The sequence below is a fragment of the Mesocricetus auratus genome, unplaced genomic scaffold (assembly GCF_017639785.1).
Source record: "Mesocricetus auratus isolate SY011 unplaced genomic scaffold, BCM_Maur_2.0 Super-Scaffold_100691, whole genome shotgun sequence".
NCBI classification, from domain to species: Eukaryota; Metazoa; Chordata; class Mammalia; order Rodentia; family Cricetidae; genus Mesocricetus; species Mesocricetus auratus.
In genome coordinates this window covers 17,696,702-17,767,584 of record NW_024429267.1, presented here as the reverse complement: position 1 = coordinate 17,767,584, position 70,883 = coordinate 17,696,702, and the positions used below count along the sequence as shown (strand labels likewise).

At 44.9% G+C, this 70,883-nt stretch overlaps 3 protein-coding genes across 4 annotated transcripts; all 3 read left to right on the top strand.

Moving 5' to 3' along the window:
- The first annotated feature begins 26,578 nt into the window (after nucleotides 1-26,578).
- Nucleotides 26,579-27,766, top strand: LOC101837063 (oocyte expressed protein). 2 transcript variants are annotated; one of them, XM_040740138.1, is made up of 4 exons: nucleotides 26,579-26,835; nucleotides 26,974-27,174; nucleotides 27,261-27,394; nucleotides 27,498-27,766. In XM_040740138.1, exons 1-3 carry the CDS (start codon nucleotides 26,646-26,648, stop codon nucleotides 27,371-27,373), a joined length of 504 nt encoding a protein of 167 aa, XP_040596072.1. In that variant the 5' UTR covers nucleotides 26,579-26,645; the 3' UTR covers nucleotides 27,374-27,394; nucleotides 27,498-27,766. The 2 variants fall into 2 exon arrangements, with proteins under 2 accessions (XP_040596072.1, XP_021084962.1); XM_021229303.2 differs by having other exon boundaries at nucleotides 26,589-26,835; nucleotides 26,992-27,174.
- A 9,306-nt stretch (nucleotides 27,767-37,072) lies between these two features.
- Nucleotides 37,073-38,180, top strand: Dppa5 (developmental pluripotency associated 5). Its single transcript, XM_005073707.3, has 3 exons — nucleotides 37,073-37,261; nucleotides 37,340-37,519; nucleotides 37,934-38,180. The coding sequence occupies exons 1-3, from the start codon at nucleotides 37,150-37,152 to the stop codon at nucleotides 37,990-37,992; spliced, it is 351 nt and encodes a 116-aa protein (XP_005073764.1). The 5' UTR covers nucleotides 37,073-37,149; the 3' UTR covers nucleotides 37,993-38,180.
- Nucleotides 38,181-50,903: 12,723 nt separating this feature from the next.
- Nucleotides 50,904-65,591, top strand: LOC110341562 (glutathione S-transferase A2). The gene is made up of 7 exons (XM_040740151.1): nucleotides 50,904-51,058; nucleotides 54,504-54,611; nucleotides 59,625-59,676; nucleotides 60,665-60,797; nucleotides 61,676-61,817; nucleotides 64,460-64,591; nucleotides 65,358-65,591. The coding sequence occupies exons 2-7, from the start codon at nucleotides 54,525-54,527 to the stop codon at nucleotides 65,478-65,480; spliced, it is 669 nt and encodes a 222-aa protein (XP_040596085.1). The 5' UTR covers nucleotides 50,904-51,058; nucleotides 54,504-54,524; the 3' UTR covers nucleotides 65,481-65,591.
- Nucleotides 65,592-70,883: the final 5,292 nt, after the last annotated feature.

The window sequence follows — 70,883 nt, the reverse complement described above, 5'->3', positions numbered from 1 at the left end:
GAGAGCAAGAGCTCATTTTGTTTTGTTTTGTTTTGAGACAGGGTTGCTCTATGATTTTGGAGGCTGTCCTAGAACTAGCTCTTTGTAGACGAGGGTGGTCTGGAACTCTCAGTGATCTGCCTGCTTCTGCCTCCCGAGTGCTGGGATTAAAGGTATATGCCACCAACGCCTGGTCCTGTCTGTTCTTCTTTGTACCATGGTTCACAAGTTATTTCCATGTGATCAGGTGCATCAGGGGTCTTTGCATCACTCTTTCTGAAGATACTGACTTTGAGATCTAACTTCATTCCATAAATGTCAAACTAACAGGATCTTCTGCATATACATTAGTGAGCAACTATAACTTGAGGTTTCTAGTGAGTCCACAGATTTTTTTTTTTTTTTTTTTTTTTTTTGGTTTTTCAAGACAGGGTTTCTCTGTGACTTTGGAGGATGTCCTGGAACTAGCTCTTGCAGATCAGGCTGGTCTCAAACTCACAGAGATCCGCCTGCCTCTGCCTCCTGAGTGCTGGGATTAAAGGCATGTGCCACCAATGCCCGGCCCACAGATTCTTTTTTATTAAAGATTTTATTAGGTGAAAGCAAACCACATTAAACCTTTGGCCAGGGCTGGAGAAATGGCTCAGCAGTTAAGAGCACTGGCTGATCTTCCAGAGATCCTAAATTCAATTCCCCGCAACCACATGGTGGCTCACAACTATCTGTAATGAGATCTGCTGCCCTCTTCTCGCCTGCAGGTGTACATGTAGACAGAATACTGTATACAAAGTAAATAAATCTTAAAAAAAAATTTGACCAGATGAGTCTGGACATTCATTACCTTCTATATGCTATATGCCTGCCTTTCTTCCTTTCTTTCTCTCTCTCTCTCTCTCTCTTTTTTTTTTTTTTTTTGGTTTTTATGAGACAGGGTTTCTCTGTATTGTTTTGGAGGCTATCATTGGTCCAGCCTGGCCTCGAACTCACAAAGATCTGCCTGCCTCTGCCTCCTGAGTGCTGGGATTAAAGGCATGCACCACCACCGCCTGGCTCTCTCTTTGTTTTTTGTAAGAGGAGGATGACAAAGTGAAAGAGGCAATAACTGAAAAACTGAGTCCTTCTCTCTCTATTTAGAGTTCACATTATTTGATATGAGATGGTTAATCCATACAAGGCCATGCTTTGGTGATAGTCTCTCCTTGATGCATCTGTGCTTTGGAAACCCATTAAATTACTATTTCTTTTGTAGTATTGTATGCATGCTGAGGTGGGTTAAAAGAAAATGACCTCCAAAGGGAGTGGTACTATTAGGAGGTGTAGCCTTGTTGGAGTAGGTGTGGCCTTGTTGGAGGCAGTGTGTCACTGTGGGGGAGGGCTTTGAGGTATCCTATGCTCAAGCTATGCCCAGTGTCACAGTTCACTTCCTGTTGTCTGTGGATCAAATACAGACCTCTCAGCTCCTTCTCTAGCACCATGCCTGCCTGCATGCCACCATGTTTTCCCACCATGGTGATAATGAACTAAATCTCTGAGACTGTAAGCCATCCACATTAAATGTTTTCCTTTATAAAAGTTGCTGTGGCCATGGTGTCTCTTCACAGCAATTGAAATCCTGAGACACATGGGAATGCACCGAGTTCATTCATGACACGTGGATGTCAGAGTAGAGATTGGTGGGGTGGTTCTGTCTTTCAACCTTCATGTGGACTCAGAGAATTAAGTTCCAGTTTTCAGGGTGTGTGTAAGCCTGCCGCGTCCGCTGTGCAGCCTGAGTCCGAGAATGTGGCAAGGGTGTTGGGGATTGACAACACCGAAGGCTCCTCAAGAAGGCTCTCCTTTATTCCTACTCTGGCTGGTTATTATATACCCTGACATCAGAGGTGGAGGTGGGCGGCTAGAAAGAGGCGTGTAGTCTTTGGAAAAGGTCGAGGTCAGGGCGTTCCCATGGGCAAGCCCTTTTCAGGAACTTATTGCCCTGGGCATTGTATTATTTATAGTAAACATGTTTTTAGTAAACATTGTCTTACAGCTGCCTACTCCCAGGCTGATGGGGAAGTGGGTCTCTGCTCAAGGTCTGGTGTCCCCACAATTCCCTCTTTTTTATTTTCTAATGAGGCACTCCTGGCTTAGGTCAAGTAGGGTCACCCTCCCTTGCTCGTCTTCGGGGGACCTTGAACCCCTGTCTTAGGTGGGAGGGGTCTTCCCCACAGGTTGTCCGTCAACGGAAGAACCTCATCCTTAAATCATCTGTAACCAACCTTCATGGCTATCCCATGGGCTAAGCTAAGCAATACTTGGTTATGGATCTCTTGCCTCTGGAACAAGGCACATTTGAGCTCGGCATAAAGCCAGAATGCCTACCACCACTGCCACCATTTCCAGGCCCCCCATTGACATAGCGCCTCTCCATCACCGTACCCATCACCAGATCTGGGCCATAACATTCTACTAGCCTTCCTCTGTTACAAGGGTAACCCGCATGTGATTTACATTTACAATTTGATGGTCAAAACAGTGATAAAGTTTACAATCGTTCCAAGATCTGCTCAGGAAAGCATTTAGAAAGTGCACTTGCACAGATACATTAGGCACAATCATTGATGTTACACATGTAGTATTATAAAAAATATGAACAAGAGGCTTGTTGCACTATCCACAGAGCACCAATTTGTTTTGTGGTGATGCAGTTTGTTGATTCAACGTCAGTAGCCTCAGCTGAATATGCGACTTGGGCCAAAGTCTCCTTTTTGTCACATTAGGACAAGTTGCATTTCTCCAGAAAAATACACTGGCATAGGCGCGATTCCAGAAACAGGAACCACGAAGTCTGATATTTCAAGTGACCATGTCCTGTTCAAATACTGAAAAGAGGCTTTTGCCACTCATCACAGTCCATACCAATGTCCAAATATTTTAAATGGGTCCTTTTTTCCCCCAAAGAGAAAAACTGGCAAAATGAATTCTGTTGTTTCAAGGTGTGTCAAGGGCAGACAGTTAAGTCTTTCCAGTTCTCTGTTGGCTTCGGGATGAAAACTCATGGGTCCGGGAGGTTGATACAGCAGGTCTGTTGAGAAACTGGAAATCTCGAACTGACTGTTTTCCTTCTTTCTCGGGCTCTAGATTCGATGACATCAAGGGTCAGGAACACTGATTTAGGAGATTTCACTCAAACTGGCTTAGGTAGGCTCCCATGGTCTCAGGTCCAGTTTTTCTCTGCTCCATGCATTTCACTAAATGGTCTGACAGCTGCCGAAGCTTTATTCTTTTCCTGCAAGAAAACACAAACATGCCCTCAACCCCAAATTAGGGTCTTCTCCACTGTCTAGTGCATGGATGTCTCCATTTGACCTGAGCAATGGTTGCTCAAGTTCCATCATGCCAGAATCTGTCTGAAGCAGATTGCTCACTGGCATTCACATTTAAGAATTTTTAAATGAGAAGTGTATTATTTGATGAGTCATGTGAGGACTGGGGACATTACTCCCCCTTTTTTATTTTCTAAATTTTGTTTGAACTGTTGAAGCTGGACCATAACAGTAGAAAGATTTGTCTACCCTCCTTAGTTAACTATCTAGGTGAATTGGGATCACTATCTAGATTATTAGTAGATGCTCTTTAAAAAGGACATATCCATTAAGTATTTCCCCAAAACTTCTGAAAATCACTCAAAGATTGTAACCTATACTGTGTCCCAAATAACTTTTGAAAATTATTTGAAGTCTGTGAGCAGTCTTTCCCAATCTAACCTGTAGAGCTCTTACTAGCTGACAAGGCCTCATTTGCATCTTAATTTTTCTGTTAAGACATTAACAAACTGGCTGGATGTTCCTTTTGGCTATATCTAAAGCAATTTAGGTAGCTTTTTAACTATTTTTGAAGGGATTTAAGTATCCTTTTAATCATATAAGCAGTTCATACTCACACATTCACAATCACATTTCATATATACCGGTGTGGCCACACCATACATTCAGAACATACATGCATCTTTCAGTCATCCTTTTTCCCTAGGTCATGATTAGTCTGTTGAAATGAAACTTCCTTAATTAAAATCTATGTAAAAGAACAACTCCAGCCAATCCTTGAACTAAGAAGGTTAAAAAGTCCTGTATGCCCTTCATCATTCCTCCATTTGAGCTACAGTCAAGGGGTACAGCCGTACCTACTCCTTGTAACTCTGTAGATGGAAGGTGGAGAGGCCAGGCTTTTGGCCAAAAGTTTTTAGAGATGACTCACAAAATAGAACTTAAATGCAAACAGAATTTTCCATTTTATATACCTTTGTCTTTGCCTTTTTCTTTACTTAATACCAGTACCTCTTTACTGTTACCAATTTTTTTTATTCACCTTTTTTTTTGAGACAGGGTTTCTCTGTATTGCTCTGTATTGTTTGGAGGCTGTCCTGGAACTCGCTCTGTAGACCAGGCTGGCCTTGAACTCAAGAGATCTGCCTGCCTGTGTCTCCCGAGTACTGGGATTAAAGGCGTGCTGGGATTAAAGGCATGTGCCACCAACGCCCGGCTATTCACCCATTTTCAATCCATCCTCCAACCCAGGATGTTCCCTCAGGCAAAAAGCCTTAAGATTTACACAATCTACCCTCCAACTGAGGGCAATCTCTCGGGTTCCCCTCTTTCCCGACCTTGGTGTCAGGCTAAAGCCTAGAGATTTAATCCAATCCCCCCTCCAACTGAGGGCGATCTCTCAGGGTCCCCTTACTTTCCTGACCTATGTCAGGCGAAGGCCTGGAGATTTAATCTGGTACCCCTAACTTGGTACCCCTTTTTAATACATCCTCATAGCCTTACTTACTGGCCAGCCTTTTTAGATCTCTCAGTTCCCCTTTACTTTCCTGACCTCAGTGGATCAGGCAAAAGACTGGAGATTTTTTATTTTATTTCTCATTTTACCTTTTTTTTTTCTTTTTTTTTTTTGAGACTTGGTTTCTCTGTATCCTTTTGGAGGCTGTCCTGGAACTCGCTCTATAGACCAGGATGGCCTCTATTCTACCTACCTCTGCCTCCGGAGTGTTGGGATTAAAGGTGTGTGCCACCAAAACCCGGTTCTCTGAAAATCATGGTGAACATCCTCCCAATCTGGGACATTTAAGCCTCCCTCAGTAATGAACCATGGACTCGCATGTTCAATCCATTTTAGAAAGCCTTCCATGGTTGTAGTCCACTGTTCTTCAAATTAACTTTTTTACTTGATACTGTAATTTAAACTTCCAGGGACTATTTCCCATCATTTCTTTTCCTATTTTCCCCCATCTGTCCCTGGCTAACAAAAGGGACGACCCCGTCCACTTACCTCACTTTCACATCTCGGTGGGACCTCCAATTGCCACGTCTGCTGCGCAGCCTGAGTCCGAGAATGTGGCGAGGGTGTTGGGGATTGACAACACCGAAGGCTCCTCAAGAAGGCTCTCCTTTATTCCTACTCTGCCTGGTTATTATATACCCTGACACCAGAGGTGGAGGTGGGTGGCCAGAAAGAGGGGTTTAGTCTTTGGAAAAGGTCGAGGTCAGTGTGTTCTCATGGGCAAGCCCTTTTCAGGAACTTATTGCCCCGGGCATTGTATTGTTTATAGTAAACATGTTTTTAGTAAACATTGTCTTACAGCTGCCTACTCCCAGGCTGATGGGGAAGTGGGTCTCTGCTCAAGGTCTGGTGTCCCCACATAAGCCCTTTACCCACCCAGATATCTTGGCTGTCTGCCATTATTCTCTTGTCATTCACTGACACCATTGGATGCATATCACTGCTGTATTTAGCCACTTGCCATAAATCCCACTTCACTTAGAGAACTTTTATTCAAGTCCTGGAATTGATACTATACAAAATATTTTATTGCATTAATTGGGAATTCCCTAAGTCAGAAATATTAACGTACAAAAGACTTAAATACTGATAATCTCCTCAATACAGAAACTATTCATCTTGTCTTCCCTTCCATGATTTATTTTACATTTGTGTGTTTCTGTTGTGTGGCTGGCTGTATAGACCATACCAGCCTGTGTCTGTGTGGGACAGGCATGGGTGTGTCCCAGAGCTTACAAACCCAGGAACATATGTCAATGCAATACCATTATGGCAGCCATGCTACTACCAACTTTGAGTTTTTATTATTCTCTCCTTAGGGTTTTTTTTTTTTTTTTTGCTTTGTTTTTGTTTGGTTTTGGTTTTTCTCTGTGTAGCCCTGACTGTTTTGGAACTCACTCTGTAGAACAAGTTGGCCTCTGCCTCCCAAGTGCTGAGATTAAAGGCACATGCCACCCCTGTTTTCCTTTTTTAGTTGTTGTCATTTTTTTGTTTTTTGAGACAGAGTTTCTCTGTGTCTGCCTCCCTGCCCTGGACCTCTTTCTGTAGACCAGACTGGCCTCAAACTCATACATCCACCTGTTACTGCCTCCTGAGTGCTGGGATTAAAGCCATGTGCCATCACCACCTCATTTTTTTTTTTCTTTTCTTTTCTTTTCTTCCCCCACTCTGCTCCTTAAGGTTTAAAGAAGTCACATATAAGCATCACTTTGCGCATCATGATGTTATCATGTGTACTAAACTATTTCACCAACTTTTATACATGGGACCAGTTCCTAGGGCATGATTCCAAAACTTACAGAGAAGCAAGCACCACAGACAACAAGCACCTTGAATATAAGCAGACAACAAGCATTGCAGATAACAAGCACTGAGGATAATGAGTCCTGCAGAAAACATGTACTACAGATAACATCACTGCGGATAGCAAGCACTGAGGATAATGAGCACTGTGGATAACAAGCAACATAAATAACAAGCACCAGGGATAATATTACTGCTGATAGCCGGGCGTTGGTGGCGCATGCCTTTAATCCCAGCACTCGGGAGGCAGAGGCAGGCAGATCTCTGTGAGTTCGAGACCAGCATGGTCAACAGAGCAAATTCCAGGACAGCCTCCAAAACAATACAGAGAAACCCTGTCTCCAAAAAAAATATTACTGCAGATAACAAGGAATGCGGATAACAAGCAATGCAGATAATAAGCAATGTGAATAACAAGCACTCATTGCAGAAAACAAGTACTGTGGATAACAAGTAGTGTGGATAACATTACTGCAGATAACAAATACTGCAGATAGCAAGTATTGTTCATAACAAGTATTGTGAATAACAAGCACTGCAGATTACAAGTACTGCCGATAACAAGTACTTCAGATAAAAAGCACCGTGGATAACAAGAGTCACAGATACCAAGCACCACAGATAACAAGTACCGTGGATAACAAGAGTACTTCGGTAACAGTAGTGTGGCTAACATTACTGCAGATAACATTACTGCTACCCACAGTACTTGCTATGTGCTGTACATGTTATCCCCAGTTCTTATTATCTGCAGCAATGTTATCTGCAGTACTTGTAATGAACAGTACTTGTTATCCGTGGTTTTGGGTATCCAAGGTGCTTCTTATCCACAGCACTTGTTATGAACAATTCTTGTTATCCTCAGTTCTTGTTGTTTGCAGGAATTTATCCTCAGTACTTTTGATGAACAGGACTTGTTATCTGCTGAGGCCAGACACCTTTTCACTCAAAAGAAATGTGAACTTGAAGGCTAGAATGATGGTTTAATGGTCAAGAGCATATATTCCTTTTCCAAAGACCTAAATTCAATTCTGAGCACCCACGTAAGATGGCTCACAACTGCCTGTAATTCCTGCAGATCTTACATACTGTTCTCGACTTCACACACACCTGTACATAATGAAAAATAAAATTTTTAATTAAAAATGTCTTAGGGTTTCTATTGCTGTGAAGGGACACCGTGACCATGGCAACTATTATAAAGGAAAAATGTTTAATTGTGGTGGCTTACATTTTTCAGAGGTCAGTCCATTATCATCCAGGTACAACAGGGTAGCATGCAGGCAGACCCAGTGCTGGAGAAGGAGCTGAGAGGCCTGTATCTTGTAGGCAACAGGAAGTGAACTGAAACACTGGGTGGTATCTTGAGCATATATGAGACCTAAAGCCTGCTCCCACAATGACACACATTCTCCAACAAGAGCACATTTCCTAATGGTGCCACTCCCTCTGCATGACATTTTCTTTCAAATCACCACAAAAAAGAATCTGTGAACTGATCAGAAACCTCAAAGTATACTTGTGTTTTATTTTATTTCAATGATTGTGCCTCTGTGGAAATCTATTCTCATGTTTGTGACTCATGGTCTTTCTGCATAGCCTTGCCTCTCCTGGAACTCACTATGTAGACCAGGCTAGCCTTGAACTCACTGAGCTCTGTCTGCCTCTGCTGGGATCAAAGATGGGCACCACCATGCTCAGCAGTGGAGGCTCCTTACAATGGAAGTGACAGTTCCATTGAACCATATGAGCCATACACGGAATGAGTTTAAGTATATAAAATTCATGAAAAGTATGCTTGCCAGGGTATTTGAGAAAGTGGTTGAGAGCAACTGGTGTGTACAAGTACAAATATCTCCTAAGAAAACTGTACACTATGTCACACACACATTCAGAACCATGAGGGGCACAAGACCCCAGCATTCTTCAAGTACACAACTTTTCATAAACTGCCAACAGCTGGAGAACTTGAAGATACAACTTTGCCTAGAGAATCAATTTTGGTTTTCAACACATTGACTATCCTTTCCCCTCCAGAAACATACAAGTAAGTATCCCTTCAAAGATTCAGTAAGAATGCCACACCTAGCACTTACATTTTTCCCACCAAGGAATTCTGGCATACTCACAACTTTGATATTCTTCCCAAGGCTCCTACAGTCACAGAAACAGAGACATTAGAAGGACCATGTCACCAAAATTAGTGACATAGTTTGGTTTCTCTTCCTCAACACTGAATAGAAAGGAGAAACCCTGGCAATAGAAGAGGCTCAGGAAACAAGGATAGGATATTTCACTAGAAAATCCATGATCTTTTCCTGAGATGTATCTCTAACACTGTTAGGACATCAACTACATAATACTGAATACTAGGAAGAGATACTGTTTACAAGGAGGAGCAGGCCTACCTCATACTGTGTAAACCCCCCTCCTTTGCATGCTGCCCTTTGCAAATGCCCTTGTGCTTAAGGTACCAGTTGCTAAGGGTCTGCTCTTTCACTGTTCAAGAAAACAGACTCAAGTATCTGTAATGAGTGTTGTCATGTTTGCATATTCAAACTCAGCCAGAAATAGCAGAGAGAGAGAGAGAGAGAGAGAGAGAGAGAGAGAGAGAGAGAGAGAGAGAGAGAGAGGGGGGAAGAGGGAGAGAGGGAGGGAGGGAGGGAGGGAGGGAGGGAGAGAGGGAGGGAGGGGGAGAGAGAGGGAGAGAGGGGGGGGGAGGGAGGGAGGAAGAAGGAGACGGAGAGGGAGAGGGAGAGGGATTTCTAATTCAGACAGTGAAAGGTGATCATGCCTGTTCACAGGCTACAAACTCCTCCTCTCGAATAAAAATTTCTTTTACAACATTGCATTCCTGGTCACCTGGGAAGACACAGAGCAAGAGAGAATCATGGATGCCATGACTCATGATATTCTCTGAACGCAGTGCTTGCTTAGCTCACACCTCAGGCTGCTGTGTGTGGCTGTGCTCTAAAGCCTAGATTGTGTAACGGGTGAAAGCAGTGAAAGCAGAGACCCAGTGAGGAGCATGAAAGGAAAACTGAGCATCTGGCAATTGTCATCCAACCGCCACCAGTATCCCATCATTCAGAATGATCACATTAAGCATAATAGATGATGAACTAACCCAGAACTAATATGAGTTACAATCCATGCCATGTAGTCTCTAATACAAAATTCTCAAGGTTGCCTGCTCACAAACCATGAGCCGGGAATACTGAAAGCATTGCATTTTGTGGAGTGATATTGTTGGACATGAGAAAATAGACTGCTACCAGTTTTGCCCTCTGCACTACGTCTTACATACTCTAGGCTTCTGGAAATTAACAAAAGCATATATAATAACACAGGAGGCATTTATTCAAGACAATTTTACTTTTAAATTCATCTTAAAATTCTGATATCGAATTTCTACTGGCAAACTGAATCGAGAGCCAAAAATAGTTTTAAATTCTTCTAAACCTCTCCATAGTTTTGCATATAGCATAGAGTATAATTATAACTGCTGTTCATAATTTATCCTTATGGTTGGATTTGCACAGTACCTTTAGGTATTTTGTTCAATTTTGGTTGCTCCTTTGCTGAAGTTTCCCTGGTGCCCTCTTGAGACTTGACACACTTCCAGAAAAGATGTCTCAAAATTGTAGACACTGGGCACACAGTCACAACAGAGAACATGGCCTCTTCATGTCAGGAAAATGGAATGAAACTGATAAATGTCCTGATAAACTTTTGCTCTCATGACTCCTTTCAAGTACCGTTTTACAATTCAGCAGGGGGTTCAGGAAGATAGGATTCAGTTTGCACTTGACACATATTACATGGAATGTGGCAGTAAGAGTTAAATGTATGGGGCCCGATGGCCAGCATCCAAATCTACTTAGAGCCACATGAACACAGTCCAATTCCTGCACCCACTCTATTGTCAGTTCTTTGCATTAGGACACCAAAAAATTCCACAAGGTCTACCTATAAACATACTGAATATAAAAACCCAAACTGGCCGGGCAGTGGTGGCACATGCCTTTAATCCCAGCACTTGGGAGGCAAAGGCAGGCAGATCTCTGTGAGTTCGAGACCAGCCTGGTCTACCAAGAACTAGTTCCAGGACAGGCTCCAAAGTCACAGAGAAACCCTGTTTCGAGAAACAAAACAAAAACAAACAAACAAACAAAAAACTGAGGTCTTTAGACATACAATCACTAGCCAATACTGAGACTCACCTCAGTGAGAGGAAGGATATTTTGTCACATCTAGTTTGCCTTTGTAGTGTATTCCCAAATTTATGATTGAGCACAGGTCACTGCCCAGATATTGGAGCTCTTAGCGAACTCTGAATTGTGTGATTCTGGGTTCTTGTGGTGATGTGGTCTGATGAGTACTTCACCAGGTCTCCCTAGAATGAGTCATGTCTAGAAGTGCAGTCATTTCGCACTCCACTACATTTTGCTACTTAAGAGTCAGTTTCTGAATCTGTGATTTAAACAGAATTTTCCATCTTTCAACTTGTGTTTACAAGCAGATGAACACTGATCCTTGGAGTTTTGATCACTGCGGTAGTCATAACAACATTCGTGTTCTCTGTTGCTTTGAATTCTTCCAGGTATACTCTGAAAAGCTAGAAATCTTCCACAGCAACTAAGGATCCTTCATCTTATGATGTTAGAGCATCAGCTGTGGAAATATTCATAGTCTTGAAACATCATAATCTTGCCCTCCACTGTACCTTGGTTTACTCATCTTTGCAGAAGTTTGTAAAGAGTAGAAACACCATACCTGAAGGCATCTAATTTTTTTTAATTAGAAATTTGTCATTGCCAGATGGTGGTGGTGCATGCCTTTAATCCCAGCACTCAGGAGGCAGAGGCAGGCAGATCTCTGAGCTTGAGGCCAGTGATCTACAGAGAAAGTTCCAGGACAGCCAGAGCTACATAGAAAAACTTGTCTTGAAAAAACTAAAACAAAAAAAGAAAGAAAAGAAATTTGTCACTGGCCAATGGGTTATGTCACTGGGATATCTATCTGGAAGAAACACAGATATAGACACATCCCAAACTGTAACATCCTGAACCACTTAGGAGATTGAAGCTCTGTGCAGGGAATGTAGGCTGATGAGTATAATTAACTACTTAGAAAATTAGCTTTTTAAAAAACATTCTTCATTCCCAGCAGGGGCTCAGATTATAATAAGACAACCAGATCATGATAACTAGTATTTACACAACTTTATCTAATGAGTGTTATTAGAAAACAATTTCAGAATACATACTGCATCTCATCTTTCCTGATTGGACCTGCAATTTGGAGAAAAGAAAACAATCTTAGGTCAGAGTCATATTTAGTTTGTTTGTATAGGTTTTTGCTTGGCCACTCATTCAGGTTTCCGGTGACTATGATGGGCAAAACTGGCTAATCTTCTGAGTGTGATGGTGCATACCTTTTAGTCTCAGCACTTGTGAGGCCGAGTCCAGGGGCATCTCTATGAGTTAGAGACCAGCCTGGTCTACATAGCAAGTTTCATGCCAGCTAAGACTACATAGTGAAACCCTGTTTTAAACAAAACAAAAAAGTCTGTCAAGCCAAAGACATAATATTAGTGTATTATGTCTTGCTATCCCAAAAGACCTCTCACTAGATCCTTGGTAAATAAATTATGTTCTACATGATCTCTGATCCAATGGCCGGGTCAGGCAACCCTATCTCTCAGACTTACAGTGAGGGTTACATAAGTTATGTCATAACATGGAAGAGGATTTTCATAACTTGCTCTTGGGAGATTAATCCATTTTTTAAGATTTATTTATTAGCCAGGAGTTGATGGCGCACGCCTTTAATCCCAGGACTTGGGAGGCAGAGGCAGGTGAATCTCTGTGAGAGGGGATGCCTCCATGTCCCAAGTATCTTCAATGAGATTCATTTCTCAAAGATCCCAGCTCCTCAGTACTATCACATTGAACATACGAAGCTTCTGTCACATTGACTTTGGGGGACCATGCTAAAACTCCCTACAGGATAGAAGTCCCCTATAGAAGATAGATGAGGTGACATTTTCGTTAAAAAGACAAACATTCAGTAGCTATTTCACCTTTTGAGTGAAAATTACCCAATGCAATAAAGAAGAAAAACCTCCCTAGCACACTGTGTACCCTGACACTGGCATTTTCTATACTTCCTTGAATCAGGCATGACTTGGTAGCATTCTTTGCCTTCTTCTTTGTAAGTAAACACCGTCTGGTGCACATAAAGATTTTTACTATTCACATGTGGTATCCACTAAAACATTGGAATCGTGAAAATAACCTTAGAAAAGAAAAAGGGCATCTTACTTTTACCATCATCGTCATTGGATGCTGCTCCACAGAGGCTATTGCCTCCTCCTCCTGAGGTGACTCTAAGAAAACAAAACTGTCAGCTCAAGGTACCATTTGTCAGTTATGGGCTTTTGGTTTGATATGGACAAAGTTATACAGACCTAGTTTATATGCTGAGAGTTAATGCATGCAGTTGATGTATAAGCATGATTGTGTTGCTGGTAAAACATGGGAAAGAAGAGACAGAAGAAAAAGTGATGACCTGAAGGAAAATGAACATAATTTTTGGCTAACTGTGTAACAGGATCCTAAAACAATTTGAAAGAATCTGTGTTTGACCGGGTAGACATTGAAGTGAAGCTTATAAAGCTGGAGAGATGGCTAGGTGGTTAAGAATGCTTCCTGCTCTTCAGAGGACATTTTAGATCCCACACCTACTTCAGTGAGCTTACAACTGCCTCTAACTGCAGTTGCAGGGGATCTGGTGCCCTCTATAGGCATGTGCAATTCTGTGCCCTCACACACACACATGTGTGTGTGTAATTTAAAGGAAGACCTGGGGCTAGAGGGATGGCTCAGCTGTTAAAAGGATTGGCTGCTGTTCCAAAGGACCTGAGTTCAATTCCCCAGCACCCACACAGTGGCTCACAACCATTTATAACTCCAGTTCCAAGAGATACAATGCTCTCTTCTGGTCTCTGAAGGCAACAGGCATGAATGAGGTACATAGATGTGCATAAGGGCAGAAGAGCATATACATAAAAATACAATGTAAACAACCCCCAATGGGTGTGATGTGCACACCTTTGATCCCAGCATGCCAGAGGCAGAGGCAAGTGGATCTATGTTAGTCCAAGCCCAGCCTGTTCTACATAGTGAGCTCCGGGACAGCCAAGATTATATACAAAGACTGTCTCAATAGTGAATACATAAATAAATATTAGGTCAGGTGGTAGTGGCCCACACCTTTGATCCCAGCACTCGGGAGGCAGAGGCAGGCGGATTTCTGTGAGTTTGAGACCAGCCTGGTCTACAGAGCGAGGTCCAGGACAACCTCCAAAGCCACAGAGAAACCCTGCCTCGAAAAACCAAAAATAAATAAATAAATAAATAAATCTAAAATAAGTATTATGGTTAAATGGCATAATCTCACCACCTCCCGAGTGTTGTCATTTCCGGGGTCCCATGGCTGCCCATGTGGCTATCAACATTCAGGCAAAATGCCCAGTCATCCTAGGTGTTAGCATTTCTGGGGTTGGCCACACATGCACCATCAACATTCAGGCAAAATGCATAATCATCCCAGGGCCTATTGTGTGTGAAGCAGGGCCAAGTAATGTATGCACAGCATGGCTATGTAAGCCCCCACAAGCATGCTCTAAGTGAGCTTTAAAAGCAGGCATACCTGACCCACCTCCTCTCTTGCCAAGTTTCTTCCAGACAGGCTTTTTTAATGCTTTACTAAGGAAACGGGTTTACTATCAGGCATGAGACTACCTATGCTGATTACCTCATACCGTGCTGTATACAATAATAAATTACTAAGAGGGGAAAAGGTGGCCACTGGTGTGGACCCCACAGTGACTACTGCTGCTTGACAAACTTTTCATCATTGCAGATCAACTTCTCCTGCATCTTTTTACTTTCACTTTTAATGATTCTCAATATTAATGCCTTTCCCTTTGAAAAATTTTGTGTGGGCTTTGGTAAAGGATAAAAATGTGTGCAATAATAGCCTCGCTAAACAAAATAATTCTTTAGAAAAAAAATCCTTGCCACCACTGAACCAGAACTTCCAATGTACACTCCTAATTACACCAAGAACAGATTTACTAGACACACCTGATTCCAAGGCTGAAAAGCCTACAATTCAGATCCATTAAGGGCAAGAGTTCAGTTAATAAAGGCAGAGAAACCAGATTGGTTACAGTATAGCAGGAAGAGTAAGACATCAGTACCTTCCCTTTTGGGAGTGTTATGAGGGGACCTGGCCCACATAGTAAGACTAAGAAAGTGTAGTATAGTGTCTGCTCCCCAGAAGAAGTCCTTTTCCCAAGGTCAGGCATTTGGATAAGGGTCTCCATTCCCTCAGGGGCTTGAGGAAAGTTCCTGCTTGATAAAACAGGAACTCGTGGCCCTTCATTAACATCTAACTGGTGGCTGCTGTCAAGGTCAGTACTAGATTCCTCAACCCTTGATCTCAAGCCACACCCCAGTTTACATGCCCCTTTTCTCCCCTTTAATACTATGTGCCACTGTAGAGTATAAAAGGTGTAGTCTTTTTCAATTAACTGTTCCTGGCAGCCGTCCTGACTCACCCTTACATCATGTCTGTGTCCTCCTGTCCTGCCCCATAGTGTCAATCACCCCCACCCCCTCCACCAAAGCAGGTCTCTGGCAGGCCACTCTGTCATTTGTTTCTCCTGGTCTTTCTTTACTGTCATGTATTTCTGTTCTTTGTGGGACATGCTTGTTTAAGTTCTGACCAACCCCCTCACCGTGAGGCAGGGCACGATGGGCATCTGGCCTCCTTTATCCCAGCTCCACAGGAGTGTTGCTAAGGAGTCAGGCTGAAATGGTGGTGGTCCCCTGAATTCTCATGTGACTTTCCCAAGGGGTGTAGCTGACACTTTGTTCACATTTCTAGGATTCAACTGACAGTGCCATCAAGTATCACTAAAGGATTGCCCCATTTAGTCTTTTAAAAGTTAATTTAATTTAATGTATGTATGTGAGTCTGTGTGGTACATGTGTGGGAACCTTCAAATGGCAGGTGTTGGATCCCATGGAACCAACGGTTGTTGGTTGTTTTTTCTTTTTTTAAAAGATCTATTTATTGCCGGGCGTTGGTGGGGCAGAGGCAGGCGGATCTCTGTGAGTTCGAGGCCAGCCTGGTCTACAGAGCGAGTTCCAGGACAGCCTCCAAGACAATACAGAGAAACCCTGTCTCAAAAAAACCAAAAAAAAAAAAAATTTATTGTGGATACAGTATTCTGTCTGCATGTATTCCTGCAGGCCAGAAGAGGGCACCAGATTTCATTACAGGTGGTTGTGAGCTACCATGTGATGGCTGGGAACTGAACTCAGGACCTCTGGAAGAGCAACCAGTGCTCTTAACTGCTGAGCCATCTCTTTGTCTTTTTTTGTTGTTTTTTGAGACAGAGTTTCTCTGTGTAACTTTGGAGCCTGTCCTGGAACTCGTTCTGTAGACCAGGCTGGCCTCCAACTCACAGAGATCTGTTGGAATTAAAGGTGTGTACCACCAACACCCAGTGGTTGTTTTACTCTGTTTGCTCTTTTTCTTTTTCTGGGCATGCCATCCAGCTCCTAAATAATACCCACATGGAGGCTTATTCTTTCTTATGAATGCCCAACCTTGGCTTGGCTTGTCTCTAGCCAGTTTTTGTTAACTTCAATTACCTTTGGCTCTGGGCTTTCGTCTTTAATTTTATTTTTTTTTCATTTTACAGACCAACCCAAGCTCCCCCTTCCTACACCTTTCCCCACCCATCCACTCCTCATAAGGGGTAAGGCCTTCCTTGGGGAGTTAACAAAGTCATGCATACAAAGTTGAGGCAGGACCAAGCCCCTCCCTCCCTGCATCAAGGGTGAGCTAGGTATCCCACCATAGGGAATGGGATCCAAAAAGCCAGTTCATGCCCTGAGATAGGTCTTGGTGCCACTGCCAGGGTCCCCTCCCCACAACAGATCCAGTCACAAAACTGTCATCCACATTCAGAGGGTCTAGTGTAGTCAGTCCCATGTAGGTTCCCCAGCTGTCAGTCCATAGTTCATGAACTCACACTAGCTTGGGTCAGCTGTCTCTGTGGACTTTTATCTTTCTCTATTTCTGTATATCTTTTCTTGACTTCTTTCTCCATGGCTTCTTATGCAGCTTCGTGGCTGGCCCCTGGAGTCTTCCTCTCCTCTTTTTTACTCCTATTTATTTTCTCTGTCTGCCAGCTCCACCTGTCCTTTCTCCTGCCTTGCTATTGGCTGTTCAGCTCTTTATTAGACCAACCAGGTGGGTTTTTTTTTCTTTTCTTTTGTTTTGAGAGAGGGTTTCTCTGTGGCTTTGAAAGCTGTCCTGGAACTAGCTCTTGTAGACCAGGCCGGCCTGGAACTCACAGAGATCCACCTGCCTCTGCCTCCCGAGTGCTGGGATTAAAGGCATGCTCCACCAATGCCCGGCCAATCAGGTGTTTTAAACAGGCAAAGTCACACAGCTTCACAGAGTTAAACAAATGCAACATAAAAGAGTGCAACACATCTTTGTATCATTAAAACAAATGATATTCCACAGCATAAACAAATGTAACACACCTTAAAGTAATATTCCACAACACAAAACCAAGACAATTAGGAGTTAACAGGCGTATCCAAAGCTACAGGTCTATATGCAGGTAAACACCATCATATCTCTGTACAATTTTTATCAGTCATCTTACACATCATATAGTCATTGTTAAATGTAAATACCAATCAGGTTGAGTGTTGTAGTGCATGCATTTAATCCTAGCACTTGGGAATCAGAGACAGGTGGATCTCTGTGAGTTCCAGGCCAGCCTGGTCTACAGAATGAGTTCCAGGACAACCAGGGGTACACAGAGAAACATTTTCCACTTTTGTGTTTTGAAATAATGACTACTGTAGGAGGAAGTCTATGCCGCCATGAAACATGTGACTTACTAGAGGCGCATACAGATGAGGTAATAAAAGGGCGGTTTACCACACCGCTAACCACACCCACTTTAGGCAGGACTAAAGACGTATACGGCTGGACATAAAGACGTATACGTATGTAGGCAGAACTACGTCACTAGCCAAGCCCACTTTTGGGCATGGCTAGGGGCGTTACTGGGGAAGGCATAAAAGACAGCGCACAGGAAGTCTCGCTCTCTTTTCCTGGAGTTCGGCTTCCGGTCCAGTCGCTAGCTGAGATCTGCTGGGCTTCTCTGGGTTTGGTAACTTGTGAGTAATTTTCTACATAAAATACTTAGCGTTACTTTCAGTAATTGTGTGTTGCGTATCGTTACAGCGTCCGTTAAAACCAACAGTTTGGTGTCGGAGCGGGATTGGAATCGGGACCCAGGGCTTCTCTCGGCCCGACCAGGCACACGTGGACTCTCCTTTCGCTAAGTTCCTCACTACTTCGCTCGGCAAGGCACGATTCCTGCCGCCAGGAACCAGCACCTTCTACCTGCCGGTAAGGTTAGGCGGAATTCCAAGGTTTCTCTCGCGGCCACGTGCTGTTTTACTGGCGGCCAGCTGACTCCGGCCACGTGCTCTTTCGCTGGCAGCCTGTTGATTTCGGCCTGAATTACTCCATTGGTAACAAACGTAACTGCTTTATACAATGTCAACAGCTAACACTATGATGCAGGATGTTAAGAATTTTCTTGTTTTTTGTATGGATGGGATTTTAGAAAGGGTTGAGGACCTACCTGAAAGGTGCTTCCTACCCATGGTGGTGATTATTAGCTTCATAATCAATATAATTTTGTTAATGAAATGGTTCAAAAATAGGAATAAACTTATACAGGTCATGCAGTCATCACAGGATAGTTTTGAAATCTTAATACAAAGGATTCAGGAAATGCAAAATTCATTGCAGGAGAGTAAGAAAGGGTTGGTAGAAAATATTCAGGATATTAAAAATGATAATGTAGGTCTGACGAACAGGTTTAAAGAGACGGAACACAAAATTGAATTATTTTCAGGAAAAATGTGTTCCATAGATAGAATTGAAAAATTGGAACATAATGTGGAAACATTTAACGACAAACACGGTTCCATGTTTGATGATTTCACTAGCAAATTACAAAGACTGGAACATAAAATTGAAATGCTAGCAGAAAAGAATTGTTCCATGTCTGAGAGCAATGGTAAACTAACTGATAGAATATCATTTGTAGAAGGCAGTTTACATGCTATTGAGGTACTTGCTAAGGATGAGACTATTAGAAATTTGGAATCACATGTAAACGATGAATGTAAAAAAATGAAAGATTCCATGACGTCCTTAGAAAATTATTTGTCCCAAGAACTTCAGGAGCTCAGAGAAACAATGATGAATAGACTGCAGAATTTAGAAGACACTCAATCTGATACTTCAGAATCAGAAATACAGGCAACAGGTCAGGACAGGAGTTTCCCAAAGCTTCTCAAATGCCGGAATGATTTCCCTAAGGTTGCTATGCGTTCCCCTATGGTTTTTCCGGTATCTGTAACAGAAAAACCAGCAACGAAAAAACAATCAAATGGTCCCATTGCTTATCACTGGGAGCCTATACAGATGAAGGATCTAAAAAATATTAAGGAGGCCATTGTCCTGTATGGTCTTCATTCTCCCTTTGTCAGAGAGCTCCTAACCTCATGGGCTACTGTAAATAAAGTAACCCCAAAAGACTGGGCCCAATTAGCCTCTGCAGTGCTCGAAAATTCTTGCCAAATTCAATGGAGAGCTTTGTGGAGGCAAGAAGCAAAAGCAATTGAGATTCAGGAATTGCAGAAGGGTCATGAAGTACCCCAAGACAAGATTCTTGGGGAGGGTCCTTATGCTGACACGCAGGTTCAATCTGCATATGACGAGCACATGTTGTCTTTGTGCCGTACAGCTGCTTTAAATGCCTTGGATAAGGTTTGTGAAACAGGAGAGATAATGCAACCCTACACCAAGGTACTACAGGGCCCAAGGGAAAGGTTCACTGAATTTTTAGAGAGATTATCCAGAGCAGTAGAAGTACAGGTAGCGAACCCAGAATCCAGGCGTCTTCTTATAGAATCTTTGGCGTATGAGAACGCGAATCCTCAATGCAGGCAGGTAATTTGGCCATTAAAAATAAGATCAGTGCCATTGGAGGAATGGGTCCTGCATACAGCGAACCTGGAATGTAAAAGTCAGGATACAGGAGCTTGGGTAGGTGAAGCTATTTCTACAGGCTTGAGGAGGCACCAGGATGCCAAATACCCTACCTGTGATGATATAGAGGCATGGGTAGGGAAGGCAATCTCAAAGAATTTAACTAGGCATAAAGATGCAAAATGCTTTAACTGTGGTAGAATAGGACATCTTAGTAGGAACTGTAGACAACGCATTCCTAGAAATAATGTTTTTACCAGGAATGCATCAAACAGAAGGCCTAAGCCTCCTGGTCTATGCAAGAGGTGTGGGAAGGGGCGCCATTGGACTGATGAATGCTTTTCCACAATAGACAGACAAGGTAGATCTTTACAGCAGGGAAACGGGCTTCCGGGGCTCCATGGAGCCCCGAAGAGGAAGATTATCCGGTCATTCCCAGTGACAGTGGAGGACAGCCTCTCCCAGGACAATTAGAAGATCCACTGCCCATTGTAAATAATACGGCATTGGATAATACATTAGCTGCAGAGGATGAATCAATTATATCAGGAGGAGGAAGATAACAGCCCATCGACAAATTCATAGTCCACCATGGGTAAAGTGACCTCCTAAAAGGAAAGAGAAGTGTTTTGGTTTTGTCTTCACAGGTAAACTCAGCAAAGAATACTGGACTTATGGATTCCTGTAGAAGAATGAATAGCTACCCTGAGGACCATCAAACAAACTGGAGGCATCTGAACTGCCCCACATCATTGACTCCACCTGACAAGCACTATCCTGAAACTGGCTTGAAACTACATCACTCGACACAACTCCAGACCAAGGAACGGAAATAGCACATCTTCTACAATCTGACCAGAGCTTCAAGATAAGAGCTTCAATCAACACTAGAACCCCAGTCAGGAACTTCAATCAAGCATCTCCTGCCATACTGAGACTGTCTGATCTACTCAGATTTTGTTATACTAACATTTTCTTTTCACAGGTCCCCATGAGATTATCATCGTCCCATCTCAGCAGGAAGTACTTTTGAGAATTCCACGCCCCCTCTCCCTACTATTGATATTATAAGATTACACCTGTTAGTGTTAGTTTTCAATTATTTTAGAGTTGGGATTGGAAGGAGGTGTTCATATTTGGGTGTTTCTTTAAGATAAGTTTAGGCTTAGTTAGAATAGATGTTTGATACATTTTGTTCATGGACACAAGTTAGTTGTCCTTTTTTAGACTAAAAGGGGAATTGTAGGAGGAAGTCTATGCCGCCATGAAACATGTGACTTACTAGAGGCGCATACAGATGAGGTAATAAAAGGGCGGTTTACCACACCGCTAACCACACCCACTTTAGGCAGGACTAAAGACGTATACGGCTGGACATAAAGACGTATACGTATGTAGGCAGAACTACGTCACTAGCCAAGCCCACTTTTGGGCATGGCTAGGGGCGTTACTGGGGAAGGCATAAAAGACAGCGCACAGGAAGTCTCGCTCTCTTTTCCTGGAGTTCGGCTTCCGGTCCAGTCGCTAGCTGAGATCTGCTGGGCTTCTCTGGGTTTGGTAACTTGTGAGTAATTTTCTACATAAAATACTTAGCGTTACTTTCAGTAATTGTGTGTTGCGTATCGTTACAGCGTCCGTTGAAGCCAACAGACTACTCTTTGGATAACCAACTAACCAAACAAACAAAAGACAAAGTATTTGATGGTAGCTCAAGAGGGACATGAGGTCTTTCTAACATAAGTATAATTGATATCCCTAGCATTCAGATAACCCCCATAGCATCAAGTAACTATGTTTCTGGTTCAATGAAATATAGAAAGTGCAAATTCTTAAGAATTTTCCCACATGTAGAAAGGATATGTCTGTACTGTACCAAACAAAATACAGCTTTCAACAAAAATCAGAGGCATGTGTGCTAAAAATTAAGAGAGGCATACATTATTATGTGAAATGCCTCAAAACATCTCTATCATTCCAAAGTAACTACAGTTTTTGAGACTGACAATTTCAGTACAATAACCTCAGCTGTATCAGTGTCTACATTCTGAAAGCCTGTTGTGTTAGACAAGGGTGTACCTATTAAAAAACAAGCTTGTCCCGGCAGTGGTGGCACACACCTTTAATTTCAGCACTCGGGAGGTAGAGGCAGGCAGATTTCTGTGAGTTTGAATACAGCCTGGTCTACAGGCTGTAGCATTGGAGCCTGTTCTGTAGACCAGGCTGGCCTTGAAGTCACAGAGATCCGACTGTCTCTGCTTCCCGAGTGCTGGGATTAAAGGCGGTGTGCCACCAATGCCTAGCTCAGAAACAAATATTTAAATGCAATATTTTGACAGCTATTGAGCAGAACAGTAGTAGAAGGGACTGGACTAAGTGGCTAGGATAGTCATACCTTGGTTTGTATAGCAATTCCCCATACCCCAGTCCTATTCCAACAAATGTACCAGTCTGACTGCTGTGGTCAGTGTTCCCTTCCAGCTGTCTCTAAAAGTGCACTGGCAGCACTGTGGCATGAATAAACAGAGTCATATAACCATGACAGCAGTGTGTCACAGATGGTGAACTCACATTCTGTGCTGAGATGCCTGACAGCTGCTATGTAGGCAAGCGGGTTTATTGAAGTTCAGCACCACACATAAGAGTGAGCAACTTCTGTTGATATTATATATATGCTATTCCCTAAGTGAGAAGTCATACAGCTAAGGGAACTGTAGGAAGAGATAAGAATGAGAACCCGGTGCAGACTGACTTCATCAACCTGGATCAGACTTCGGGGAGTCTAACACTAGGTGGTTTGTCGTCAGTATATTTAAGACACAGTATAATTTTTTTTGTTGTTTTTTGTTTTTTTGAGGCAGGTTTTCTCTGTGGCTTTGGAGACTGTCCTGGAACTAGCTCTTGCAGAACAGGCTGGTCTCGAACTCACAGAGATCCGCCTGCCTCTGCCTCCTGAGTGACACGGTACAATTTTGGAAAAGGTTTTCAGGCAACAATCAGCCCAATAAGTCCCATTCCAGGTACACAATAAAGCTTATGGCATGACTATATAGAGACCATGTGACCATGAGGATGCGCTCTATAGCTAGAAGGCCTAGAATCTAGTGTGGTCTCTGACAGTGTAGAGGTCAGCAGCCATGAAGTACACATGACATCTCCCCTAAGGATGGGTAACTGTTGAGGGAGGGAAGAGTCTCAGATAATCATTCTGGGGGATTTGGGTGATGTCTGCCTCTATTTCGAAAGATGGGCACGGTTTGCCACCACAGATAGCAAGGTCACCAGGCCATTAACAAAATCCACTCCTCAGCTTTCTGGATGGAATGCAGGTTATTTGATTTTTATCTTCTCCACTGAGAAGACACCCCTGCATTCCTGGTTCTCTTAGGTCTTCTCTGTGAGCACAAGGACCTCTGACTCAAGGAAACTCCAGATCCTTTGGCCTCCCAGAGCCTAGGGTCAAAACTGAACACAAAGAAACTCCAGACCTCCTGGCCCATCCCCACCCCAGCCTCTTAAATACTTGGTTTCTGGGAACTGTTTGGCCACAAAAGAAACTGCAGGGGAGACCAAAACCTCCCCTGTAGTCTCCAGAATATAGTTCTGAAAACTATTGGTATCTATGTACAACAGGCCACCAGCAAGTAACAAGACAATACCATAGAAAACACAGAATGTTCCCTCTCAGCACTGACCAATGAAAATAATTGGTACACAGGTATTTCATGCCGAAATATGACTTTGAGAAATTCTTCTAATTGTTCCCAAATGTCAACCAATCAGAAACCAACCCATAACTACTGATATAATCCTGTAACTTTTTTTGTCTTTAAAACCCAGCCTCCCTCTGGAGCCTGCTGTGTCAGCTTGCTAGAAGGAGTCCCTGTCATGGTTGGATGAACAATCATTAAAATCTTGCTTTTACAGTTGGTGGGTCTGTCTTCCTGGTTGTCTCTGGGGATCTTCACAACTTGGACACAACAATGTCAGTCCAAGTTCCCTCTCCCTCTCCTCTTCCCTGCCACCCACCAACCCCCTAATCCCATCCCCTTTCTGCTCCCCAGGGAGGGTGAGGCCTTCCATGGGGGATCTTCAAAGTCTGTCATATCATTTGGAGCAGGGACTAGGCCTTCCCCCATGTGTCTAGGCTGAGAGAGTATCCCTCTATGTGGAGTAGGCTCCCAAAGTCCATTTTTGTACTAGGGATAAAAATACTGATCCCCTACCAGACCTCCAAACTGACATCCTCATTCAGGAGTTCTGGAACAGTCCTATGCTGGTTTTCCAGCTATTAGTTTGGGGGTACATGAGCAACCCTTTGTCAGGTTAGCTGTTTCTGTGGGTTTCTTCAGCCTGGTCTTCACCCCTTTGTTCATCACTCTTTCCTCTCTGCAACTGGATTCCAGAGTTCAGCTCAGTGTTTAGCTGTGGGTGTCGTGTCTGCCTCTGCTTCCATTAGCCACTGGATGAAGTCTCTAGGATGGCATATGAGGTAGTCGTCCATCTCATTATCAGAGAAGGGCTTTTAAGGTAGCCTCTCAGACTATTGCTTAGATTGTTAGTTGGGGTCAACCATGTAGATTTCTGGGCATTTCCCTCATGCCAGAATTCTCTTTAAACCTATAATGGCTCCCTCTATTATGGTATTTCTTTTCTTGCTCTCCTCTATTCTTCCTGACTTGATCTTCCTGCTCTCTCCTGTTCTTCTCTTCCTGCTTCTTCTCCCCCTTCTCTTTCTTCTAACTTGGCTATGCTTTCAAGTCAATAGGTATTCTAGGCCTCTGATGGCTGTGGGCCACTTCTGTTACCTACTTCTGCTCCAGATCCTCTCAGAGCACAGCCAGACATTATCTAACATAGAACAAAATTGATTGCTCCATGGCAGCATTCCTACCAAGACATCTATCAACCATTATAAACGACATGAATGAGCAAAGTACACGCTGTACAGATGTAAAAAGATAAAAACGAAACACCTCATTTTGTAATTAAGAAATATGTAAGTAATTAAAAATATTTTGAATTAGGAGCTGGAGAAATGGTTTAGCAGTTATGAGCACTAGCTGCTCTTCTAGATGACCCGGATTCAATTCCCAGCACCCACATGGTGGCTCATGACTAACTGTCTATAACTCTATAACTCCTGTTCCAGGGGAACCAACAGCTTCAAACAGGCATACATGCAGGCAAAATACCAATGTACAAAAAATATAATAAATGAAATTATATAAATATGAATTACTAGCCAGGTGTGAGAGTGTATGCCTCTAATCCTAGCCCCCAGGAGGCAGAGGCAGGCAGATCTCTAAGTTGGAGGCCAGCCTGGTCTACAGAGCAACTTCCAGGACAGCCAGGACTACAAAGAGAAACCCTGTTTCAAAAAAAGCAAAGAATAATAGAAATAGAAAATAGAATGATAGGTCTCGCATATAATCTGCTGCCTGAACTGAAGCACATTCAGACTGGTTCCTTCCAGGGACCACAGGGGAAATGAAAACTGCTGGAAGTCTTGGTTGTAGTTGCTCCCATTGGGTTGGGTACAAGGAGCATATATATTAGGCTACAGGGAAAATGAGGGAGCAATAGTCACATGACTTCCACCTGCTCTTAATCACTCAAACCAAGACACCTGGAGGTAAAACGGTGGCACACTGACTCAGCAGCACCTGTTAAACAGTAAAAACATTTTAAATCTTTGGAGGCTGACATGGGCTCAGCGAGTAATATGCAGTAATAAATACCTGGGAAACTAAGATTCCAAAAACTCTGCCTCTGAAACAAAAGGAAATCACAACTCAACTGTCATCCGGACGAGGATGACCACGGTTCTTATCTTCCTCACGTTTTCACAAAACTGATACCCACAAACAACATGGTAGCTAGCCCCAGCTCCCTCTGGGAGTCTGAAAATACGGAGACAAGTTTTATGGGCTTGGTGTGTGTTTGTGAAGTAGCCTCAACCGGGAGCATCTCAGGAGAATAGCTCACGAGAAAGTATGGACCTGTGGGAGCTTCAATGACATCTCTACCTCATGCCCAGTAGGGACCCCAGTAGTTCCAAGTTTCCAGTGGTCAGGTAGACTTGGCAGCACTGCTAACAGAAGCAGAGTGGAGCTCAGGCCAGAGGATTCCTCTAGGAATCAGGGAGACATGAAAACCTTGCCAGATATCATTATATTACAGTTAAAAATGTTTTAACCTTAACCGGAAGACACCTACAGAGGAAATAGCAGTTTAGATTGAGAGAAGAAATTCATGCATGCATGAATTAGGAACCTAGAAACAAATGAAATTTGTCAAACTTGTTATGTGTTTCAATAACCTCTTCTGCCGTCTACGGCCATATCACCTTGAACGCGCACGAACTCCTCTGATTTCGGAAGCTAAGCAGAGTCGGATGGGAGACCCACTGGGAATACCGGGCGCTGTAGGTATTTTTTGCCGGGTGGTGGTGGCACACACGTAAAACATGGCACAGCTACGTGAAGGATTTCTAAAGGCAACAGTTCAAAGCTGGAGAAGACAAGAGATAGCGGGGGTGGGGTGGGGCACCCTGCTAGCCCTCTCTGAGCCCACGTCTTTGAAAATAACACGGAATTAACTAGAGCGCTGGAGGTGAGTTAAGTCAAGTCACCAAATTAAATTCTCAGGGTCAGCAGTATGCTGGGCAGGCCTAGGATGCTGACTGTCTGAAGACTCCACAAGATACAGGTCCCCTCACCCCCAGCTATGTCCCTAGCCCACCTACTTACATTACTCGCTTAGGCTGGGGGCGTGGCACACACAAGGGGCGTGGCCGGACCGCATATTGTAAAGTGCGGCAGGCAGCCAGGCACCGCAGTATCTGGTGCCTGCGGTCTGTGGGTGTCAGTATGGGACTCCATACTACTGAACATCACGCGGAGCAGAAGAGTCAAATGCGAAACCGTCCTTCGAAGAAGCTGCTCAGCGCCCCTCCTGCGTCCCCGCGGCTTCACGTGCGGCCCTGGTGGTTCCCAGTGCACGAACTCAGTGATCCTGTCGTGATGTACCTGGATGCCTGGCTGGCAGAAATAATCTTTGGTGAGCCTCTCCTCACAGGGGTCTGGGTTAGCTCCCTGTATTCTATAGGGGCAGCAAGCCCATACCTCATTCCCCAGCCCAATCAATCCCATCAGAGCCTGCCCCTTCCCACCTGAAGCCGTTCTACTTACTGCTTAGACTCTCTTTTATATTTAGGCCCAAACCAAGCCTTAATCTCCGAAATAGAGTGGATAAGCCAGGCTTTGGTGAGAGTGGACACGATTGACTCTGGGAACTTAGCTGAAATCACCATATTTGGACGACCCTTCGTAAAGAATCGATTGAAAAACATTATCTTGAACCTGGCAGTATGGCACAAAGAACAGCACGCCCAAAAAGGTAAGGGACTTTTGAAGACCCTTTGAAGCCTCCGAAGCCATGGGACAATTCCCAGCTTCTGGAAACTTTCTCGAAACTTCTTGCAGTTTCCAAACACCAGGCAACTGGAGAGTCCCTGGGATCCATTTCGGAGGAGACCCTTGAGAACGGAAGGACAGGCCAGACACACCCAGACCCATCACCGGCAGCTCAACCTTAGGCACCACTTCCCAGAGTCCAGGTCAGGACCCCTTCTCTTTAATACTAGGCCAGAGCCGCCTCTCCCAATCAGGGGGAGTAGATACCATTTCCCTTCTTGACTGTTAGTGTTGACCCTCTTTCAGCTTACAAGATGAAATAACTTGAGGAATTTTTGAAGACCCTTCCCTCCAACTCAAGCAACCTGCCTGAGCCGGTGCAGGAGGCACTTGCTGACTGACTGGCAGCCCAACTTCAGCCCCTGGAGGTGAAGAGGAACATAGATTCTTGCACTTGTTTTCTTTCCTGCCTTCGTGGATATCTGTCTTCCTTTGCAAATAGCGGTTTGTAAGAACTATTCCAGTACAGGAATAACTTTGTTTTCATCACATACAATAAAGTAAACTTAAAAGCATCAGTTATCATTGATGTGAGGTGTGTATAGGTTGTACTCCTACAATTCCTAATACACAGCTTCAGTCCGGCCCTGAAGGAGAACTTTATTATGTGCAGTGGTATTTTGCTTGTAGATATGTCTGTGTGAGGGGTGGGTACAGACAGGTATGAGCTGCCATGTGGGCTCTGGGAATTGAACCCAGGTCTTCTGGGTGCTCTTAACTGAGTTATCTCTCCAGCTCCAACCCTTTTTACAAGCCCCTGCCCTGACCTGTGGGACATTCAACATATGGGGGCTGAAGGGCACCTAGGAGAAAGATGGCGGACAGGAGATATGAAGAAAGACGCCAAGATAGGATTCTGATCAAGACAACAGCTTTATTTCATCCCAAAGGGATTTCTATAGGGGAAGGGAGGAGGAGAAGGAATGGGAGATGTGCTGCAGCTGCAATGAGTCTGGCAGAGCAAAGATCAGTGGGAGGGGTAGGGCATCCTGTGTTCTCTGGTAACCTAACTGCAGACTCTAACTTTATCTTTCACAATCTACCTCCTATTGTTCAAGCCTACACCCTAGTGACTAGGCAGGTAAAAGCCACAGGTCTGTTTTCTGGAAACTTGTTTCCTATCTTGAGAGGTGGCATTTCAGCAATGTGACCTGGAGTCACATCTCTATGAGGAGGGCATGATAAAGCTGTGACTGAATTATGGTGAAGGCCCCCCCAGCCCCTCCCCTCAGGCGGGATTTCTAGGTGTAACAGTCCTGGCTTTCCCCCCAGGCAGGATTTCTCGGTGTCCTGGCTTCCTGGAACTCTAATTTGTTTTTTGTTTTTGTTTTTGTTTTTACGAGACAGGGTTTCTCTGTATTGTTTAGGAGGCTATCGGTCCAGCCCGGCCTCGAACTCACAGAGATCCACCTGCCTCTGCCTCCCGAGTGCTGGGATTAAAGGCGTGCGCCACCAACGCCCGGCTGGAACTCTTAATTTGTAAGCCAGGCTGGTTTCACAGTGCCACCACTGCCAGACCACTGTGTGCTTTTTACCTGTTTTTTTTTTTTTTAAAGAACCTGCTGGCTGTTTCCCCTCCTTCCTCAAGTCCCTCTCCCTGCCCCCTTCCCAGGCGCTGTTTCTATTCAGAGAAGGGTAGGCACGGATACCAATCAAACATGGTATATCAAGGTGAAGGTTGGATAAAGCAATCCAGTATAAGGAATAGGGTCCCCAAAGTGGACACGAGTCAGGGACTGCACAACTGTAACATGCATGGTCCCTTTGCAGTGCCCAGGTCAGTCCCATGCAGGCTCCCTGACTGTCCATTCAGTCTCCGTGAGCCCAGGTTAGTTGATTCTGTGGGTTTTCTTGTGTCCTCCTTGACCCTTCTGGCTCCTATAATCCTTCCCCTCTTCTGCAGGAGTCCCAATCACCTAGTTGATTTAAGGCAGCGGTTCACAACCTGTGAGTGGAAACCTTTTTGTGGGTTGAATATCAGATAATTTACACATCAGGTAGGTTTAGATTCATAACTAGCAAAATTAGTTAATGAAGTAGCAACAAACTCATTTTATGGTTGGATGTCAACACAGCAGGAACTGTATTAAAGGGTTGCAGCATTAGGAAGGTTGAGAACCACTGATTTAAGGTGTGCAAGAATTCACTTTGGGAGTCCTCAAAACAATGTCTTAGGCCCCTTCTCCAGGGATTCCTGGTGAAGGGATACTTTGATTTGCATTTCTAACAAGCTCAGTCTGTTGAAACACCCTTTAGGCCAATCATCTGTAGCTGCCCTTTAAGCTTGGAGGTCCTCAGGTGTGTATGGCTCAGGAAGTTGTCCAATCATGAGGATGCCTGCGATGTTAAACATCACAAAAAACCCAGTTACTGTGCCTTGAGCAGACTGAGAATTGGCCTGGAGTTGTAGTAAGAGCTCTAGGTTGCAGCTTTCCTGTCTCCTGTGTTGGGCAGCCATGCTGCAGATGTTTTTGAGTCACCACTGCTCCTGTAAGCCACCTTACCCATACTCCTGTAACTCCAATGAAAGTCATTGGTTCACCAGTCAGGACCTGCAGGCAGTAATGACTTAGTCTGTCATGGGTTCCCTTTCTGCAGTGAGTGGACTGTTCTGTGTCACCCTAGGAGAAGTCTTTCTCACAGCATCCTGATGTCTGTAATGTGGCATGTATGTTCTTCATGGGCCATGACACTTTTTTTTTTCTCCAGACAGGGTTTCTCTATATTGCTTTGGAGGCTGTCCTGGCACTCGTTCTGTAGACCAGGCTAGCCTCGACCTCACAGAGATCCACCTGCCTCTGCCTCCCGAGTGCTGGGATTAAAGGCGTGCGCCACCACGCCCGGCCATGACACTACTCTTGCTGTTACCACTTTAAAGAAGTGGGGTTTCTGGTATAGAAAGTGCATGAGGCATGGCTTGGGGACTGTAACCTTGGGGAAACAGAGGCAAGCAGATTTCTGTGAGTTCAAGCCTGGACACCAAACCTAGTGATCAACAACTTCATTTTGGAATCTAACTCCCAGAATTAAAGAGATGAATTTCTGTTGTTTAAGCCATCTACTTTGTGTTACTTTGTTGTGATAACCAAAGTTTTTTTTTTTTCCATTTTATTCATGACAGGGTTTCTCTGTGTAGCTTTGGAGCCTGTTGTGAACTAGCTCTTGTAGACCAGGCTGATCTTGAACCCACGGAGATCCACCTGCCTCTGCCTCCCGAGTGCTGGGTTTAAAGGCATGCACCACCACCGCCTGGCTCAATGTTAGGTTTTTGTGAGCTTTATAACATATTTTGTGTATGAGAGTGTGTGTACATTACTGTGCACATGTACCTGTACAGATGGGCATGGAGAGTCCAGAGGTCATTACTGGTTGTCTTCCTCAAGATCTTTCCACCTTAAAAAAATCCCAGAGTCTCACTATGTGAGGCCTTGGATGTCCTAGAGCTTGATAATGTAAAGCAGACTGGCCTCAAACTTGGAGATCTTACTGCCTCTGCCTCCTGAATGCTGGGGTTAAAGGAGGGACCATCACACTAAGCTGTCTTTATTTTTTTCCCCTCCAGACAGGATTTCTCCTTGTAATTTTTGGCTGTCCTGGAACTCACTCTGCAGACCAGGCAGGCCTCAAACTCACAGAGATCTGCCTGCCTCTGCCTCCAGAGTGCTGGGATTAAAGGTGTATACCACCACTCCCAGCTTTCTTTTTTTTTTTTTTTTTTTTTTTGAGTCGGGGTCTCTGTCAACCCTAGACCTTGCCTGTTAGGCTGGTCAGTCTGGTCAGTGAGCACCAAGGCCCTCTTTCTTGTCTCTACATTTTCAACACTATGATTACAGGCAGGACATGAATGCCCTGCTTTTTAAGTCAACACTGGAAACAAACTCGGGTTCCTTGAGTTTCAGCAAGTGCTGTGCCCAGCCTCATTCTGTTAGTCCCCTTCACCCTAGGTGGGGATGCGGGATTGAAGCATACCCACTCTGGAACTTGATATACTTGATATATGGCAAAGAATGGCTTTATATTCCTGATCCTCCAACTTCTACCTCCCCAGACTCGAATGAGAAGTATGCATCATCATGTCTGTTCTACCCTGAGGGTATTTAAATAGTGAGGCTGGGCCAAGTTGGTAATCTCGGCACTCAGGAAGCAGAGGCAGGTGCATCTCTGAGTTCAAGGCCAGCCAGGTCTACGGAGTGAGTTCCAGAACATCTAGGGATACAAAGAGAAACTCTGGCTGGGCAGTGATGGCACATGCCTTTAGTTCCAGCACTCTGGAGGCAGAGGTAGGTGAATCTGTGTATCTTTCATTTGGAGGCCAACCTGGTCTACAGAGTGAGTTCCAGGACAGCCAAGTGTACACAGAGAAACCCTGTCTCGAAAAACCAAACCATAGAGTGCTCTATTGTTCTCTTCTTCACTTTTAAAGGCCCATATCCATTACATGTTAGCTTTATGCCAAGCACCTAAGCGGGATGCTTTGAATGTAAACTCTTGACTCAGTTCCCAGAGCTGGGACAGCAGCAGGAGGGCATAATTTGTGGAGGAACAAGTACGACAGTGTAATCGGTCTGAAGGATGATACAAAGGACAGAGAAGGACACAGGCTATCACACGTGCTGAAATGGGTTTGCTAAACTATGGCCAAATCGACCAACTACACAAACACACACTCTTCTGCTACTACATTTCCCGTGTAAGTTACAGAGCTGCAAAGCCCTTTTAAACTATGCTTGCTGGTTGAAATCCAGGTTTTGAACCCAAAACAACTCAAGACATGTGAGTAGAATAACCACAGCTTGGAAGAGGTTTCCAAGGAGTGACTCGGTGCTGCTCTATCCAGAGGCCAGGTGCACTGGGCTCTGGCAGCATCCGGAAAGCACCTGAGCTACAGGGTTCCTAGTTAAGGGTTTGGTGGTGGTGGCTAGGTCCCACCTGCCCCAGGGAAGACAGTAGCAAAGTTCAAGAGCACTTGGCTGCGGGAGCAAATGCTCCCTATCTTTCTTCCTTGCAGGTAACAGACTATTAGCCATTCTTGTTTGAACATTTTCAGCTCATGTTTCCAAACATTAAGCACTAAGGGGAGAATCAAAACCAGTGGACTCCACTTTTCACAATGCCTAGGGCAGAAACAGAAGTATAAGAAATGAGTGCTGGATAGCCAGGCATTGGTGGCACATGCCTTTAATCCCAGCACTCGGGAGGCAGAGGCAGGCGGATCTCTGTGAGTTCGAGGCCAGCCTGGTCTACAGAGCAAGTTCCAGGACAGCCTCCAAAACAATACAGAGAAACCCTGTTTCGAAAAACCAAAAAAAAAAAAAACAAAAAAACAAAACTGCTGGAGATTGCCACAGGTCAAAAGAGAGCTGGGCTCCACTCTCATGGACTCCCTGGAAAACTTGCAGAGTGGCAGCTTCTGGGAACTACAAGGAGTGTGTTTGGTGGTGACCTCAAGGACCGCATGAATATCTCAGGGTTTCTTTTGCTGTGATAAAATACCAAGACCAAACTAACTTGAGTGGACACTCTGGGAGCTGATACAGAGACCATGGAGGAGTGCTGCTTACTGGCTTGCTCTTCACGGCTCGGTCAGCTTGTTTTGTTATACACCCACTCCATGATCACCTGCCCAGAGCTGACACCACCCACAGGGACTGAGCTCACCTACATCAATCACTAATTAAGAAAATGCACCACAGACTTGCCTACGGGAAATCTTACGAAGGCATCTATTGCGAGTTCTTCTTCCCAGATGGCTCCAGTTTGTGTCAAATTTACATAAAACTATCCAGGATGAATGGAAGAACTCTGTCTCAGCCCGATGAGCCAGGGGAGTAGTGTGAGGGGACGTGAAAGATGTCTCAGAACTTAAGAGCATTTGCTTTGTCTTGTTAGAGTACCCAGGTTCAGTTCCCAACAATTCCATGGCCACTCAAAATCAAACACCAGTTCTGGGGGATCTAAAGCTCTCTTCTGGCCTCTGTGGCCACAGGCATGAATGTGGTGAAGAGAAATATGTGCAGGCCAAACACTCAAGGGCATGGGAGGAAAAAAAAGCAGTGTTGGTTGGCCTCATTGTGTCAGCATTCCTTGGCCACAAAAAGTCTACCCTGTTAGCTCCAGGGCAAAGAGCCAAGGATTCCCAAATACAGCCATTTGTCTTTCCAGATCCTTCCCCCAACTCAGCCTTTCCTAGGAGGGTATTTCCAAAGGAGCTAAGACTGGCTGGTACTTTGTACTGGGTGGTTTGTAGACATGGTCAGCTAAGCTCAATGTGTCTTGTGGTAACAAGGCAGCCCTGGTACCAAGGTTTCAGACTTCAGGGTTCCTGTACTCACCTTGAAGCATCGTATGTAACACTAGTCATACAGTATATCCTCTGCTTTTATCTGAACAGGAAGGAGGGAGGACAGAGAGTGGGTGGCTTCACAGACCTTGGGGAGCTGAGATGGGGAGAGGGAGGATGGCATGAAAATTGGGCCCCAGTCACTGGAGAGGCTTTCATGGGGGAACATGCCCCAGTGGTCCGAGTATTCGTAGTGTCAGGGGCCTCTGCCTCCTCCTTGTCCACCCAGCAAGCATCACATCCACCCGTTAATCTCGGTGACACACTTCTGGACTCTTTGGGTACTAAGTATAGAACCTGTTGGACAGCTGGCAAAAGTCTCCGAGCACCTGAAATAATGTCCCTTCTTATTGCTGAAGTTAGCCTTTTTGAGGCCTCTTGAGAATGACCCTGTGCTAGAGCAAAAACAGAGGCCCAGATTGATGGCCCAGGCCTGTAATTCTAATCCCAGCACTGGGGAGGTGGGGATAGGAAGAGCTTTAGCTACAGAGGGAGTTAGGCCAGCCCAGCAGCATGAGTTACATGAGCTCCTGTTACAACCACACACACCCAGAGTCTGCATGATTGCCTTTTATACTTTATTTAAAACTGAAGAGTAAAGCCGGCGTTGGTGGCACACACCTTCAATCCCAGCACTCAGGAGGCAGAGACAGGTGGATCCCTGTGAGTTTGAGGCCAGCCTGGTCTACAGAGCAAGTTCCAGGACAGCCTCCAAAGCAATACAGAGAAACCATGTCTCAAAAAACCAAAAAGAAAACAAAAAAAAAAAAAAAAAGAGAGAGCTGGGAATGAAGATTTAGAAATTATTTTTGTTTTGTTTTTTTCATGCCACCATGGCTCAAAGATTTAGAAATTATGAGGGAGGAGTGATGAGCAAAGGGTTCAAGATCAGACTGGTGAAACCCACAGAAATAGCTAACCTGAACAAGGGGGAACTCATGGACCCCAGATTGATGGCTGAAAGGCCAGCATAGGACTGATCCAGATCCCCTGAACGTGGGTGTCAGTGAGGAGGCCTTGGCAATCTATGGGGCCTGGGATAGATCAGTATTTATCCCTGGCATACAAATGGACTTTGGGAGCCCATTCCACATGGAGGGATGCTCTCTCAGCCTGGACACATGAGGGAGGGCCTAGGCCCACCCTGGATGATATGTCAGACTTTGGGGATGCCCCAAGGAGGGCCTCACCCTCCCTGGGGAGTGGAGTGGGGATTGGGTGGGGGGCTGGGGATGAGAGAGGAGGGGAGAGAGAGGGAACTGGGATTGACATGTGAAGCAAGCTTGTTTCTAATTTAAATTTAAAAAAGAAATTATAGGGAATGTTCTCAGTGGGGAGATGGGTTAGGCACTCTACCTTAAAGTTTCTTTTTATTAGCTACCTGGTGCTATATGATACTTCCCTTTTCTCTTCCATTAAAAATTTCAAGGGACTGGGCCTTGTGGCCCACGCCTTTAATGCCAGTGCTCAGGAGGCAGAAGCAGGATCAGAGGCAATCTCTGAGTTCTAGGCCAGCCTGGTTTAGAGTGAGTTCCAGGACAGCCAAAGCTACACACAGAAACCCTGTCTTGAAAATAACATAAATTTCAAAGATTGGGCAAGATGGTTCAATGGGTATAGACACTTGTCCCCATTCTGACTACTCCAGTTCAAGTACCAAGACCCACATTGTGGATGGAGAAGAGAACCAGCTTCTAAATTGTCCTCTGACCTCCTCCACACTGGGTATGTGCACACACTTCAGCTGTTAGCCTTCAAACCTGGGACAAATGGCTGAAGAGCCCATTTAACATATGAAAGTGGATCCCTTAGTACCAACCAGTTATAGGGTATGATTGCCATACCCCATCCACTACCCTAAACTTCTCCAGCCCAGGGGCTGGGCTGCCCTTTCCCATGTAATCCAGCCATTTTGGTTACCTGGCTTTTCTTGTCTACTCTCTTGACCAGTGTCTTGGCCCAGGCTAGTCTTCTTAGCAGCTGATTTTCCCCCTCTCCTAAGGGATATGTCCACTCTGGACTCTCCCAATGTCCCTGCCTCTGGCTATGCTCTCCACGCCTACAGTAAGCATTCTCTATCACACCTAGGAGCAGTCATATATTTCCCTTTTTATTTTATTTTTTTCATTCAGTAACCTCTACACACACACAATTTTTGTTTGTTTGTTTGTTTGTTTGTTTGTTTGTTTGTTGTTTCGAGGCAGGGTTTCTCTGTGTAGCTTTGGAGCCTATCCTGGCTCTGTAGCCCAGGCTGGCCTTGAACTCACAGAGATCCACCTGCCTCTGCCTCCTGAGTACTGGGATTAAAGGCGTTCACCACCAACACCCGGTGCACAAAATACTTAAAAAAGAGTGAAAGCTACAAGAGGGTTGAGAGTATTCATACTTGGTTTTACGCTGGAGAGATGGCATCTTTCAGATGATCCAAATTTTGGTCCTTAGTTCCTATGTAATCCTCCATCTCCAGGGACTCTGACCTCTGGCCTCCATAATTACCTAAGCTCTCATGCACATACACCCACACAGCATTCTTAACCACTGAGCCCCTCTTTCTTGTTGTTGAGGGGGAAGGTCTCACAGCATTGCTCAGTCTAGCTTTGAACTCAGGCTCCTCCTACCTCAGCCTCCCCAGTGCTTATTCCAACCACTCTGCAGAAATTTCTACACAACTTTGTGCTATAGTCTATATTTTTCCCCATTGTATTGAAATAGTCTTAAGTCAAGAATACCTGCAAAGCATTTTACTGTCCCTTTTGTCTGCTAATAAAAGGTCTCTGACTCCCTTTGTTTATATCACAATTGATAAACCATTTGTTCCTTTGTCTCAATGCCTCTATTGTAAAGCAATGTCCTAGGACTTTCAGACCTTCATCCAACAGTTTTTAGCTATTGGCGATCATTTTCTAACTTTTTTTTTCTGGGACAGGGTTTCTCTGTGTAGCTTTAGAGCCTGTCCTGGAACTCACAGAGATCCGCCTGCCTCTGCCTCCCGAGTGCTGGGATTAAAGGCGTGCGCCACCAACGCCCAGCTCGTGGGGACCCTTTAAAGGCACCGTAAGCTTTTAGTGAAAAGAATTTTGTTTTCATTTTTGTTATGACAAGAATTGTAGTTGACTTCTTGGAAGTTGCTCAGGTACCACACAAAATGACGCTCCAGGATCTGATTCCTTTGGGATGGGGAAAACCATAGTCTCTTAGAAGTCTTCGACCTTCCAGTGTGGGTCACCACTTCTCGGGGTCAGGCCCAATCAATTATTTCCCAGAGGAAGGCCCCTGGACTTGAAAGAACGAGGCAGTACAGGCAACAACTCTAGTTAGCTTGGGGCAGATGGGCAGGGCAGGGTGGTGATCTGGCATGGTCTTCTAGGGGCACAGCCTGAGGGTGTGAATCTGAGTGAATCTGAGATTGGGCCCCGAAGGGGGCGGGTCCTAGTGGGTGTGGTCTAGCCAGCCACAGCCCCCACAGGTGCTAAGCTTCTTGAATGCTGGAGCTGCGGGGCCTCAATGTTAGGCTTGAACTAGTCTTCCCTGGAAACTGATTGCTTGCGAGGAACCGAGATGGCCACCTATCCAACCCGTCAAGATATCCCTCCGTGGCTGAAAATTCCTGAAGATCTGAAAGATCCAGAAATATTCCAAGTCCAGACGCTGCTGCTAAAATATCTGTTTGGTGAGTGGCAAGTCTTGACCCGGCTGCTCAGCTCAGGCCTAGGCTCCCTGGCCTGAGCTCATTTCCTTCCTCCAACAGGACCACAGGGATCTCGAATCCCTCACATAGAGCGGGTGAGTCAGGCCATGATAGAAATGAAGGCTCTGGAATCTTCCGAACTGACTGAGGTCTTAGTTTACGGCTCTTACGAACACAAGCTTCGGGCCAAATGGATGCTTCAGTCCATGGCTGAAAGGTGCCGCCTGCGCCAGGAGAGAGGTGAGACTCTAAAGGTGCTCTGAACCTCGGCTTGGTTGGGTAGCCTCACCCCTCCACCACGCTTACCTCTCCTCTAGCCTCTCCACTGCCTTCATACCTCTAAGGGTAGCTTGCTTTAGACATTACCAGGGACCCCCTTGGTCTCTGGGCTGTCTCTGAGAATCTGTTTGTGGTTCCGGGCTCCAGAGGTGAGTCTAAGGTAAGAAGGGATTGGGACTGGTCCCTCTGGGCAGGGTTGTTCCACGCCACCCCCATCTGTGTCTAGGGGAATGTTAGAACTGGACCAGGGGTGTCTGCTTCCAGACCCAGAATTCGGGCCTCTAAGTCCACAAAAAGATACTGAAAGAGGCAGTGATCCTGAGGGTTCCTATTGTTCCACAACACTTAATCCTCCTGTTGGTGTTTCTCATGCAGGAATGCTCAGGCTGGAGGAAGCCATGAAGACCCTGGAATTAGACCAGTGTTTGGAGTGAAGCCAGTTTCCAGTCAATGTGACAGATAGACCGTGGCCAGTATTGGAGCAATTCTGATGTGGTTTTTAACTTTGTTACATCCTTTGCAGTCTAAGAGGTATTTCTGGACCCCTGCTTTGCAATGAGTTCTGATGAGAACATCTCTTTCCTAGGTTGCTAATAAATATCAAAATTTAAATAGTCAAATAGTTTCTTGGCTCTGTATCTAATGTATGGAAGGTCACAATTTTCTATCGGATGCATCACGAAGGTGTGATCCTTATGGTTTGTCACTGCACTGAAATTCTAGGGAAGTAGGTACCATACTGTCTGGAACTCACCCAGAATATCATTAAGAACAATAGTTCCGCCGGGCATTGGTGGCACAGGCTTTAATCCCAGCTCTATGAAGACTGAAGCAGGCAGATCTCTGAATTCTAGGCCAGCCTGGTCTAAAGAGTGAGTGCCAGGACATGTTCCAAAGCTGCACAGAGAAACCCTGTCTCGAAAAACAGTAAGTTCTAAAAGGCAAAAATGTAAAATAATACTTGAATGCACTCCATCATTAAAAGCACGGAAGACTGAAGACCTTTTCCGGTGCACCTTTGTATCCTTGTAAATGCCTTGTTAGGCCCTAAGTAATCTCACCTGTGTGTACTAGGCTTAATTTCTGCTCCAGTTTTTTTCTTCCCTCCAGATACCAAGTTGTGTTACTTGAAGAACTTTTGCTTTTTGTTGTTGTTTTTTGTTTTTGTTTTTTAAGCGGGTCTGACCATGTAGCCCTGGTTGGCTTGGAAACGCCTTATATGGTAGATTAGGCTGTCCTTGAACTCACAGAGGCCCTCCTGCCCTTGCCTCCTGTGTCCTGGGAACAGGAAACACCAGAAGCTAGCTTAGCTCTTCAGTGATAAATCCTTTTTTTTTTTTTTTGGTGGGGGAGTTTAAGGCACGGTTTCTCTGGCTTTGGAGGCTGTCCTGGAACTCGCTCTGTCGACCAAGGTGGTCCTGAAGTCACAGAGATCCGCCTGCCTCTGCCTCCCGAATGCTGGGATTAAAGGCGTGTGCCACCACCGCCCAGCACCTCCTTATCTCTATTGGAAGCCCTTCCCTAAGGTTGGCTTTATTTTTCTTCTCTCCACAAACCTGACAGTGTTAGCATTTCTTTTTTTACCTTTAGGTAATTAAAAAAAGAGGCAATAGAATATAGTATGAAATAATTACGGAGTCTTTTTTGAGACAGGGCTTCTCTGTAACAGTCCTGGAACTCTCTTTGTAGACCAGGCTAGCCATGAATTCACTGAGATCTGCCTGCCTCTGCTGGGATTAAAGGCCACCACCGCCCTGCCAGACTGCCTATCTTTAAATCTTCCAGCATTGACTTCAGTCTTCAGTCTGTGTGTGAGGATAAGGCTTGCAGAGAGGAGCAGGTGAGTGACAGCTGTCCTGAGCGCCTCTGTCACATCAGGATATCTGATGCAACAGTGATCAATCAGATCACCATATACACATGTATTTGAATATATGACATTTATATTACCATTGAGAGATATACATCACCATATACAAACATATGCAAATATCTACATATAGACATTTGAATATTGAGATAAATCCACATGTATCTTAAGTATTATCATTAATATATACATTTTTTGTTCCTTTTGAGGCAGGTTCTTACTGTAGCACAGATTTCAAACATCAATCCTCCTGCATCAGCCTCTTGACTTGGGGTGATAGGAATTCAATAAATACTTTTTCCTTTTTTAATTATATTTTTAGTAGGTGTATATAGGTTTTGTATGTGCATATATAGGTACATATGTATGTACATTGCCAGAAGAGGGTGCTGGATCCCCTGGAAATAGGTGGTTATGAGCTTACCGTATGGGTGCTGGGGACTGAATCCAAGTCCTCTGCAAAAGCACAAGTGCTCTTAACCACTGACCCATCTCTCCAGCCCCACAATAAATACTGGGCTTTTTGGTTTTTTTTTTTTTTTTGTTTTGTTTTTTTTTCCTAGACAGGTTTCTTTGTGTAGCCCTGACTGTCCTGGAACTCACTTTGTAGATCAGGCTGGCCTCAAACTCACAGAGATCCACCTGTCTCTGCCTTCCAAATGCTAGGATTAAAGGTGTGTGTCACCACAGACTGGCCACAATAAATATTGCTAGTCTACAAGTAAGACTGTTCTTGTTTCCCATGCCCGAATGGACTAGACTTCTCTCATCTGGGTTCTGGAGGAGGGACTGTAGCCTGAACACCTCCTCCAAGGTTCCTATCATGGAATATTCAAGAACAATACCATAGATATGCTTTATACAGTTTTCTGGTGTCATTAGATGTCATACATCCTGTGGGTTCCCCAGAAAGATACATGTACATTTGGTTTTGGAAAGTACCAATCATTCACTAAATTAGCATTTTAAGTCTCTTCCTTGAGAATTCTGGCCTGATTTATAGACCATTCAGATATTATTAAGGAAATAAAAACTTAGGGTTTATTGTCTTTTAATATTATTTTAGATTTGAGTTTTAGTTTATGTGTATGAGTGGGGTTTTGTGTATGTGTGTGTGTATATGCCTGTGCATGGTGCTGGGGAGGTCAGAAAAGACATCAGATCTCCTGGAACTGGAGTTATGAGGCACCATGTGGGTGCTGGGAATCAAACCCAGGTCCTCTGTAAGCACAAGTGCTCATAATCACTGGGCCATCTCTCTAGGTCCTGTTTAAACTGGGCCTGGTGGTGGTACCTGCCTGTAATCCCAGCACCTGAAAGGTAGAGGCAGGAGGATCAGGAGTTTGAGGTCATTGTCAGCTACTTTTGGAAGCTAGCTTGGCTCCTGGAGACCCAGACTTCAAGCAAACATGAACAGGCTTGGCGGGGGATGGGGGGTGGGGGGAGGGAGGCAGGGGGGACAGGGGGGTGGGGGAGAGTGGTAGAGCTAATGAAGCATCCAGGAAGCTGTGGATTGGATTCGGCAGCGCTCCCCATATTCCACAAGGTGACACATGATACTTTCTCTTTCGGTTCTCCGAGATCCAGGTTTCTCTGTGTAGCTTTGGAACCTGCCCTGGGACTCTCTCTCATCTGCTTTCTGGGGATGGGAGAACAAGCAAACTGACCCTCCCACACACTACTTAGTTTTAAATTTACATACATCTGTTATTGTTTTTGAAGACAGGGTTTCTCTGAGTAGCTTTGTGGACCAAGCTGACCTTGAACTCCCGAGATCCACCTGCCTCTCCCTCCTGAGTTCTGGGATTAATTAAATTTGCATACTTCTGAAACAAACGCTACAGGACTAGGCGTATGGGGGGGGGGTAGGTGGTGTACTTTCCTGGAGTGCTAAAACCTTGGTTCAGTCCTCAGCACTGCAAAGGGGGAAAATCAGAAGCTTAAATGCAGCTGCATTCAAGCGGGTCAAAACCCTAGTGGGGACGGGGAGATGGCTCATCACGTCCAAGAGCTTGCTGTTAAGCCCTACTGCCTGAGTTCAATTCCCAGGACCCTCTTGGTAGAAGGAAAGAACTGACTTTCACAAGTCACATATGCCATGGTCCACACTTACCTTCCCCTCCATACAGACGTACACAGTCCACACATGCACACACATGCATAAATACAAAAATGATAGAAAATACTCCCTACTATCTATTTCATGTTCATTTTCTCACAGCAATGAAAATGTTTTATTTTCCTGTATACATTTCCAGGGGTTTAAAAAAAAATACTTACGTGTTGATTTACATGGGGGGGTGTGGTTAACTACTACAAATATGTAGAGATCAGAGGGCATCTTGCTGAAGCTGGAACTCTTCTTTCATGTGTAGGCTCTGGGGTTAAGACTCAGATAATCAGGCTGGGCAGCAAGTGCCTTTACCCACTGAAGCACCTTGCTTAACCTTGTTTGTGGTGTTGGAGATCGAAGCCAGGGCCTTGAGCCTGCTGCCAGGCCCGCGTGCTAGCACAGTTCATAGGACAGCAGCTTGGTTTTTGACCCCCTTTAGATAGCAATTTGCCCCTGGGAATTTAGCCTGCAGACACGTTGACAAAACAGCAGATTTTTCAATGAGTTCAATATACCTGGTAAAGACGAACCGTCCAGAGTATCCACTGGTCCTATGAGAGAACTAGTTAAATGGACTATTTGACGGAAGGGAAAGAAGACTATAATCTACACCACAAACAAGGCACAAACAGGAAAACCTCACACCCTTGCCAGCTGTTACGGTTTCTTCAGTGACAGTGGCAACAGGCTCACTCCCAGAAACAGTACAAGAGAAATCACTGTTCCCTCACTGACGCACCCAGGCAACCTTTTCCTTTCAGCTGGCAGGTGCTGTATTTTCTTCAGTGCTTTCTCTAGCATGGTGGAAAATATCAGATTAAAATGAAAGAAAGGGTGTTCGTGGTGCTGGGCAGTGGTGGCGCACGCTTTTAATCCCAGCACTCGGGAGGCAGAGGCAGGTGGATCTCTGAGTTCAAGGCCAGCCTGGACCACGGAGAGAGTTCCAGGACAGGTTCCAAGGCTACGGAAAAATCCTGTCTCAGAAAACGAAACAAAAAGTTCAATGGAAGAGTCTGGGAAGTAATAGCATAGTGGTTAGTTTATTATTTGAAATGACTCCTTAATTTGCAGATGGTGAAGAACTGTCATTATTATGGAAGGCTGCAAATGAAGAAACACCCCCTCCCCCAGCTTTCATTGTTGTGGAAATGAAAGGGGTCAAACCCTACTGTGAGCTAGAGTTGTTTGTGGGAGATGTGCAATGGGGAAGCTGACCGGTGGGGGCGGGGACAGGGGTGGGAGTGGGGGCGGGGGCGGGGGTGGGGGCGGCAGTGTCACTTCTATAATCAACACCTTGGGGAAAAGGGGGCTGGAAGATCTGAAGTTTATCTGGGGCTTTGCACGATGAAGGACACTCCCCCCCCCAAAAAAAGCCACCAAAAACTCAATACTACCCTCCTTAATAAAAGTCAAAGAAGCCTGGTGGTAGTGGTGGCGGTGGCAGCGGCGCATGCCTTAAACACTCAGGAGGCAGAGGCAGGTGGATCTCTTTGAGTTCTAGGCTACCCTGGTCTACAGAGTGAGTTCCAGGACAGCCAGTGCTGTTAAACAGACAAACCCTATCTCGAATCCTCCTCGCCCCCCAAAAGGCTAACAACAATAAGGATAACCAAGGCTAATTAGGAGCCTTGAACATGGTACGGTTAAGGAAATCCAGTCATCAATTATAAGTGACCCCGCTTCACCTCACACAGGCAAAACAAAACACAAAGATTGGACCTTTTAACTGTATTTTATTCCCAGAGCCGGCAATCTGAGATGATGATGGATTTGAGAAAACGAAGGCAGTCAGCTGTCTCTAACATTAGTCTTGTCCCTCTGGACAGCAGGCTCAGGTCTTATCTCGATTGATTACAGAGGAGAAAGCTAGTCTTCCTCTTGGCCAGTCATTGGGGTGACTCAGGACCAAGTTCATTAGCAGTGAGTGTGTGTGGTCCTTCCTACAGCATGAAGTAGAAATGTGGTCTTTTTTTTTTTTTTTTTTTTTTTTGGTTTTTCCAGACAGGGTTTCTCTGTATTTTCCTGGAACTAGCTCTGTAGACCAGGCTGGCCTCGAACTCACAGAGATCCGCCTGCCTCTGCCTTCCAAGCGATGGGATTAAAGGTGTGCACCACCAACGCCTTGCTGAAATGTGGTCCCCGTCACAGTCCTCCTAAGGGTTAGCGTTTCTGTATTTAAGTGCATATAATTTCTAGGTGTATATAATAATTTTGAGGACCATAGGAAGAGCTTTGCTCCTTGGGTGGGAAGACACAGGAAGAAAGACTCCTTACCAGGGTCAGTTCTCCCTGGCCCTTTCCATCTGGGAGGTTGACTGAGACAAACCTTCAGCCTCTTCAGAAGGAAGGGCTCTGCCTTCTAGAAGATTCTAGCCTCGTAGGAATCATCTGGATCCCTAGGATCCATGAAATTACTTTAGTGCTAAATGCAACAAGAGCCTGTGATTGGACCTGGGAGGAAAGTGCCCCAAGGAGGAGGATGTTACCTCTGGGTGAGCCCTAAGAACCAACTATCCTAAGAGAAAGGAGAGCGCCACCTGCTGGAGACCTGGGAAATAAGGGTAGTGTCACATGGCCGGGGCCACAAGGGAACCTTCCTAAGAGACGGAACAAGTTAAGGGTTTGGGACAGGAGGCGATTTGCCAGTTATCCAGAATCAACCAAGCAGTTTCCTTGCCTCTGTCTTCCAGCTGGGTTCTCAATCTGGATCCGGGTTTTTCTCAGCCCGTCTACTGCTTCTCCTCGACTCCTACAGATTGATCTACTGTTAATACAGTTTTGTTTCTGAGTGCTGATCACAGAATCCAGGGTCTCATACATGTTAACCACCCTCTGTACTACTCAGCCACATAACTGAGTGCATGCTTTGTAGTCTCTGTGGGAGCAACATTGTAGGTGTTTGGTTGGAAACTCTAGCTTGCTCCTGCAGTCAGAGGAGCTCCCTACCTCCATCACAATCTCTCCTTCTCCCCCCCCCCTCTCCCTCTCTCTCATTGTAGGAACCTACAGTTCACTCCTACACAGTCTGAGAAACTCCACTCAGAGAATCGACAACAAATAAAAGAAAAAACGCAGTTCTGCATTGTTGGCGGCTGTGCCAGCTCCTCCCCTGAAAAAGCCAGCGGCTCCTGTTCCCGCCTAAAGTGTTCAGTTTTTGACCATACTTGGGCACAGACCCAACTTGTGGCAACACTTCATCACCCCTTGCCTAGAGGCTACATAACCTCCCTGCTTTAGTTCCACACTGACTTCTGGGGCCTCCGATCTCTGGCACTGGAGAACTCACCTGGGAGTTGCTTTACTCAAATAAACATGTTCTTTTACTCTTTCAGTTTTGCTTGATCTGACTTACTGTGTTGTTAGAGAAACCTATTATCAGGCTACAGAAAACCTATTCGTAGGAATGTTTGGAAGTTGAGGGAACATTTTCAGACAAGTATCCAGTATGCTATTTACATGGAGGACATTTGAAACAATAACTTGTTTGCTAACTAATAAATATAGAGCCCTTCCACAAAGTGTGGGGGGTTGTCTATAAGGCATTAAGAATTGAGAATAAGAATTCTTTACAGAGACAGTGACTTGCCCAGGTCCTATAGCTATTTGGTGGTTCCTATAGCAGAAATGTAAGCACTGGGCCAGCCAAACTCTAGTCATAATGATCTGTTTTATGGAGTTTCTGTTTCTTTCTAGCACTAACAAAAAACATAATTAGGGCCAGGAAGATGGCTTAGTGGCTAAATGCTTGCTGCCAAGACTGATGACCTGAGTTTAATACTCACATGATGGAAGGAAAAACTGATTCCCCAAAACTGATCTGCCAAGTGCTGACTACACACACACACCACACATACACACATGGAATGAAGGGACCAGACCCTCACCCAGCCCCCTGCTTTGGCAGCCATGACAGGCTACAGAAAATACCCAGTAAGATGTAGGCCTCTGACTGAGCAAAATGTGCTGAGCTTCCTGACCTTGCCCAACGTCCTAGTCACAAAGAGGTCAGATACCCTCCAGGTGGCAAGGAACCAGTCAGAAGTTAGCTGGCATGCTCTGGACTTGCTTTATAGTAGTGGCATAACAGTGGCATGCAGAGCATAACAACTGCCCTGGGAGGGCCTATAGTCCATAGCAACCAGTTGACCAATCAACACAGGACAGGTCGTCCAAGCCCGGAAGTGCACCAATCCTGAGGTGTACTTCTCACACCAACATCTGTGTTGGACAGATGAGGGAACTGACTTAATACAGTTAACTCATTAAACAACAAAAGACCCTTTGCTTAGGGGAGGGTAGAGGGAGCTGGGATTGACATGTGAAGCAACCTTGTTTCTAATTTAAATTTAAAAAACCCAATTATCCATTGTAACTTGTCTAATGCTGTAAAAATGAATAGAACTGATCTATAATCAATCAATATTGAGAAGTTACTAAATAAGTCAATTATGTCATCAACCTAAAATACTATGCTGCCTTTAAAAAGACTGGTGAAGATGTATATGTTCAAATGTGGAACATTTTCCAAGCTATTGTCCAAAGAAAGGCAAAGGACATCACAGTGTGTATACACTGATGTCACTTGTGCAAAGGTTGTCACAATGTATACATTGTTGTCACCTGTGCACACATAGCATCTAAGATACATATGCAGGGTGTGTCGTGCAGACATCCAGAGATACTGGAGCAGAGTTTGTCTCCAGGAGAAGACTGGGAGTTAGAATGGGGAGGGAGATTTGTTTTCTCTAACTACTCTTGGTGCTTTTTGAAATTTCTTTAAAGCCTCATAATGTATATGAGGCTTTTCTGAATTTTTTTTTGTTTTTTTTGAGACAGTGTTTCTCTGTATTGCTTTGGAGTCTGGCTTGGAACTCTCTCTATAGACCAGGCTCAGCCTCGAACTCACAGAGATCTGCCTGCCTCCGCCTCCAGAGTGCTGATATTAAAGGCTTGCACCACTAATGCCCTGCTCTGAACATATTAATTGTTAGAAAATACTAACATTTAAAAGCCTGTAATATAGCTGGGCGTTGGTGATACATGCCTTTAATCCCAGCACTTTTGAGGCAGAGGCAGGCAGATCTCTGAGTTCGAGGCTAGCTTGGTCTACAGAGTGAGTTCCAGCCTCCAAAACAACAATACAAAGAAATCCTGCCTTGAAAACCCCCCAAAAAAGCCAGTAATATATATTTTTGATTAACACCATCAATTAAAATCAAGCACAGATTTAAAAAAAAAGACTCTGCTTTTGCATTGGAATGGGTCTCTTTGGTGATTTGGGGGTTCAGAATTTGGGCACAATGAAAAGTAAATAAATGTAAGATAATTAAAGTATGATTAATGTAGTATTGGTGTATAGTGGTGACCTTTCTTAAAAAGCCAAATTAATGTCCCATTGTACAAAGAAAAAGAGAAGAAATTGTCGACTACTCAAGTCTTTTAGCTTGAGCTCTTTTTTGTCCCCCAAGACAGGGATTCTCTGTGCAGCTTTGTATACCAGGCTTCCATAAAGAATAAAAGTCACACAGTCAGGGCTATGTGGGAAAACCATGTCTCCAAAAATAAATAAATAGATAGATAGATTAAAAATAAAAGTCACAAATGTGCAAAGATTCCCTAACTTGCTAAAGGTGCTGTAAAACAACAAAGGCTCTAGGACTACCTTCCACCAAACATGTAATATTTTCCAAGCATAGCTTCAGCCTGTCCCTTTAAGGGCCCACATTAACTTTGGTACTTTGACCTCTTGCTTGCATTGGTCACTGTCCACTGGGCTCATTTATTGAACTTGAAGGACCCCAGGTGCTAATGACCTGGGACTTTGAGTTTCAATGTCTTTTTAAATTTGACACAGTATTTGCTTTGGACTGCCTTTTGACTAACATCTATCTTGACTCAACTACTTGTTTGGTGAAATTCTGCCTGGACAGTCTCTTCCGGAACTTTCAGTACTCCCCAGACTCCATGACCTGCTCACTCCCACCTTATGGGTCCTTGCAGACCCTGGACATGTGCAAGTCCTCCCTGCCCATTAAATTATACACACAGTGTATCCTGATCATAGTTTCCCTGGGGGAATCGTGTGCCATGCTGCACATTTACATTGCACGCTATCAGTGTTGGGAGCTTGGCTTTGCCTCGGAGATATTACACTCAGAAATAAGTGAGCATTAGTCAGTGAGCAGCTGAGCCTTGAACTCAGAGTTCCAAGTTCTTCACGTCCAGCTCATGCAGCGTAAGACACTGGCCCAACTGAATTGAAGCACAGCAGAGTTAATCCAGTGCCAGACTAACTGTTCTCTTCATTTTGTTTCCTGGTACAGGAGGTTGAAGCTACACCCTCACACATGCTCTGCCACTATTCTCTACCCAAGTCTCTTTCTCACCCTTGGCTTATTCTTCATTATTTATTCGTGTTGGTATGTCCCTGTGTATGTCTGTTGCTTGTACAAGCAGGCTCTCATAGAGGCAGAAGAGGGCACTGGATCTTCTGCAGATGGAGTTATAGACAGTTGAGAACCTCCTGGGCCTGGGAACCAACTCTCATCCTCTTCTAGAGCAGCATTTTTTACTCTGTATTGAGGTGGCCTGGAACTTCTTATGCAGATCACATTGGCCTTGAATTGACCCTCCCCCTTCTGCCTGCCTCAGGCATGTGTTGTACATTAGTTTCCTTCCATCTGGAGAGACAGCTCAGTAGTTAAGGGCACTTGCTCCAGAGGAGGACTCATGTTCATTTTCCAGCATTCACATGGGGTACCTGCAGTTTCAGGGAATCTGAAGTCCTCCTCTGTGGACAACAGGCACACAGTGGTGCACATGCGTACATGCAGGAAACACTGGTGCATGTGAACTAAAGCAGAGAGAGAAAGAAAAAGAACAGAAACAAATCTTTGGAGAAATAGTAGAAGTCCTGGCTTGAGAAGAAATAAACAGTAGTCTAGAAGAGCTTCACTATAGAAAGTCTCTAGGAAGATTCAAATACTTTATATCGCATATGACACTGTGAGAAATCATATGTTGAGAGAGAAACAGAATTAATTTGCAAAAAAATGTTAACTTCAATCAAGTTATCAAAAAATAACAAGGAGGCCCTGACCTGGGCCTGTAGGTCATTCTTCAGATTGGTTTTTTGGAATGAGGAGGTCTTACACAAGCTACATCCTGTACTGAGGAAGCTGATTAAGAAGCACAGCATTTTGCATGCTATTGTTAGGGGAGGAATGGGACAAAGTCAGCAGAAACTGTCATACAAGGGTCAAAGTCAGCAGGAGACTAAGCAACAATGTTGCACAAAGGAAACACAGTTCCTCAAGAGCATTTCAGACAGAGCACACAGCGGCCTTGGGACTGATAACTCCAGTATCTTCTGCAGGGAAAGCCAAGTTCCCAGGAACCAAAACCTTAGCTCCTTGGAGACCCAGGCCTCATTCCCAGATTGGCTTGCCAAGGCCTAGACAAGGTCAAAGAAAGCCTTGGAATGATTGCCTCTTAACAAGGTCCCAGACATGCTCCAAAAGTCCTGGCTGACACTCTTCAAAGGCAAGAACTCTTAAGAGGCAAAGAGAGACTGCCTCAGAGAGAGGCGACACAGGAGTGTTGGTGTCCACATTAACTGTCACACTGGGGAAGAGAATTTGGGGGTCTATACCTTTGAACTTCTCTTTTCCATGGTGGTCTTTACCCCAGGTCTTGGGGTAAAAACAAACTTTACATCCCAGCTGCACCCCCAGCTCCACAAACTTTCCTAGAGCCCAGGTTATTTGAAAGAACATATTTGAAGGACGCATTCCATTCCTACTGAAGATAAACTACAGGATTTGCATCAAGGATGGAGGGGCGTAGGTCCAGCTGAAGGAATGATGGGTGCATGGCCTGGGCTGCAGAGAAAGGCTAAAATGCAGGCAGGCTAGAAGCACAGGGGCCCATCATGATCCCAGGGAAATGGCACAGGACAGGCAGCAGCCCAGGGCTTCCTTCCTGTCAGCCTGGGACAATAGTTTTAAGGCGACAGTGGCCCTCAGCAGCTCTCCTGAGTCAGCCCTTGCCGTGCTCTTGACATCTCCCAGGTCTGTCTAACAAGTCTCCACATTGCTCTCCAGGGACACTCGCCTTCCCCACAGGTTCTGTGTCTTCCTCTGCCAGGAGCTCAGAGCCTGTGGCAGGGACTCTTTCCTGAGCCGTGATCAAACTCCACTCAGCCCTGTCACTGAGACTGATGCATGGACTTGAGGTCCTGTGCTGCTGCAAACACGCATGCCCCTGAAATGCAACACGGCCACTTTGTCATGTTTCTAGAAAAGTGGAGTGGCCCTTGAGGAGGGACATTCTGTACTTGAAGAGAGATTAGCAGTGTATACCAAGTTTAAAGGAGCCTGCCCTGGACACTGATAGGGAGTGCAGACTCAGGCAAGTGACCTGTGTCTCTGAATACACCAGGATCATCAGGTAATGATTAATAACCCGGGACCCAGAAGACTGTGATTGTAACAAAATCACAGGAGAACATGTGAATCTGTGAATACATCAGTGGCAGATGTCCTTGTTTGTGGATAAGAGCTGTGAGTCTGAACTTGGCACAATATAACAGCAATTGTCACTAGCTTGGAAATGACATTGCCAATGATGACAAGCTGACTCTTCTATAGCAAAACTGCAGGAATGCACAGATGCATATAGCCTAGAGCATGCTGGGACAATCTGTTGACGGCCACCAGGTGAAGTTAAGTGTGAATTGTGAAATTCTTTTCTGCCCTTGAGCTCCTGATTAAAACAGGACAAAGGTTAAGCCATGGCGTTATAGGATACTAGCCAGCTTCATTAGATACAGTAAGCAGTGGGCAGTGTGACCTGTATTTCAACTGAGCCTTGAATTTGAGAGAATGTATTAACTCTGTAATTCAGGGCTGCTTAACAAACTATCCCCCAAAATTGGTAGTTTAAAGCTGCATTTTGTTATTATAGCTGAGGGTTGTGTGGGTTTAGTGAGTTAAGGAAGGTCATAGTACTTAAAATTCTTATGCAAAGATAAAAAATAGACAAAACAAAACAAAACAACAAAAAAAACCCCAAAACCCCAAAATGATAAGAAAGAAAAAAAAAGGTTCTCACTCCGTTTTTCCTTCTTCTTTCTTCATTCTTCCTTCCCATCCCTCCACCCCATCTATGTGAGTTTATGTTTCTGTGTGTATGCGGAAGAGAGATAGACGGATGCTGAGTTCCTACAGAGCTGTTTATGGAAGTATGTATGAAGGCTATTTACAGGACTGCAGGAAACACATTACAGGACTCCAGATCTCCAGGGAGGGGTGGAGCCTCGTAGGTCCCTCCCCTGATTTGTAAGGTTTAGTCTAGCATGAAACTCCAGAATCTTGAACTCTGGGAGTCTGTGGGAGTGGCTGTACCCTGTTGGTCCCCACCCCCTTGGTAAGAACGGTCATCTTATTAAAGTGGCTTCCACACTCATCTGGACTGGGGTTGAGGAGCTGAGGAGAGAAGAAGCCTGGACTCTCACTAGGTCAGTTCTCTCTTTATAACTTGTTCCAATGTCTGCATCACTGGGAAACAGCTTTTCAGTGCTGAATTTAGCATGTGCTAATTAATGGTACATAGTAACTGCCTTTCTTATGTAATTTCCTCTTATGTGATAGTATACTTTGATCTGATTCACTGCCAATTACCATTGTTTTTATCTGCACTTGGTTCTGGTTCATATGAATGATTTTGTGATTGAACATTGAGTAACAAGCTGTTTCTCCTCCTCTTTTCCTTCTGTCTTTCTGTCCTTCCTCTGTCTGTCTCTCTCTCTCCTCCATTCCTCCTTCCCCTTTCCTCCCTCCTTCCTCTGTCCTGGTCTGCAATCTTCCCTTCTCTTCCTTCCCTCTTCTCCTCTTTTTTCTCCTTCTGCTTCTCTGTGTTCCCTCCTCCTTCCTCCTTCAGTGTCACTTAGCAAAAGGTGGGGGTTAGCATATTTGCAAGGAAATCTGAATGCATGGATTTAGGATGGTGAGGAGTAGACCTGGATTGTCCTCCCAGGCACCCCGAAGATCAATAGCGTTCTTCTGTTGAATTGCGTGTGCCAAGCTCACAGAGACCTTGCAGATTCCTCTCACTTGTGAACCATCAGAGGTTTGTAATGTGCTGTATCAGCTGCCAGGTGTCCATGAGCAGCAGTTGTAACCCGAGAGCAGAGAGGCCAGCAACTGAGGGCTGAGACTGGGTGATGCTGCCCTTGCAGGCAGAGATCACCTGGGCAGAAGCGGCCACAAGGTTTCTCACCAAGAGTCGTGGCTTAAACTGGCTGAGGTGATAGTGCTTTTGTTGAACTCTCAGGGCTGATAATATGCACAGTCTGCTCTTCTGTTAATAGGTCCCTAAGTCTGCGGTCTGAACAGGATTTCAGCCTATGTAGATCAAAGCCCAAATGAGTTCTCTTCCAGCCATGAAAACTGTCTAGTGACCATGAAGCTTCGATAACACTCCTTTAGATGTAGAATTACATTGGTGTATAAATCAGAGAGAGGGCAGTTAAAGAAAAAGTAGAAGAACGTGGGTTGAGAGGGCACAGATAAACTGCTTTACGTCTAAGAGTCTAGTCACACGGGCTTTGAGATATAAATGTGGTGAGAGGAGATTTGCTCCGAGGCTGAGACCAGCGGCAGCTGCAGCCTGCACAGAGTACATTAGCCATTTCCTACCTGGAGGTCTGGAGGTAAACTGGGACTGACACTTGACACTTGTGGTTCCAGAGGAATTTTCTATTTGGCTCCTTGTGTTTGTGCGTCTCAAACAGCGTAGATTCTCTTTGCCTAAAAATGCTAAATGTTGTCACCAAGAGATGTGGCATGTCACAAGTCTTGAAAAAAAATAATAATAAAGACCAGTGAGATAGTTCAAGGCAAGAGTTCTGACTGCCAAGGCTGATGGACTGAAACATGGTGACAAGACAGAGCTGATTCCAAGTTGCTCTCTATTCTCTCTGTGTACTTAGTGTCCAGCATGTGCCCACATCACAGACAGGCCAAAAAATAAGTAAACGATTAAAACACAGCTGTCTGTAAATATATAACTGAAACTGTCCCTCTAAGTCTGAGTGATTGAACTCATCCTGGCTTTTCACGGATCTTGTAAATTTTACAATCACAGCCCTCATAGGTCCTCTCTGACGCTACTGCTGAACTTGCCTGGTGATTGTGTATGATTATCTTTTCTTTTTTATATTTTATTTTTAAATTTAAATTTAAATTAGAAACAAGGGTGCTTCACAAGTCAGTTCCAGGTCCCTCTCCCTTTCCCTCCCCTCCTCCCGTGCCCTCCCACCAACCCCTCCAATATCCCCTCATTTCCCCAGGGAGGGTGAGGCCGTCCATGGGGGTGTCCATAGTCTGTCATTTCATCCATGTCAGGGCCTAGACCCTCCCCCAAGAGTCCAGGGTGAGAGTGCATCTCTCATTGTTGGATGGGAGCCCAAAGTCCATTTCTATACCTGGGATAAATACTGATCTACTTCCTAAAGCTCAATAGATTACCTAGGCCTCCTCACTGACACCCACATTCAGGGGGTCTTGATCAGTCCCATGCTGGATTCCCAGCCATGATTATCTTTTCTGTACTTTATTCCTAGGTAGAAATTAGAGCAGTTGTCTCAGCAGAGGGGAACATGCCCCCTAAAGAACATTTGGCAAGATCTAGAGGTGCTTTGCCTTGTTTTGACTAGGGTTAGAAGACAGTCTCTTGGAGGCTACTTAGTTAATAAACTACATTGCCCAGGATAGCTTCACAGAACTAAAGAATCACTTGGTCCAAATTAACAGTGTAGAGTAGCCTTGAAACAGCAACTGAGAACTGCCAGGCTTTTATGATGATTAGTTCCAGTAACACTCACTTCTTACATCTTGTGCCAGCCCTGAGTGCCAAGTCACGTGCAGATGCACAAAATGTAGCTACATTTAAAGTCTTACTCCCGAGTACCTACATTTTCCACTCAAGAAACACAATAGGGAGCTTTAGGAATGGCATAGTGGTTACCAGCACATGCTGCTCTTCCAAAGGACAGGAGTTCAGTTCCTAATATTCATACTTGGCTGCTCAGAGCAATTTAGTTCCTGCTCTAGAGAATCTGAAGGCCTTTCTAGTCTTTGTAGCCACTGTATCTATGTGTAGTTTATACCCCCCCACACTTAAAAATGAAAATACAACCTCTTTTAAAAGACAGACTCTGAAATTTCCTATCATATCACTACCCATGACCCATGATGTTGACTTTACAGTCACTGAAGAGCAAGGACCCAGCATGTTGTGCCACTGTGCAAGAAGTAAGCTCAGGGTTTCCTCATCATGTCCTTTATGCTCGTCTCTCTCTCCTGTAAACCTGCAGCAGGGATGGCTCCTCACCGATAAGCCTTGTGGTGATTGGATGGCGTTCAAATGAGCCACTGCCCACTAAGTGGTGGGCTCCAAAGGCAGTTACTTCCTGTGATATTGTTAACTCATCAGCGTCTCTCCTTCTGAGCCATAGAACAGCATCCAGTCTAGCAGGGGAAACAGAACTGCGACCAAGAGATGAGCCCTTCCCCTGTGGGGAGAACGAGGGTTTGTCACAGCCAGGGAGACTCGAAGCTATCAAAAGCCTCTGAACTGAGCATCCCAGGAGTGAAGGACTGGGGAGGACTTTGTCTCATCCCCTCCATGGTGCCTCTGCTTTCCAAAGCCCCCAGGTCCTTCTTCATTCACTGTGGGATCTGGGCTGCTCAGGCTGTGCTCTCAAGGTGAAGGCCAGCTGAGACCTGTTTGGTGCAAGCACAGGTTGGTGGTCACTGATGGGGGAGAAATTAGCCCATAGGACCTTTCTGGCTCCCTGCAAGCCGTCCATGAAGGCAGACTACACTTCTCCAGTGTTGCATTGCTAAGCACATCCCAAAGCAGTCTCCCTGGGGCTGATGTCTCTGCTTTCTCATCCACAGCAGTGAGACACAGTTGCCGCCATGTCTGGGAAGCCTGTGCTTCACTATTTCAATGCCAGGGGCAGAATGGAGTGCATCAGGTGGCTCCTGGCTGCAGCAGGGGTGGAGGTAGGTTGTGCACTGCTCTTCTGGACTGGACCTAAAGTGAGTTTAAAATACATCTAAGCTGAGAGACTCCACACCAGGAAATCTGCACACAGCTTTGTGTTAAATGGTAATCTTCATGTATAGAGAAGGAGATGGACTGATTTGCACCATTGAAGATCTTACTGCACTCTCTACCAAAGAACACATTCACATTAACACGTGTTTTCAGGAGAAAAAAAATCAAATAATTACTGACTTGATTTATTCCTTATTGGAGTTGATATATAGGAATAGAAACTTAAATATTTATTACTAGGCAGTACTAATTCACTATTGCAGATTATGTTATGATTGTGGTTTTAGGTATGACACTGATATTTAAAAAGAGCACTTACCTTTGGACATTCACAGGAAAGTGTTTGCGATGGGGACATGTGACGCCTCAGGTCTGTCTGACATTAAGGTCAGCGTCACAGAGAAGATGTGCACAGAGGTGAACAGGGTGGACTTTAGCTGGTGGTTATTGGAGCTGAAGATGGATGGATGGAGGATCTTCACATCTTGTGTGTAGTTTTACAGCACAGAACCAGAAAGTTCCATGATAGAGATGGTTTCAAAGGGACAGAAGGCTGAAGGGATGGCTCAGTGGTGAAACTCCCATACTGGTCTTGCAGAGGACCCACCCAGGCTGCTCACAACTGCCTGTTACTCTATCTAGCCTCATAGGGTTCCCATGCCTCTGATTACCAAGCATACACACACACACACACACACACACACACACACACACACACACACACACACAGACTCCTTCTTGAAGATAATAGAAAAAAAAAACAATAAAAGAGTAAACTGTACTAAATAGTCAATAGAGTTGGTTTTTAAATATGCACCACAAATAGGAGGCCTGACAGGGTTTTAACAAAACGCATTTCAACACAGAGCAGTACTCAGTAATCAGTCTGAAGAGACTGTCAAACGCCAGGCCCAGGACTAGTCGGGAGGGTGTGGGCGGTGAGTAAGACAGAGGTCCCTTCCTCAGGTGGCCCCCGTGTCTAAGGGTTCTCAGGTAAGTGTGTGTTGGCCCAAGTGAGTGAGGCAGCAGCAGTCTGAGCTTGTTTCCCATCCAGCCCTTGAGCAGGAAATTCCATTAGGCTTTAGTGCTGACGCCTCTAGAGGTGTCACTGGGTTAATCTCTTCCTATTCACACCAGTTCACTGTAGGAATGCCTCGTCTGTCCTTCAATAAAACCTTTCAACACCCGGAACCTACAGTTCTGTTTTGAAAGTAAACGTCATAGAGGATGGATTCATCTGATTTTAGAATTGGTTGTAGATAGTGTTCCCCATGCTGCAGAAAATGCCCATACTGTACTGTGTATATGAGAGGAAAAGGCACCTGATCTATACCTGGGACATCTCTCAGTTTTAAAGGATATCCTTTCAATTGCATTATTAAGAACTTTATGATTAGTGCTGAGACTTCTCAGATCAGAATGGTAAAGGTGTACCAATTATAGCATGATTGAGAGGGATTATTGAGCATGGGTTTTCATTTCTTTTTTTCTTTCTTTCTTTCTTTCTTTTTTTTTTTTTTTTGGTTTTTCGAGACAGGGTTTCTCTGTATTGTTGTTTTGGAGGCTGTCCTGGAATTTGCTCTGTAGACCAGGCTGGCCTCGAACTCACAGAAATCTGCCTGCCTCTGCCTCCCGAGGGCTGGGATTAAAGGCGTGTGCCACCACCTCATGGCTGGGTTTCCATTTCTTCCGAGATCAGACGAGATCGGGCGCATTCAGGGTGGTATGGCCGTAGACTGGGTTTCCATTTCTTAACCCAACAATTTTAAATATTCCTTTCGGTGGGTAATGTGCCCAAATTCTGAACCCCAAAATCACCAGAAACCCATTTTGATGCTAAAGCACAGAGTCTTTATTGTTGTTTAAGGGTTAACTGCATTAACTCGGGCCCCTGTCTGTTCATCACTGAGGGTGGAGTGGGAAGGGCTGGATGAAACTCCAAGGCAGGGAGTTTATGCAGAGTAACAAGAGTGTCTAGGGGTTCGCAACAGTATCAGGATTGCTTTCCTTTCTGGGCTTGGGCGACCTGTCCTGTGTTGATTGGTTGACTGGTTGCTATGGCCTATAGGCCCTCCCAGGGCAATTGCTATGCTCTGCAAGTCACTGTTAGGCTTCTTTTAATGAAAAGTGCTGTAAAGCATGCCCAGAGCCTTCAGGCTAACTTCTGACTGGTTCCTTGCCATGTGGAGTGTATCTGACCTCCTTGTGACTGGGAGGAGGGGCAAGGTCAGGAAGCTTAGCACATTTTGCTGAGTCAGAGGCCTACCTCTTGCTGGGTCTTTTTTTGAAGCCTGTCATGGCTGCCAAAACAGGGGGCTGAGTGAGGGTCTGGTCCCTTCAGGAAACATGGTATTTGATCAGACAATTAAATGACTGTGTGTGGCAAAGATGCTTGCAAATGTAGTGGAGGGTGTAAAACCCACCGATTGTGTGTTTTTGCAGGATGTGGAGAATGGAAAGAAGGGGCAACTGGGTTGTTCCCCAAAGATGGTGACAGTCAAACGGATTTCACTAACAATGTGTATATAAATTGAATTTAAAATTTGTATTTTATGTGTATGTGATTTTTTTCTGAATGGATGTGTGGTGCACCGTGTGTGTGTGTGTGTGTGTGTGTGTGTGTGTGCGCGTGCGCGCGCGCGTGCGCGCAGTGCCCAAGGAGGATGTAAGAGGCATTGGATCCCCTGGAACTGGAGTTACAGACCCCTGGAATTGAACCTAGATCCTCCTGAAGAGCAGTCAGTACTCTTAGCCCCTGAATTGTTTTCTTCAGCCCCAAGATATAAAATTGAAAGATATAGATGGGGAGAACAATGACCTGAGAATTTTAAAGCATTGACTGCTCTTCCAGAGGACCCAAGTTCAATTCCCAGCACCCACACAGTGGCTCACACCGATCTATAATTCTAGTTTCAGAAGACCCACTGAGCTGTGGCATCTGAGGGCACCAGTCATGAGTGTGGTGCACAGACATACATTCAGGCAAATACTCACGCACATAAAAAAAAAACAAGAGTTTTAAAAAAGATCCAGAAAAATGTTTATAACTGGACTTTAAAATATTGGAAATACATTTTTCAAGTCTCAGAATTGAGAGAAGACTATTAAAATATGCAAAGATTTTTAAGCTATGTAGACACTTCAGAGGCTGATATTGAGAAAGGAGATATATTCTGTTGTGCCCAAATTCTGAACCCCAAAGTCACCAACAGGTCCATTTCGATGCGAAAGCAAAGAGTATTTTATTAAAGTTATTTAACAAGCTAAACCCATCAGCTTCGGCCCTTCACCCCTCCACCATAGCAGTTGGCTGGAGAAAGACCCCGAGCAACCTCGAGGCAGGGATCTTAAGGGGAGTGTCTAGTGGTATGAGACAGTCTCAGGATTGGTGCGCTTCCAGGTTTGGGTGGTCCTCCCAGGGCGGTTGCTATGCTCTGCTAGTCACTGTTGTGCACTTGTCTGTAAAGCACACCCAGAGTCGTAAAGCACAGCCCCACCAGCTAACTTCTGATTGGTTCCTTGCACAAGGGCATCTGACCTCCTAGTGACCAGGACAGGAGCAACAAGGTCATGTAATGGCTTCTAAAATGGGGAGACTGGTCACTACAATTCTGAATACAACCAATAACCTTAAGCTGTACTCAGTATTGGTGCTTGTACATAGAAGATGTCAAACTGGCAGGGAACAATTGACAGACAGCTGTTTGGAGGATATTGAAATGGAGCCAGCAAATGCAAAAGCACAATATACGAAGATGAAAAGAATATGATTGAATACTGGCTGATATAGAGCCATCCAGGCAGAACTGCCAAAGTGAATCCAAAGACAAAGGCAGAGACAAATAAAGAAAAGGATGTGAATAAAAAGAAATCCTTCTCTAATAAGGATTACATTTTGCTTACTTATATAAAGGACAATGTAAGAGTTAGTCTACTACTATCCCTGACATGTTTCCATGATGCCATATATCCTCAGTTTACAGTTGAGAAGTACCTGGACTAACAGTTAGGGAGCCTCCACAGAACGACCCAGGCCCTCTGCATGTGTGTGACAGTTGTCTAGCTTGGTCTCCTTGTAAGGCTTGTAAGTGAGATCAGGACCTGTCCCTGGCACTTAGCTGACTTTGAGAACCTGTTCCACAGGCTGGATTAGTTGCCCAGCCTTGATGCCATGGGAGGAGCTCAGTCCTGCCTCAACTTGATGTCCCAGGCTTTGTTCAAGCCTGTGGGAGGCCCAGTGCTTTATGAATGGAGGAGGAGTAAAGGGGGTGGGTGGGGATGGGAAGCAGGGAAAGAGAGGCAACCAGAGGAGAGGAGGGAGGGGAAACTGAGGTTGGTATGTAAAATAAATGAAAAAAAGTTATTTAAATAAAATAGTAAGAAAAGAGAATCAGCAAAATAGGCCTCTTCTTAATAAAATATCATGAAAATAAGAAATGTAGATGATCACCGGCCCACACCAAATGGCATGATGGAGACACAGAAACTTCTATCTGTTCTCATTGGTGTCAACAGGTTTTCCTGAGAGCCCAAAACCTCAACAGTCAGTTTCCCAGTGCTGGCCCTCCAGTGACTGACTCCCTTCTTAGAACTTCAGCATGATATAGCGGGGTCAGGAGGCAGGAACACTACAAGAATGGCCTTCTTAGAACTTCAGCATGATATAGCGGGGTCAGGAGGCAGGAACACTACAAGAATGGCCTTCTTAGAACTTCAGCATGATATAGCGGGGTCAGGGGGCAGGAACACTACAAGAATGGCCAGCTTTCTTGTCATCAACGCCCTTTTGAGGATGGATCTAATCTGAACTCACAAGTGGCCATGATCAGACTCCTTCGTATCTACAGCAAGTTTTAACTTCTGCAAATGTACTACCAGACAGGAACCACTCAAATTCAAAAAATCTACAATGATACAGCATAATCTAGTGAGAACACATTTACCTTTTCTGCTTTCAGTTTGAAGAGAAGATTATAGAACGTCCAGAAGATTTGGAAAAGTTAAAAAAAGGTAACACTAAGTATCTGTATGTCCTCAATAGGTTTACCAGACGGGGCTGTTGGTGGGCAGTGGGTGGGGACAGTCAAGAGTGGCAGAGTGATGTGATGTAGGTGGCGGGGCTCCTTGAGTAACATGAAAATGGAAACAGTGATAAGTGTAGGAAGTTGGTTTTCTCCAAAAATTTGCCAAGTGGCTAGTTAACATTTTCTATTCTTTCTATACCAGAGTGAGCTATCTCAGTCAGGCTCACTCACTCATTCAGTCAGTGTTTTCACATACACTACCCTACAACCACACAAACTGTTAATTAAATCATGGCTGGAGAAGAGCCGGGTTGATTTTTCCTGAGAATTTTTTTTTTTTTTTTTTTTTTTTTTTGGTTTTTCGAGACAGGGTTTCCCTGTGGCTTTGGAGGCTGTCCTGGAACTCGCTCGGTAGACCAGGCTGGTCTCGAACTCACAGTGATCCGCCTGCCTCTGCCTCCCAAGTGCTGGGATTAAAGGCGTGCGCCACCAACGCCCGGCTTTCCTGAGAATTTTTATTATACCTATGGATGAGTTACTATCCCCCAACAAATACAGGCTTGAGGAATTCATGGTGGCTTACCACATAGGAACCTGTCACACAGCATCATAACGTCACCAACGTGACTAGACCTTCAAATTTCCTACTTACCTCTGTTTGCATGGTGACTCTCTGCTGTCCCTCCTCTCCTTCCAAATATATTCAGGGACATGAATTGAACACAAAAGCATGCGTGAGAGATATAATATGTATCTGGATAGGATAAAGATGAATGAGGGAAGTTATAAATTCAACAGAGGTGAGGAGAGACAAAGAAGAAACGGAAGCGAGAAGTAATTAGGATTTTACTTGAGATAATGGCAGCCAATCATTATCTTTCCTTTGCATGATCAGAAATTTCAATACAGCTTTTCTGGTCCTGGGAAGTGAGACTTGGACACCTCACAGACCATTCTCCTTTCTTCTTTCAAAGATGGGAAGTTGATGTTTGAGCAAGTGCCTATGGTGGAGATTGACGGGATGACGTTGGTACAGACCAGAGCCATTCTCAACTACATTGCCACCAAATATGACCTCTCTGGGAAGGACATGAAAGAGAGAGCCCTGTACGGTATATTTCCTGTTATTACTCCAAGGGGAAACAAAGGAAGGACTTGGGTTCCTCCACCAATGAGCAAGAGAGTGGCAGGGTTTGTGTCTAGGAGGGGGCTGGTTATGGGTATAAACACACAAGGATGGAGGAGTCCGTGGAGGAAAGGGAAGAGCAAATGGGGTGGGTTCAGATGAGTGTGACTATATATTGTAGAGCATGATGCTGCCAGCACAGCTCAGAGACAGAGTTGCAAACATGATGGGCCAAGGGCCCTGAGCTTGGTAGAATCATGACACCAGGTGCTCAAGGCTTCAGTGACTGGACCCCAGCCAACAGCTTAGGACAAAGGACACAGGGCTTGAGGCTAGAGGAGGAGTCCTAGGGAAGGAAGGGTGAAGGAGCTGCTTCCCACATCCAGGAATAGGAATAGTGCAGAGCAATGCCCTGAATTTCCACCCAGTTCTATGAACTGGTCAACTCAATGAGGCTTAGAGAGACTGACTTCCAAGGACCAGGGTTGGCTGAAGCATCTAATTCAGGACTAAAGCAGCCAGGCTAAATGAACCACCCCTGCTGGGACCCACTCTGCTTGACAAATTCTTCATTCATTCATAAATGTGGTGCCAGCCAGCAGCACTGGTGTGGGAACCATATATCCATGGGAAACAGAGACTCAGCTGTACTAGTGCCTGCATGGAAACTCTCCTAGCTGCAACATTCATAAATCTCTCATGGTGGAATCAGTCAAGATATTCAGTGATAGGTGAAAGAGGAGTACAAGGTATAACTTTACAATGACCTTTCAGTGTAAATTTCTCAGATTCTCAGATTAAAATATAAAATAGTGAATCTCTGAAAACTCTTGACCATTCAAATAATTTTGTCTTTCAGGATTGACATGTATGCTGAGGGCATTGCAGATCTGAATGAAATGATTGTGCAGTTGGTTATAACACCCCCAGACCAAAAGGAAGCCAAGATTTCCTTGATAAAAGACAGGACCAAAAACCGTTACTTGCCTGCCTTTGAAAAAGTAAGTAGGCTCTTTGAAGTCTGGGGACACTGAGTTCCAAGGACAAGAGAAAGGCAGAGGCTCAAGAGAAAGGCCACTGCAGCACTGACATTCCCCGAGCCTCCCTGTGCAGCTCCCTGTCTGTCAGGGCACTGTATAAAAATGGCCTGTGTTGGAACACTGCATGGTCATGCCACTCAGGTGGTCCACATTCAACAGGGTTCATGGCTACAACCAGAACTTGATCTGTGGAAGGCTGACCCACACCAGAGATGGACCTAGATCCTGCAGAGCACAGTGGGCTTCAATTCCAGAGCAAACTGAAGAAAGTGATAGATGGAGAAATATCACACAGGGGGCCCAGAGAGTGACTGGCTGTCAGGAGAATATGATAGTACTTCAAAGATGGAGAAGTTCCTGAACAAGGACAGTGATGGAGGGTGGAGGGGAGGAGGTTGATGAAGAGATGTTAAGGAAAACTGACCAGCAGGAAGTGGAGTCACAGACGCCACTTGGGAGGAGAGACATGCATACTCAGCAAATGAAGGTGTGTCAGCATAGATGTAGTGCCTCTCTCAGTCAGGGCTTCTCTTTGGACGTAGATCAAGAACAGTTTGAACTACTTGAACTTCTGTCAAGTAAAGGTAAGGAAAAAGCTTTGATCCTATAGGAAAAGGGCATCCTCCTCAGAGACCCTGTTTACTGCTTAGAGGCTATGCAACCTGGGAGACTGGAGGCAAACTGATGTCTCATGCAATAGTCAACTTTATTCAGAGCATCAGACAATTTTTATTTTGAGGCTTACAGTGTACAGACACAAGAGCAAGCCGCATGTAGTGGTCAAGTGGAAAGTGACAAAACCGAGGCATACAAACAAATAACAATAACCTGTTGTAACGAATAATCTGAAATAGACTTGCTTGTTGGGTCCCAGCCCCCACGGATTTCTGTGCATTGCTTATCAGCTGATAGCCACAGGTACATCCTGTTCTCTAGTCCTGGCTTACAGCCCGACCTTGCCTACCTATCATCAATATCTAGCATGAGGAAAACACGAGTTCTCACACCTGGGGTTTCTCCACTCTGCTACAAGTCTGTATATACGGCTGCTCACTCCTTACGGCATACACACAGGCAGATAAACAGACATGGCACATACACACGCATTCTCTTGGTAATAAAGGCGGAAGATGCATTCTCTTAGCATAAACAACCGGACATCTTGTCTTTCATTTCCCGATACCTCAGACTTGTTTGTGGTGCGGACGGCACACTCACCTCTATCCACTATACTTGAAAATGGCAGGGAAATATAATCCAAGAACAATTGTATGGAATCTTTATTGTTGTTGTTTTTTTGTTTTTGTTTTTGTTTTTTGTTGTTTTTGAGACAGGGTTTCCCTGTGTAGCTTTGGAGCCTGTCCTGGAACTAGCTCTTGTAGACCAGGTTGGTCTTGAACTCACAGAGATCAGCCTGCCTCTGCCTCCCACGTTCTGGGTTTAAGGCGTGAACCATCAACCATTTGGCTTCAATTCTATGATTTTTGAAGAAACTGAGATCATAAGACTTTTGTCTTGGTTTCTTGGAGTTTCTTACAAACACTCAGAAATCTCCTCACACGACTCCATTCTTAGACCATGTTCTAACAACACCTGTCTGTAAAATCTATGTTATAAATCATCACATTATTTTTTTATTCACCCACTGAAAGTTCACACACTGCTGCCTCTGCTCTATGGAAGCAGTGAGGGTTTTAGGAGCCATCAGATCCTCATACAGCCCCCTGTAGCTTATGGTGCTGACAGATAAGAACCTGCCTCATAGGGTACACTATCTACCATCACAACTTAAATCATGTCTTGTTGAGAACCATGAGCTCCTTGTATACAATGAACTATGTACTGAAGCACACTTGAGGCTTTTTTTGTTTGTTTGTTTTGGATTTTCAAGACAGGGTTTCTCTGCATTGTTTTGGAGGCTGTCCTGGAACTCGCTCTGTAGACTAGGCTGACCTCAAACTCACAGAGATCCGCCTGCTCCCCAGTGCTGGGATTAAAGGCTTGTGCCACCAACGCCTGGTCACACTTGAGGCTTATGTTTGCTTTTGAATGTGTAGTTTAGTTAGGGTTTTCATTGCTGTGAAGAGACACCATGTCCACGGCAACTCTTACAAAGAAAACATTTAATTGGATTGGCTGGCTTACAGTTTGAGAGGTTCAGTCCATTGTCATCATGGTGGGGAACATGTCGCATGCAGGCAGACATGGTGCTGTCTCCATCTCGGCAGGCAGACATGGCGCTGTCTCCATCTTGGCTTGCAGGCAACAGGAAATCAACTGACTCACTGGGTGGTATCTGAGCATAGGAAACCTCAAAGCCTGCCCCCACAGTGACACACTTCCTTCAACAAGGCCATAACCACTCCAACAAGGCCATACCTCCTAAGAGTGCCACTCCCTATAAGACTATGTGGGCCAATTGCATCAAAAATACCACAATGTGGTAATTCTTTTGTCAGTATACATGGTCAATATACAAGCCTTTTAATGGTTCTTTACTTGAATCTTAGTAGAGGCAGACTGTCCCCTTGGGAGACTTGGGAAAGATTAGTGACCCCAACCCAACTCTATGTCTTCATGATCTTTCTCCTGTGATTTTGCAGGTGTTGAAGAGTCATGGACAAGACTACCTTGTTGGCAACAGGCTGAGCAGGGTGGACATTCACCTGCTGGAACTTCTCCTCTATGTTGAAGAGATTGACTCCAGTCTTCTGGCCCCTTTCCCCCTGGTGAAGGTGAGATCACATCAGACACACACACACACACACACACACACACACACACACCCCTCTGAGAATAAAATGTTGGCCTGTGGGCTGCTGAGGTCCCATTTGGGCCTCCAAACTGAGCTATAAAGACCCTGGTTTTAGGCATGAAGGTAATCTTTTGCTGTATGGAGATTGCAGGCTGGTACCCCAAGGAGAATATTCCCCTTCTGCACTGAGACAGACTCAGGACTGTTTTTTGCAGGCTGCTTCTGGCCTTCGTCTCCCGTCTCATGTCCTGTCTGTGCACTCTCTGTGTGAGCAGGTGTCTGTCATCTCATCCCCGTCCTCAGCTCTGACTTCTCAGCACTCTGTTTCCCTCTCCACAGCTCCCACCATGCTGTCTCCCACCCCCAGGGACCCCATCCCTATCCCAGTGTGACAACTGGCTGTGAGTCGTTCCTGGTTAGACTTTGATATTTCTGTCCCCATTTCCAACTCAGAGCTTCGTGTCTTCAGTTTTCTTTCACACCTGAGAGACACAGTGCTCTGTGCTCTGCCCCACAAAACAGGATCTACACGGTGTGTCCTGAGGAGAAGGTGTTGATGTCACAGGAGGTCTTAAGGGAGGTTATGCTGACCCATGGTTTCTAGCTCATGGTTTTGTCATTCTCTCTGTGTCTACACTGGAGCTGTGACAAGGATGCAGGTGGTCGTGTTCTGGGAGGGGCTCAGATTTTTTTGGACTGTCCACACAAGCGGCTCTGACTCTCAGGCTGCGTTTTCTGGATTACAGGCCCTGAAGAGCAGACTCAGCAGCCTGCCCAATGTGAAGAAGTTCCTACAGCCTGGCAGCCAGAGAAAGCCTCCCACTGATGAGAAAGCACTGGAAGAGGCAAGGAAGGTTTTCAAGTTTTAGTAAAGCTGCATTGATGGAACCCACAGATACCAGTCTCTGATGTTTTGCAAAAATGAGAAGCAACTGTGGATACTGGCTATTTTGAAATAATAAACAAGAAGGAACACTGTATGCTGCTAGTGTGTTTGAAGTGTAATCTGTGAGCTGGGATTCCTGGTGTCACACAAAAAATAAGGCAAACTAAAAACACTTGAATTAAAGGCAAACCAGTCCCCTACACACACACACACACACACACACACACACACACACACACACACACACACACACACCCCAGGAGGAAGCTCCAACTCTGGATCCCAGGTCAGCACTGTCTGCCTATGCTGCCCCTCGAGGTCCTTGAAGGTACTGCATCTGTGAGCTGTCTTGGTGACTCACAGTAGGTCCTCTCCTCCTGTCCTTCCAGGAGGCCCAGGGTCAAGCAAGATATAACTTTTCACACCCGCCACCTGACTCTGACCCAGAATCTCAAGTTTCTTCACCCAGCCAGGCTACCCTCTAGGCCCAGGCCCAGGCCCAGGTGGGAGCTACATTCTTGAATTGTCTTGACTGGTCTGACCCAAGACCCTTACCTGAGCTGCCTCTCTAGCCCAGGCTGAAGCCATATCCATGGACTCTCTTGGTGTGTTTGTTTCAGTTCCTTTATTCCACAATACCCCTGTGACCCAGGCATGAGGCTCATCAGCTACCTCTTGCTGAGTCTGACCTGGGTCCCTCACTTGAGTCTGTCTGCCCCTTCAGGCCTAGGCTGGAGGAGCAGCAGCTTCTATCTTGACCAGTGTCAAGCATCCTGAGCTACCCCTCCATTTATAAATACCCAGATACAAAGTATATCCTGAGCTCTCCTGGTGAGTTTAACTCAGTCTCTTCCTGCCATTCATGTTTACAGTTTATTATTATTAAGATTTCTATTGAGGGCTGGAGAGATGGCTCAGAGGTTAAGAGCACTGACTGCTCTTCCAGGAATCCTGAGTTCAATTCCCAGCAAGCACATGGTGGCTCACAACCATCTACAGTTCAGTCTGGTGCCCACTTCTGGCCTGACCTGTAGGCAGAACACTGTCTATGTAATAAATAAATAAATCTTTAAAAAAAAAGATTTCTATTGAGAGGTCAGTCTGCTGCACAAATAAAAACTGATGTACATCAAGAGTTTAGAAAACAACACACCAAATCCAAAGTCAATAAAATGAAATAAATATTAAAATCGGGGCGGAAATTAATAAAATAAAAATGGCAAACACAGTACAAAGAAGCAATTCTTCTAAGAGCTGGTTCTTTGAAAAAATAAACAAGATTGGTAACACTCTTAGCCAAACTAAACAACAACAACAAAAAAGTCAAGCAGAGCCCGGTCATCAAAACAGAGGAGCCGGGAAACATTGCAACAGACACCAGGAATTCAGAAGATGAAAAGGAAACACACAAAAAACCAAAAACCGATAGCTCAGCAGTTAAGAGCACTGGCTATTCTTCCAGAGAACCTGGCTTTGATTCCCAGTATCCACACGTTGGCTTACAACTATCTGTAACTACAGTTGCAGGGGATTCCGTGCCTTCTTCCAGCCTCTACAGATACCAGGCATGAACACAGTGCACAGACATACATGTAAGCAAACACTCATACACATAAAACAAGTAAACAAACAAATAATGCTATACTCCTGTCTTAGGGTTTCTATAGCTGTGAGGAGACACCACAACCATGGCAACTCCTATAAAGGAAAACATTTAATTGGCTGACTTACAGTTTCAGAGGCTTAGTCCGTTATCATCATGGTAGCCCTTGGCACCTAACCGATGTGGTGCTGGAGAAGCTGAGATCCTTCATCTTGATTGCAGGCAACAGGAAGTGCCCTGAGACACTGGCTAGGGCTGGAACATATAAGACAAGTCCTTGAAGCCCACCCCCATGGTGACACACTTCCGCCAACAAGACCATACCTACTCCAACAAAGCCACACTTCCTAATAGTGCCACTCCCTATAAGCTTATGGGAGCCAATTACATTCAGATCACCACAACTCCATTAAGTGGAAAACCTAAAAGAAATAAATCCTTAGATACATCTGAACCACCAAAACTGAAGCAAGATGAGATTAATAAACAAACTGATTACAAGTAAGGGAGTTGAGACAGTAATAGAAAGCCTTCTGGCTAAAAAATATCCAGGTCCAGACGGATCCACAGCAGAACTCCGCAGACTTTCAGAGACCTACAACCAACACTTCTCAAGTCATTCCAAAAAAGAGACACAGAAGGAACGCTTCCAAACTCCTTTACAAAGCCAGGATCACCCAAACACCAAAGCCAGGAAAAGATACAACAACAACAAAAACCATAGACCAGTAGGATATATATAGGCACATACAGACCACCGAGGGACTAGACTTGCTAGCAAGGGGAGAGCAAGCAGGCAGAGAGAGCAAGCTCGTTTCTTTCACACCCTTTATACGGGCAGCCCCCAGAGCTGAGGCCAAATTAAAGGTCTATCTTCCTACTTCAGGCCATCTGGATTTAAAGTGGGCCTTCCCACTTCAATTATTTTATTAGGGGGGGGGAACCCTCAGTGGTATCTCCAGCCACTTGGGTTTTAGTTCATTTCAGACATAGCTGACAATGAGGAATAGCTGTCACAATGACTATCCTTGATCTAGGTGTCTGGGCTTGCTCCACACTGCCAGGGACTGGGAGACCACTTCCCAGCCACAACAAGCAAACTTTCTTACTGCCTGTCTATCCAGAAAGAAAAGCTGAGGGGTGTGTGTGTGTGTGTGTGTGTGTGTGTGTGTGGCTGATTTCTCAGAGAGCGCTGCAACCACAGGATGCTTGACCTAACACCAAACACAAGGTGCAGTAGTAGAGAATGGGGGAGTGCCAGGTCTGGGGTGGGGGCAGGCAGAGCCCTGTCCTGGAAAGGATGGAGGAGCCTAGGAAGGAGGCACTCAGAGAGGTGCCCATGAGAACAAGGCCTTGGAGGCCATTCCCCAGCTGTGGCCACGCACCAGCCTCTGCTGAGCACCTGGCTAGGCTTTGAAATCCCTGAGTATTCTAGGCGGTGAGTGGGTGGCTGTGTGTCACCTCTGCCACCCCCTCATGCTCCTGATCCACAAAAAGAGGTTTTCCAGACCCTGTCCTGCCTCCTGACCTCCTCATATATACATAATCATGTACATGACAGACTTTTGTAAACCAAGGTTTTGAATGCTATTGTTCATTGGGAATTACATATCCTATATCCCTCATTATGAAAAGGAAACTTAACACAAAGATCTTTAGTAAACATATGCATCCATTTATATGTATCCCAGCCTTAATAAAAAAACCCATTGCATTTAACATTTTAAAATAATTTTATTTTATGTACATTGGTGTTTTCCTTGTGTGTATATCTATGTAAGGGTGTCAGATATCCTGGAACTGGAGTTAGAGATAGTTGTGAGTTGTCATGTGGGTGCTAAGAATTGAACCTGGGTCCTTTGGAAAAGCAGTCTGTGCTCTTAACCACTGAGCCATCTTTCCAGCACCAACATTTTTTTTTTTTGGTTTTTACAAGACAGGGTTTCTCTGTATTGTTTTGGAGGCTATTGGTCCAGCCCGGCCTCGAACTCACAGAGATCCGCCTGCCTCTGCCTCCCGAGTCCTGGGATTAAAGGCGTGCACCACCACCGCCCGGCTCAGCACCAACATTTTTATATTAACAATTTTGGAAAAGAAAACATGTATTTTTTAATGTTAATCATGATTTGATTGTTATACAAATGAAATAACATTTTAAGCCTATTTTGGAAGGAAATCCTTATCAAAGATCTATGTAAGTGACATTAAACTGGCAGGGCAGTGGTGACACACCCCTTTAATCCCAGTACTTGGAGGTAGAGGCAGGCGGATCTCTGTGAGTTTGAGGCCAACCAGGTCTACAAAGTGAGTTCCAGGACAGCCTCCGCCTCCAAAGCTATAGAGAAACCGTCTCAAAAAGTGAAACAAACAAACAAACAAACAAACTCGAATGAAGGCTTACAAAAATGTCTTAAAATTTATAGTGATCTTGAAGTGTTACATCATAATGGTATATCTGGGCCAATTATTCATGCACTTTTAGTTTCAAAGAAAGCCAAAATTTCTTAGGTCAGCCAGGGGTTGGTGGCACACATCTTTAGTTCCAGCACTCAGGAGAATCTCTGTGAGTTTGAGGCCAGCCTGGTCTATAAAGCAAGTTCCAGGACAGGCTCCACAGCTACAGAGAAACCCTGTCTTGAAAAACAAACACAAACGAAAATTGCTTAGGTCAAATGCCTGTGAAATTATTCACGTTCCTTCCACAAAGAAAAGCAGGTGACTCAAGTGATAAAGTCACTAGTGCTAAACTTATCCACTTCAAATAGTGCCGATGCAGAATAAATTACTTTGGCCCACTTACGTGGATTTGGGTTGCCCAAATAACGTGCTCTGACATGGAAAGGGTTATGTGAATTTTTGTAATCGCAGAACAACTGAAATTCTTCATTCAAGGCTTTTTACTTTTTCAAATAAATTGGCAGGAACAACAGGTAGGCAGCTGCAGCGAAACAGACTCTGCTAGAAAAATAAGTATTAACTGATGACAATATTAGGTTTTGAGTTCTTGAAATTAGAGGTCTGTTGATGCCACCCAAGGGCTTCGCCTGATGGCTGAAGGGTGTTCGGTGAGACACAGAGGCCGGCAATATATAGCAAATGACAGACCCCAAAGACTCCTGAAGACAATTTGGCCTGGATCTGCACCCTTAACAGCGGTGCTAGACCTGCACATCCATGCAGTGTCAAGAACTGTGGGAGAGCATCTAGTCTTTGAAAATGTGGTTTGGGGTCGGGGTCCAGCATCACATGAGGCTCTAGGTTGACTCTCTGGCAGCAAAAAAAAAAAAAAGAAAAAAGAAAAAAAGAAAAAGGAATACAATAAAAAGGGATGGAGAAAGTCTGTGTCTCAGTTCAAGAAGGCTGTTTCTTAAAATAGCTTTAATAAGGGGTAGAGAGATGGCTCTGGGGTTAAAAATACTTATGCTCTTGCAGAGGACTGGATTAAAGTTCCCAGCAGCTAGTCAAAACTGCCTGTATCTCCATGGAGAAGGGACTCTGATGCCCTCTTCTGGCCTCCCTGCATACTGCAGGGAGTATGTGGTACACAAAGTAGCAGTCAAACACTCACACATATAAAAATAAATCTGTCTTTAAAAAAAAAAGATTATTATAGGGCCAGTGGGATGGCTCAGTGTGTAAGGCACTTTTCACACAGTCCTGATGACCTGAGGTGGATCCCTGGGATTCACTAAAGCTGGAATGAGAGAACCAACTCAATAAGTTGTCCCCTCACCTCCACAAATATGCTCCAACACCAGCATGCGTGCACACACACACACACAC

What these genes read in the sequence shown, in the direction of transcription:
- LOC101837063 (XM_040740138.1), top strand. Translation starts at nt 26,646, where the DNA reads ATGGGACTCCATACTACTGAACATCACGCGGAGCAGAAGAGTCAAATG. An exon ending in GCTGGCAGAAATAATCTTTG is followed by an intron (nt 26,836 to 26,973) that starts GTGAGCCTCTCC and finishes CTTACTGCTTAG; the next exon opens with ACTCTCTTTTATATTTAGGC. An exon ending in AGAACAGCACGCCCAAAAAG is followed by an intron (nt 27,175 to 27,260) that starts GTAAGGGACTTT and finishes AACTTCTTGCAG; the next exon opens with TTTCCAAACACCAGGCAACT.
- Dppa5 (XM_005073707.3), top strand. Translation starts at nt 37,150, where the DNA reads ATGGCCACCTATCCAACCCGTCAAGATATCCCTCCGTGGCTGAAAATT. An exon ending in GCTGCTAAAATATCTGTTTG is followed by an intron (nt 37,262 to 37,339) that starts GTGAGTGGCAAG and finishes TTCCTCCAACAG; the next exon opens with GACCACAGGGATCTCGAATC. An exon ending in CCGCCTGCGCCAGGAGAGAG is followed by an intron (nt 37,520 to 37,933) that starts GTGAGACTCTAA and finishes TTTCTCATGCAG; the next exon opens with GAATGCTCAGGCTGGAGGAA.
- LOC110341562 (XM_040740151.1), top strand. Translation starts at nt 54,525, where the DNA reads ATGTCTGGGAAGCCTGTGCTTCACTATTTCAATGCCAGGGGCAGAATG. An exon ending in TTTGGAAAAGTTAAAAAAAG is followed by an intron (nt 59,677 to 60,664) that starts GTAACACTAAGT and finishes CTTCTTTCAAAG; the next exon opens with ATGGGAAGTTGATGTTTGAG. An exon ending in GACATGAAAGAGAGAGCCCT is followed by an intron (nt 60,798 to 61,675) that starts GTACGGTATATT and finishes TTTGTCTTTCAG; the next exon opens with GATTGACATGTATGCTGAGG.